The sequence below is a fragment of the Triticum urartu genome, chromosome 1, assembly GCF_003073215.2.
Source record: "Triticum urartu cultivar G1812 chromosome 1, Tu2.1, whole genome shotgun sequence".
Classification (NCBI taxonomy): Eukaryota; Viridiplantae; Streptophyta; class Magnoliopsida; order Poales; family Poaceae; genus Triticum; species Triticum urartu.
This window is the reverse complement of record NC_053022.1, coordinates 18877319-18941612: the sequence shown is the minus strand read 5'-3', so window position 1 is coordinate 18941612 and position 64294 is coordinate 18877319. Positions and strand designations below refer to the sequence as shown.

Here is a 64294-nt window from a genome sequence, read left to right as displayed (position 1 = left end):
ATCTCCCCTTGCCCAACCGTCGTGCGGTTGCCTCCCGCACAGACGCATCTGGTCTGGAACCGATACCTTGTCCGAACCGTCGTATCCCTCCAGACCATATAAATGGCATCCTGTAACCATCGATGAGATCAATCAATCACTTAGATTCAAAACAGATATGAGATTGTGTGTGTGTGTGAGTGATGTCGATGTGGACGATTCTTCATTTCCATTTTGGTCTGACATAGATGTTCCTGTCTAGAGGATGTTGCTTCATCGATGCCAAGAAGCAGATTATGAAATGGATGTCAAGACACATCGTAAGGAAGAAAAAGTATTTGATGGAACACCTAAGTTTGATTGAAGAGCGGAATCAACTATTGATGGACGACATGCCTTTTTTGTTTAATCATCCCGAATGAGGGTTGAAATGCAATGGTACATATTCAATCAAGCAAGATTAAATTCTGATTTAGATGAAGCAAACAAAAATCCATAATAGGAAAGAAAAAAGAGAAATGCAAGGCTATGTATTGAATCAAGCAAAATGAAATTTACATATGAATCAAAAATCCAGAATAGAGAAAGAACCAAATTGAAGGCTATGTATTGAACCAAGCAAAATTAATCTATATATACTAGGGAAGAAGTAGGAGCTGTATCTTGCTGTCGATCTTGGGATTAGAAAGAGTTTGCGTGTATGCAAATTTGGAGACGTACGCATGCAGACTCACAGGAAATAAATAGTTTTCCTCGCTTGTTCGTTCGACCACGTCGGTCACGTTAGGAAGCGTTCTGTTTTATCCCTAAAATTAGAACGACTGTCAGATATGACAGTTGTTTCTTACATGTCTGGAGCGTAGCCAGGCCTAGGATTAATCGAGAGGGTGACTGTTGCAATCTGGAGCATCCTCTGTCACAATCACCATGGCTATTGTTGGGAACAAAAGACTTACGTAGTTTACATCAATACCACAGTCCACAGAGGCACAGACACCCCTCCTCTCCCTCCTCAAAGATTCTGATCTGATCGTGCTGCTACTTAATATAACAACCAAGGTGTATGCTTCCCTGCTCAGATCAGATGAGGAGCCACCTGCACATAAAAAGGAACAATGCTATTAGGCGCGTCGTAATTTCAAGATCACCTTAACAAGTAACAGAGGTGAGTCCTTTTTCTGTTATCGATGCTAAACATTTGAGGTTTAACCGGGTAAAATAGTAATGCTCGTTTCTGCAAGCCCCCTTTGGAAATTCAATTTTCATCAGTATGGCACATGCCAAAACAATCATAGGTTGAGGATGAGGCACAAAAAAAAGTGCTCGCTGAGTAGAATTCCGTTTTGTCATTCCAAACTGTAGTTCATGAGCAATGTGAACCAAAATTTATCTCACATAAATAAGCTTCAATTTCCCCTTTTTTTTGCAGGCAACAAGCTGATTCATTTGCGGTGCTAGAAAGAAGAATCAAATGCGTCTTGTTCAGTTTTGCCAGGATTTGAAGTGGAAATAGGAACAAGAGATTTTCCAGAATGTCGGTTGAATCTTACCTTGACGATCTGGACACCGCCGCAGCAACCTACCAACCATACAACAGAGCTTCCTCTTTCCAGCAGCAACTCACCGTGGACAGCTACGACCTGAGTGATCCACTGTTCTTGGCCGAGCCAACAACCACTGGAGCAAGCACATATCTGCATGCTGCAGTCACCAGCCCTGGGTTGTGCAAGATGAAGGGCAGCCTACAGACTGCTGCAGGGGGTAGCCCTGAGCACCGCCGGAGTAGATCAAATGATGCTCTTCACTATATAAGCCAGATGCTGATGCAAGACATCGACGAGAGGGTCGAAATATGCCAAGGGGAGGCTGCTCTCCAGGCTGCTGAGAAACCATTCCGTGACCTTCTTGGGCAGGTACACCCGTTGGCTACTAACCTTCCGCTGTTGAATAACAACAACGAACCAGACAGTCCTCCTGATAAGGGTAGGACCAGCCGTTACAAGAGGCTCTGGAGCACTAGCTTCAGTAATGACTGTTCCAGTTACAGCATGTTACAGCCCTTAACAACCTCGTTGAGTCCATATATCTGCAATAGGAGTCTTTCTCTACAAAGCTGTCCGTTCACAAGTGTTGGATCAACTTCTAGATCTGGTTTCCCCGGCTTGCATTGTCAGAGAGAAGTCGAGGAGGCAACGATGTTTGCTCCAAGTATCGATAAGCTGGTGATATATTTAGAGAATGGCATACTTTCTATTTCCAAACTGACTACAAAGGCAAAAGTAGGAGAGAGGAGCGAAAACACAATTTTTGAGGTGGCACACCAAAGGGACTGGGATATCTTAGAAGGAAGGAGCAATAAACATCTTGCCTTCACCAGTTGTGCAATAATTCGAAATGAAAATTTCGACCAAGTTCTGCTATGCTATGGTCTGGAGAGTTTCAAAAAAACAACAAGACTGCGAAGAGGGTTGGCAGAGGAAGGAAACAATAACTCACTGAAAGGCCGGAGCGAAGGACGTCAGAAGCTATGGCAGAGGAAGCAACCTAGGACAGAGTTGGTTGATCTCAAGACTCTCCTCATCAATTGTTCACAAGCTGTGGCAGAAGACAACCATCTGTTGGCCAGTAAACTCCTAAAGAAGATAAGACAACATTCCTCAGCAGATGGTGATTGTTCTCAGAGACTGGCATTTTACTTGGCGGATGGCCTCGAGGCACGCTTGGCTGGGACCGGGGGTCAGGTTTATCGCAACCTAATGGAGAGGCGAACAAGTACAACAGATTGGTTAGATGCTCACAGCCTTTTTGTTGCATCCTGCCCTTTTGACAGGACGTCATACTACTTTGCCAGCCAAGCTATTCTTGATGTCTCACAAGGGAAACCAAGGGTGCACATCGTTGACTTTGGCATCGGCTTCGGCTTTCAGTGGCCATTAATGATTCAGAAGTTTGCACAGCAAGAAGAGGGAGCCCCTAAGCTTCGGATCACAGGTATAGATGTTCCCCAGCCAGGTTTCCGCCCCTGCGAAATGATCGAGGAGACAGGGAAGCGGTTGGCTGATTATGCAAACCTTTTCAAGGTACCTTTTCAGTATCAGGGCATTGCCGCTTCAAGATGGGAGACCATTAAAATTGAGGATCTTAACATTGACGAGGATGAAGTTCTGATAATCAACTGCATGTTCCGGATGAAGAATCTCGGTCATGAAACCGAAGCCATTAATAGTGCAAGGGACAAGGTGCTCAAAATTATGAGGATGATGAACCCAAAGATTTTCATTTCAGGCACTGTGAATGGGTTACGCAGTTCTCCCTTCTTCATAAAACGTTTCAAAGAGGTTATATTCCATTACTCTTCAATGTTTGACATGCTTGATGCAAATGTTGTTCCACGGGATAATAAAGCAAGAAAGATGATTGAGAGGATGATATTTGGTAAGGATGCACTTAACATCATAGCATGTGAGGGTGCAGAAAGAACAGAGAGACCAGAAAGTTACCGACAGTGGCACGCAAGGTGCGTCAAGGCCGGGTTCCAGCAGCTTCCTGTCGATCCAGCCGTCTTAAGGATAATAGTATACATGAAGAACACGGTTTGGCATGAGGAATTCTTTGCTGTTGAAGATCGTGGTTGGCTGCTACAAGGATGGAAAGGGAGAGTAATTTATGCAATATCTAAATGGAAACCTGATGAAACATACGATGGTCAGTAAGATTCAAGTTTTTCATGTGAATCTGGTGTTCTTTTACATGAATATTAACTATGTGTACCTGGTCATTGTTTTATATAGTGAACAAAAAGGCATCTGTAAAGTACTTTGCTTGTATAGTTCTCTTTTATTTCTGATGATAAACTGTATTGGGCCTTCAAGACATGAGATTAGTGGAAATCCCATACCCAGACACAATCTTCGAATTTTCGATAGGCACCCTGTTTTACTGGGGGAGAAAACTCGAAGAGCTTCCCCGAAGTCTTCGGAGTATCTTTTTGATAGGCGCCCTGTTTTGCTGTAAAGTAGTAGATCATTGCTCTGAATATCTCTCAAAGCTGGTGATATGGAAGATGAGAAGATTATAATTTCTGATTTGAAGATGGCAACTGTAATTAACATAACAGGAATCCAATAGAATGCACTAATATTCACAAAAAAGTGGAGTTTGAACATGTTCTTCTAGTATAAAACTTGTACTTCAATCCATGTCTTTTGATCATTCAGATTGGAAATTTGAAAATCATCTGTACAGATTTTTCTCAAAACATACATGGACGAGATTAGGGGTGAGCTCCAGATCAGCAGGGCCACAGAGACACGGGGAATCAGAGAGGGTGAGGGCGGAAGGACCTTGGAGGCCGAGGTAGGCGGAGGAGCGCGAGGAGAAGAGGCCCCCCGCGTCGTCTTCCTTCGCCTGCGCCGTCGCATTCGCCGCCGCCGCCGGCGACCTGCCGGGCTTCCTCTTGGCGGACATGGAGATGTCACGGAGGAGAGGAGGGAGAACCCAAGAGAAGAGAAAGAGAGAGGGGCGAATTCCGCCTTCGTACAGCGTTTACGCACTCGCGGAAGTGCCGAGTCGTGTTTTAACTGGGCCTGGGCCCTAAGTTGTGTCAGGTTAGGCCCACCTTATCAGGCCTCCCCTCGCAGAAAACAAAAGAATTACCCACTTCCGTCCTTGCCTCAAAAAAAAAACCCCACTTCCGTCCTTTGTTAAAAAATAAAAACCCCACTTCCGCCCTACGCTCCCTACTATCTCCATTTTAAAAACCTCCCTCAGAAAAAAAGGAAGCTCTCAACAAAAATCTACATTATCAAATATAAAGTGCGTATTCATGTCGACTAAATAAAATATATAGAGCGTATTGATTTTTTTAAGTCAAAAGATATAAATTTGACCAAAATTTAGGAAAAATTATAAATATGTTGAATAATAAATCAACACCACTAGATTCATCACGAAATATATTTTGATATTGTGTATATTTGGTATTAAAGATATAGATAAATTTTTCTATAGACTTGGTCAAAACTGTGACACCTGGCTACTGTAGAAAGCAATGCGCGCTGTATTATGGGACGGAGGGAGTATGAACGAAGATGTCCCTGTCGTTGTGTGTTCCTTAAATGGGTTAGATTTTTGTGAGACAGGTGCATTAAATCTTGTGCCTCGGCCGAATAAAATTCTGGAATTTCAAAGACCCATTCGAATTGCATGACAAATGTGTAAGTTTACTACTCCCTACATCCAAATGTATAAGGCCTAGTTGTTCAGGGCTGTTTTTGACTATTGGTAAACTTAATAATATATGAGATGTATGTATGTTGTAAAAATTATATCATTATAAACTCTTTTCACATACAAAATTTTATGGTATAATTATTTGTAGCATCATATATTATTGCTCTACCTGGTAGTCAAAGACAACCTCAAAAACCATACTGCTAGTTGAGAAAGAGTAGCACCAATATAAAAACTTCGGTTGTTCAACCACTCCTTGTAGGGAGAGAAGAGAGTAACAACGCACATGTTCACTCACTCACTTCATGCAAAAGCGAGTGGGTCACGTCATGTGAATTGAGTTCGAGCTTGAGCTGCATTATATGCCTTGTTCGAAGAACACAAATTTTGTATGGCAGTTCACGACTTAGCTCTAGGTGTACTCCCTCCGTTCCGAATTACTTGTCTTGGATTTGTCTAGATACGGATGTATCTAGACTCATTTTAGTGCTAGATACCTCCGTGTCTAGACAAATCCAAAACAAGTAATTCGGAACGGAGGGAGTACATGTCAATATTCGAGCTAGTTGTGGAGACACTTTCTACTTTCAAAGAGCTCTTCCGCCATGTGTTAGTTGCATCGCTTCACTCTCCTAGGCATCATCTCTGTGTAGAGGAAATGCAAAGGAGACACTATAGAAAAATACACACAGCGGTAGACATCACCTGGTGCACACTTGTACCTGCTTCTCTGGCGACCACATGCACAATAATCCAGGAGAGCAGGCCTATTCAAAACCGAGTCCCTTGAGAACATGCACCGGGGGAGGGGCAATAAGGTTTTTGAGACCGTCTCTGCATGACTGCTCGTTCAAGTTCGACTACATCCACGGCGATATTTCGTCTGCTTCCTTGCGAGTTGACAACCACCTCATCTTCACCACTTTGGCTAATGATGTCGTTGCACTAAAGTTTCCGGTGAACTCATATGTTCTGAATCTCTCTTCGTTGACATGTGCCTCTGGCCCATATGAATGTTCCTAGCCTGTATTATGCGATTTGCCATGTTAGTAATCTTTTGATAATGCTAATCTAGATTGAGCTTAACCAAAAACTGCCTAATATCTTAACAAAATGAAATCTCCTTTTGTGTGTGCGTGCGCGCGCGAATGCTCCCTAAATGGAATCAGATAAACAAGATGTGAGTTCCGTATGTTAGGTGAACAACTTACAATTGTTGGTGACAGACATCAATACAAGGTCGCATTGGCATAGCCTAGGCAAAAAACAAGCACAAACTTGGTACAACAAACTACCCTCTAAAAGTTCAACCATTATACATATCAACAACCAAATGAAAAGAAAATTTACAAGTTAGTTGAATAGTGCCTTCTTCTTTTTTAAATTACATCAGAATTTTTTAAAAGATTTTATTTTAGTTTCTTCTTCTAGTTTTTTTACCTGTTCTTCTATAGTACTCCTTCGATCCATATTACTTGTCACTGTTTTGGTACAATTTTAAACTAAAAAGTTGTACTAAAGCAGCGACAAGTCATTTGGATGTGCATTTTCATGATCTGATAACTAACACTGTTGTCGATGTTGTAAATAAAATTAAAAGGCAGTTACACTAATTAAACATTTGGTACAAAAAATTCAGATATGGCAGAACATAAATCAAATCTCATCAGACTAGCTAGGCACTGTTAGAAATATAATTGGGTTTAAGTTAGAGATAAGGAGATAGAGATAGAATTAGTCTAAATCACATATAACTTGTCTTGTACTCCAAGTCTCTACCCCTATTGTACTCCTATATATACCCTACACAAGGGTAGGGTTTCATCTTTTCCACATGATATTAGAGCGGTTAGTCTCACGACGCCGATCTTAGGACCTTCCACCACTTCCGCAGCAGGCCGTCCCCGGAAAGATTAATCTCCTCTCCCCGGAGGCGCGGCACCCGATTGATCAAAAGATCACATTGGTTCCATAGATTAGATCACTTTCATAGATTAGGTCAATTCCAATTTTCGGTATTCAGTTAGATTGATTTTTTTCAGTAGCCAGATAAATTTGTATTAGATTGATCCCGTCCGACGAAGAAAATCCCGCAGATCCGTGCGGCTGCGACCAGATGCAATCCTTGAACTCGCTGCACCTCCAACCGGCCTCCTGCGCACACAGACGACGCAAGAGTTTGTGTAGGATCACGGGAGGGCACTATGCCAGCATCAGCTGCGGGCGCCCCAAGCACCCTACATCGACACGGCATCTGCACAGTTATTCTTTGTCGAGCCCAACATCAACACCGAGTTGTACGACCGCATCGTCATATAGAACTTCGTCGAGTACATATACGGGAAGCGACATCAGCATGCTTCATCCACATGCCAGGCCGGTGTGGAAAGCGACGCAATTCCTCATCGACTTCTTCGGCACAACACGGCATCAACACTTGGTCGCCGCGAGGGACGCCTTCAAGCGATACATTATCGTCGACACGCCGCTGCAACGCCATCGCCGACACTTCATCACCAATGTCTTCATCAACGTGATCTTCATCATCATCATTGTCAACACATCGCCGCCACCTCGTCCATAAGATGGACACCTAGCGTCCTCTGACAGATTTTTCTACAAGACGCGACCTTGACGACGGCAATGACCGCGTCACGACCACGGCATCGACCGCATCATCCACGACTGCATCGACACAGCGTCACTACAGTGGCGACCCTACACGGCCACACGGTTCTGGCAAAACCGATGTGTGCTCGATGGGCTTCCTCCGGTCTTGGCAAAACCGGCAGACTCATCGTCGACGGCACCCTTTGACATCCGCAAGGTGTATCGTCCACGTGTGCAGCCCCGTCATAGCACATTTTTTTGCGCCTCCAGCTTTGTGCGGCTTCATCATCCACGACGATCACACCATCGACCACGGCTACATCACCAATGTCTTCATCAACGTGATCTTCATCATCATCATTGTCAACACATCGCCGCCACCTCGTCCATAAGATGGACACCTAGCGTCCTCTGACAGATTTTTCTACAAGACGCGACCTTGACGACGGCAATGACCGCGTCACGACCACGGCATCGACCGCATCATCCACGACTGCATCGACACGGCGTCACTACAGTGGCGACCCTACACGGCCACACGGTTCTGGCAAAACCGATGTGTGCTCGATGGGCTTCCTCCGGTCTTGGCAAAACCGGCAGACTCATCGCCGACGGCACCCTTTGACATCCGCAAGGTGTATCGTCCACGTCTGCAGCCCCGTCATAGCACATTTTTTTGCGCCTCCAGCTTTGTGCGGCTTCATCATCCACGACGATCACACCATCGACCACGGCTACATCACCAATGTCTTCATCAACGTGATCTTCATCATCATCATTGTCAACACATCGCCGCCACCTCGTCCATAAGATGGACACCTAGCGTCCTCTGACAGATTTTTCTACAAGACGCGACCTTGACGACGGCAATGACCGCGTCACGACGACGGCATCGACCGCATCATCCACGACTGCATCGACACGGCGTCACTACAGTGGCGACCCTACACGGCCACACGGTTCTGGCAAAACCGATGTGTGCTCGATGGGCTTCCTCCGGTCTTGGCAAAACCGGCAGACTCATCGCCGACGGCACCCTTTGACATCCGCAAGGTGTATCGTCCACGTCTGCAGCCCCGTCATAGCACATTTTTTTGCGCCTCCAGCTTTGTGCGGCTTCATCATCCACGACGATCACACCATCGATCACGGCTACATCACCCTGACCGGCTACCTCGACATCGACCACACGGCTACGTCTACAGCAACTCATCGGCAACAACTCCAGTCAACAGCGTCCGCATCGTCACTAGCGTCCAAGCCACTTCTGCTGTGACTGCGGGAGGGGATAGAGGAGAAGGCATGAAGGCACCAGAAGGGGACGCAGTCACCGCCCTAGGTGCCAACCCATCAGAGACGCAGCTGATGATGGTGCAGCGGAGAAGACGACGAAAGTGCAAGACTTCAAGTCCAGTCGTACTCGTCCACTTCACTCCCGCTACGACTGAGGGGGAACGTTAGAAATATAATTGGGTTTAAGTTAGAGATAAGGAGATAGAGATAGAATTAGTTTAAATCACATATAACTTGTCTTGTACTCCTCTTGTACTCCTATATATACCCTACACAAGGGTCAGATCAATACAACACATAATTCTAGGGTTTCATCTTTTCCACAGGCACCAACAATTCAATTTTGAACTAAGATCATCACGAAAAAAATCTAATTATTTTAATAAGATAAAGTACAACAAATTATCCTTGAAAAAGACTCAACCAATACCATTATATATATATCAATTATCAAGTGGAAAAGAAAAGAAAGAAAAAATATTTGAATAGTGCATCTCCTTTTTTTGATTACCTTGGATTCTTTAACAATTTAATTAGGAACCTTAATAATGATTGAAAACCCATGCCAGCGCTCCTAATAAACCCTTTTTTATAGGTCTGATGCGCGGCCGGGCCTAGGACTAATCGACAGGGTAATTGCTTGTAATCTGGACCATTCTCTGTCACAATCTTATGACGTTGGGAACAAAGCTATAAGGTAGAGGAACGACAAATTTACTTCACATCAACACCGCAACCTCGCTACTCATCTTTCATAGTCCACACCCTCACTACTCCTCTCTCAAAGCATTGGATCTGCTGCTGCTGCTTAATAACCAAGGTGTGTGCTTCCCTACTTTGCCTCTTTGCTCAGATCAGATGAGGAGCCTCCTGCAAATAAAAAGGAACAGTGGTATTAGGCGCATCATAGATTCTACGTTTAACCGGCTCATTCTCGTGTCTGCAAGCCTTTGGAATTTGTTTTCGATCAGAAAGGCATGCCAAAACAATAATAAGCTGAATCTCAAATAAAAAGGAAGAAGCAGAACGCTGTTTTACGGGCATTCTAGATGGTAGCACATGAGCAAGGTGAACCAAAATTCATCTCACATAATTTAGCTTCTATTTCCCTTTTTTCTTCTTCCAGGAAACAAGCCGGTTCATTTGCTGTTGGACAACAATAACCATATATCTCATATTGAGGTGGAAAACAGACTTTCCAGAATGGCGATTGAACCTCTCCGTGACAATCTGGATGGCATCGCAGTAACCGACCAACCATACGATGGTGATTCCTCTTCCCAGCAGCAACTCACCGTGCACAGCTACGACCTGAGTGGTCCACACTCAACAGTTCTCTCCCCAGCCAACCAAGTAAGTGTCAACAGCAGCCATGGACAAAATAAATTTCAGATTGCTGCAGGGGGTAGCCCTGAGCGCCACCGAATCAGATCAAACGATGCTCTTCACTACATAAGCCAGATGCTGATGGAAGACGTTGACGAGGGGGTCGGCATATGCCAAGGGGCTGCTCTTCAGGCTGCTGAGAAGCCATTCCGTGACATTCTTGGGGAGGGATACGCGCCGCCTACTAACTGGCCGCCATTGCATAGCAAAAACATACCAGACAACCCTGATAAGAGTGGGACCAATTGTTACAAGAGGCTCTGGAACACTAGCTTCAGTAATGACTATTCCAGTTACAACGTGTTACAGCCTTTAGCAACCCCGTTGAGTCCATATATCTGCAATAGGAGTCCTTTTATACCAAACCAGTCATCGATAAGTGTCGGATTGACTTCCGGATCTGGCCTCCCTGCCTTGCATGGCCAGAGAGGTGTCAGGGAGGAAAGAATGTTTGCTCCAAGTATTGATAAGCTGGTGATATATTCAAAGAATAACATACTTTATATTTCCCAACTGACTACGAAGGAAAAAGTAAGAGAGAGGACCGAAAACACAATTTTTGAGGTGGCAGACCCAAGGGGTTGGGCTATCTTTCAAGGAAGGAACAATGAACATCATGCCATCACCACTTGTGCAATAATTCGAAATGAAAGTTTTGACCAAGTTGTGCTATGCTATGGTCATTCTGACCGAATAACAAGACTGCAAGAAAGGATGGCGGGGGAAGGAAACAAGATCTCACTGAAAGGCCAGAGCAGAAGTAGGAAGCAACCGAGGAAAGAGTTGGTTGATCTCCGGACTCTCCTCATCCACTGCGCACAAGCTGTGGCAGAAGACAGCTACCTGTTGGCCAGTGAACTGCTATTGAAGATAAGACAACACTCTTCAGCAGATGGTGATTGTACTCAGAGACTGGCATTTTACTTGGCGGATGGCCTCAAGGCACGCTTGGCTGGGATCGGGAGTCAGGTTTATCGCAATCTCGTGGAAAGGCGAACAAGTACAGCAGATTGGTTAGAGGCTTATAGCCTTTTTCTTGCAGCTTTCCCTTTTGGGAGGGCGTTATACTACTTTGCCACCCAAGCTATTCTTGATGTCTCACAAGGGAAACCAAGGGTACACATCGTTGATTTCGGCATCGGCTTCGGCTTTCAGTGGCCATTAATGATTCAGAGACTTGCACAGCAAGAAGAGGGAGCCCCTAAGCTTCGGATCACAGGTATAGACGTTCCCCAGCCAGGTTTCTACCCCTGCGAAATGATCGAGGAGACAGGGAAGCGGTTGGCTGATTACGCAAATAGGTTCAAGGTACCTTTCCAGTATCAGGGCATTGCCGCTTCAAGATGGGAGACTATCAAAATTGAGGATCTTAACATTGACGAGGATGAAGTTCTCATAGTGAACTGCATGTTCCGGATGAAGAATCTCGGTCATGAAACCGATGCCGTAAATGGTGCAAGGGATAAGGTGCTCAAAACTATGAGGAGGATGAACCCGAAGATTTTTATTTCTGGCACCGTGAATGGGTTACTCAGTTCTCCCTTCTTCATACAACGTTTCAAAGAGGTTATGCTCCATTACTCTTCACTGTTTGACATGCTTGACGCAAATGTTCCACGGGATAACGAAGCAAGAAAGATGGTTGAGAGGATCCTATTTGGGCAGGATGCTCTTAACATCATAGCATGTGAGGGTGCAGAAAGAACTCAGAGGCCAGAAATTTACAGGCAGTGGCAAGCAAGGTGCCTCAAGGCTGGGTTCCAGCAGCTTCCTGTCGATCAAGCCATCTTAAAGAACATAGTACACAGGAAGAACTTACATTATCATGAAGAATTCTTTGCTGTTGAAGATTGTGGCTGGCTGCTACAAGGATGGAAAGGGAGAGTACTTTATGCTATATCTAAATGGAAACCTAATGAAACATATGGGGACCAGTAAGATTCGAACAGTTTTTCAAGTGCACAAACATCTCGGCAACTTACCGCCTCTTCAGCTACTGGCGTGATTCTCAACGCAATCGGTCTAAATTGCTGAACAGCGTAAGATATTCTTTTGTCTGATGAGCATTGGGAAGTGCCATCTTGGAAGAAGGTGGGATGGTGATTTGAATGTTGACATTCAGCACCTTGGTAACTACACGACCATATGCAGCAAAAGGCAACTGTACAATACTTTGCCTCTGTCGTTCTATTTAATTCTTGAACACACTAGACATGATGAGATTAGTGGAAATACCACACCTAGACACTGGATTTTGCTGTAAAGTACATAGTAGATTATTATTGTACTGCCTCTCTCTCAAAACTGGCGATACTGATTGTCATTTCTGATTTGAGACGGCAATTGCAATTACTCCCTCCGTGTCGCTGCTCTAGTACAAAATCAAGCAGCGACAATTAATATGGATCGGAGGGAGTAACATAAACAAGGTTCCTATGCACGAATCCAACAGAATGCAGTAATGTTCACATATTATTACTGTCTCCATATCACAGCTATGTGGGTGACGTTTTGGACATGTCTTCTGGCAAAGTTCTGCTACTAAAACTACGAATGCCATTCTGATATTTCAGATTGGAAATTTGAAAATCATACACATCGTTTTTTTCTCGAAAAAGATGGGGACGACATTAGGGGGCGAGTTCCGTTCAGAGAGCGAAACCACCAGGGCCATAGACACGGGGAATAGGAGAGGGAGGGGGGGGGGTGTCGGAGGGACCTCGCAGAGTGTGGGGTCGGCGAAGGAGCGCGAGGAGAATAGGCCCTCCGCGTCGCCGCCGCCGCCGCCGCCGACGACCTGCCGGGCTTCCTCTTGGTGGCCATGGAGAGGTCGTCGAGGATAGAAGAGAGCGTTTACGCACCCTGGGTCTTGTTTTAACTGGGCCTGGGGCCTGGGTCCTGGGCCGTGTCACGTTAGGCCCACCTGATCACGCCAGAACTCATCTATATCTATATCTATATCTATATACCAATATAAAAAGATCCAAATGGGCAGATCCAACTGATCTCGGTCATCGAACTAAGTCAATCCAACGACCTAGACTGCTCCAATGGCGAGCGTTAAACGTGTTTAACGTGTAATTAATATCATACCAAATATTGCACTAATCACATGATTAACACACAAATATTGCACTAGTTCCAGAAAAATAAGACCCTTCTCCCGGAATGTATCTTCTCCACCGGTGCACCCGGACGCCGTAGCGCATATTAAAATATCTTTAAAAATCTGAAAACAATCTACATTGACACAATATTAACATATGTTGTCATAAAATATCATATGAAAATTCGAAACGTTGCATGAGATACAAAAATGATAAATTTGACATCAATGTGATAATGGGCCAAATCTAAAGCCCAACTTATGGCATCTACTATTCAGTGTTGAATTTGTTATTTTTACCTTTACCAATGTTTTGAATTTTGATTTAAAATCCACCCTTTACCGAAGAAAGATCAATTTCTCTATAAATTTTGTCAAAATTTATGACCTCTGACTTTCATGAAAACCAATATGCGTTGCGCACTATATTATGGGACAGAGCGAGTATGAATGAAGATGTCCCTACTGATCTATCCCTTAATCGGGTTAGATTTTACGGGCCTCCATCCATTAAATCTTGTGCCTCAACCCAATAAAATTCTAAAATCTCAAAGGCACATTTGAATTGCATGGCAAGTGTTTAAGTTTAGACTCTCATCCATCCAAGTATATAGCACCTAGTACGTTGTTCGAGGTTGGCTTTGCTAATTGATAAAATTAATAATACTCCATGAACAAAAAAGTCAATTTGTAAGGCTCATTGTCTTTGGAACATGCAAATATAATTGTATCCACATTAATTTTTGTCAAATTTTTATTCTCAATTTAGAATAAACCAATGCATGAAGGAGTGAGAGGCCATGCATATCTCTACTACTATGGTACAATAAATTTTGAATTTGGGATTAGCCATCCATCCTGATGAGAGGCGCTTCTTAGCCGTTGATTTCTTCTATGGAGTGGATCCCTATCGTTTATCATAGCAAACTCGAGTGATCCAACGACTGTAGTCACTGGGATTCGCTCCATCCAGTCGCCCGCCAAAACGAGGTGGACGGGATTTTTCTGGACCAATAGGAGACACTGCACGGCTACTGCGCACACCTTGCATCCTCACGTGATGGTGACTAGAAGTTTTCTCATTCAAGATCGTATGTGGCTGACTTTGTAGTACCTATCGTGTAAACAGAGATTTTTTTTATGAAGCAACAGATATCTTACCTGCAGTTCGACCAGGACACCACGTGCAGTGCACGTGCCTCCTACTAGTAGTGTTAATATGTTGTTTGGCACCTAAGTAGGTCTAAGATGAGCCCAATAAACTGGAAGAGAGGGAGTATATGAGATGTTGGTAGCTATAAAAATATATATCATTAGAAACTATTTTCACATACGAATTTAACTCAATTCAAAATGTAGACAACTTCTATTATTCGTCATCCACCTTAGAAAACTTTCAATACCATTTCCACCTACTATTTCTTTTCACCCTAATATTTCGTTTTTCTAGGCAGGTACCTTTCGTCCCTAATCCTTTAAGGAAACATTCTCAAATTTCAACCAAAATTTATACAATTCTCATTTTTTGACTTCCAACTAACACAACTTTCAACAAAAAATTCACCCAGTATTTCTTTTCTCCCCAACATTTCATTCCCAATGTTTAGTTTTTTTAGGGGCAAGTACCTTTCATCCCTATTTCTTCTCAAATTTCAAAGAATATAGTCAACTTGTATTTTTGTAGACCCATCTGAGAAAACTTTCAACACATTTTCCACCTAGTAATTTTCAAATCAGTATTTTTTTTTCATTTCGTGCAGGTGCGTTTCCTCCCCAATGTTTCATTTCTGCAAATATTCTAACATTTCAACTAAAATAAGCAACTTCCATTTTCTGACCTCCAACTAAGATAACTCTCAACACGTTAATAATGACTGGGCCCTGGGCCCTGGGACGTGTCACATTAGGCCCACCTGGTCACGCCAGAACTCACTCATGAAAAATTAGACCCGCCTCCCCCTCAAAGAAAACAAAAGAACCACACCCACTTCCGTGATGCTCCCTCCGTCCCAAAACACAGTGTGTATAAGACTTTTTTTTATGTCAAATTTCTTTGAATAGTGCCTTCTTTTTTCCTTGAATACCAGCTAAGTGCTATTTTCATTATACACATCAAGTGCAAAAGAAAGACAAATTTCTTTAAACAGCGCATCTCCTTTTTTTAACAATACAATTAGGAACCTTAATAATGACTGAAACCCAGGCCAGCTCCTAATAAACCCTTTTTATAGGTCTGGTGCACGGCCGGACCTAGAACTAATCGACAGAATAATTGCTTGTAATCTGAACCATTCTCCGTCACAATCTCATGACATTGGGAACTAAGCCATAAGGTAGGGGAACGACAAATTTAGCTCACATCAACACCACAACCTCACTACTCTTCTCTCATAGTCCACATCCTCGCTACTCTTCTCTCTAAGCATTGGATCTGATGCTGCTGCTGCTGCTGCTGCTTAATAACCAAGGTGTGTGCTTCCCTACTTTTGCTACTTGCTCAGATCACATGAGCATCCTGCAAATAAAAAGGAACACTGGTATTAGGCGCGTCGTAGACTGAAAATTGCTTTAGCTATGGATGCTTAAACATTCTATGTTTAACCGGCTAAAACAGCTGTTCTCGTGTCTGCAAGCCTACGGATTTTTTTTCCAATCAGTATGGCATGCAAAAACAATCATAAGCTGAATCTCTAATAAAAATGAAGAAGAAGAACTCCGTTTTGCGCTGCGGGATTATAGGACATGAGCAAGGTGAACAGAAATTCGTCTCACATAATTTAGTTTCCATTTCCCTGTTTCTTCATCCAGGAAAGAAGCTGATTCATTTGCTGTGGGAGAAAGAAGCATCATATATCTCATATTGAGGTGGAAATCAGACTTTCCACAATGGCAACTGAACCTCCCTGTGACAATCTGGAGACTGTCGTAGCAACCAACCAATCATACAGGGGCGATTTCTCTTCCCAGCAGCAACTTACCGTGTACAACCACGACCTGAGTGGTCCACACTCCGCAGTTCTCTCCCCAGCCAACCGAGCAAGTGTCAACAGCAGCCATGGACAAGACCAATTTCAGATTGCTGCAGGCGGTAGCCCTGAGCACCGCCGGATCAGATCAAATGATGCCCTTCACTACATAAGACAGATGCTGATGGAAGAGGTCGACGAGAGGGTCGACATATGCCAAGGGGAGGCTGCTCTCCAGGCTGCTGAGAAGCCATTCCGTGACATTCTTGGGGAGCTATACGCGCCGGCTACTAACTGTCCGTCAATGCATAGCAACAACAAACCAGACAACCCTGATAAGAGTGGTACCAGCTGTTACAAGAGGCTCTGGAGCACAAGCTTCAGTAATAACTGTTCCAGTTACAGCGTGTTACAGCCCTTGACAAACCTGTTGATAAGTGTTGGACCGACTTCTAGATCTGGTTTCCCTGCCTTCCATTGTCAGAGAGATGTCGAGGAGGCAACGATGTTTGCTCCACGTATTGGTAAGCTGGTGATATATTTAGAGAATGACATACTTTCTATTTCCAAACTGACTATAAAGGAGACGGTCGGACAGAGGAGCGAAAACTGGGATATCTTGGAAGCAAGGAGCAATAAACATCTTGTCTTCACCACTTGTGCAATAACTCGAAATGAAAATTTCGACCGATTTCTGCTATGCTATGGTCGGAAGAGTTTTGATCAAATAACAAGACTGCGAGAAAGGATGGCAGAGACAGGAAACAAGAACCCACTGAAAGGCCGGAGCAAAGGCCGTCAGAAGCTAAGGGCTAGGATGCAACCGAGGAAACAGTTGGTTGATCTCAGGACTCTCCTCATCCATTGCGCACAAGCTGTGGCAGAAGGCAGCTACTTGTTGGCCAGTGAACTGCTATTAAAGATAAGACAACACTCTTCAGCAGATGGTGATTGCACTCAGAGACTGGCATTTTACTTGGCGGACGGCCTTGAGGCACGCTTGGCTGGGAGCGGGAATCAGGTTTATCGCACCCTCATCGAGAGGCGAACAAGTCCCACGGATTGGTTAGAGGCTTACAGCCTTTTTGTTGCAGCTTGCCCTTTTGTCAGGACGTCATACTACTTTGCGAGCCAAGCTATTCTTGATGTCTCCAAAGGGCAACCAAGGGTGCACATCATTGATTTTGGCATCGGCTATGGCTTTCAGTGGCCATTAATGATTCAGAAGTTTGCACAGCAACAAGAGAGAGCCCCTACGCTTCGGATCACAGGTATAGACGTTGCTCAGCCAGGTTTTCGCCCCTGCGAAATGATCGAGGAGACAGGGAAGCGGTTGGCTGATTATGCAAACATGTTTAGGGTACCTTTTCAGTATCAGGGCATTGCCGCTTCAAGATGGGACAGCGTTAAAATTGAGGATCTTAACATTGACGAGGATGAAGTTCTCATAATCAACTGCATATTCCGGATGAAGAATCTTGGTCATGAAACCGATGGCATAAATAGTGCAAGGGACGAGGTGCTGAAAACTATGAGGAGGATGAACCCAAAGGTTTTCATTTCTGGCACTGTGAACGTGTTACATAGTTCTCCCTTCTTCATACAACGATTCAAAGAAGTTATGCTCCATTACTCTTCAGTGTTTGACATGCTTGATGCAAATATTCCACGGGATAGTGAAGCAAGAAAGATGCTTGAGAGGATCCCATTTGGGCGGGATGCACTTAACATAATAGCATGTGAGGATGCAGAAAGGACTCAGAGGCCAGAAAGTTACAGGCAGTGGCAAGGAAGGTTCCTCAAGGCTGGGTTCCAGCAGCTTCCCGTGGATCAGGCCATCTTAAAGAACATAGTACACATGAAGAACTTACATTATCATGAAGAATTCTTTGCTGTTGAAGATTGCGGCTGGCTGCTACAAGGATGGAAAGGGAGAGTGATGTATGCTATATCTAAATGGAAACCTGATGAAACATATGATGATCAGTAAGATTCAAACAGTTTTTCAAGTGCACAAACATATCGGCAACTTAGCGCCTCTGTCGCTACTTGCATGATTCTCAACGCAACGCTACTTTATGCTAGTATATCTTGGAACAAGATGGGATGGTGATTTGAGTGTTGATATTCAACATGCTTTGATTTGGTCCAACTGCGCAACTACGCGACCATATATGCAGCAAAAGGCAACTGTGCAACACTTTGCTTCTGTCGCTCCATTTAATTTCTGAACAAAGGGTTCCGTAAGTGAATCTGGCGTTCTTTTAGCTATGTGTACTTGGTTATTGTATTGGGCCTACAAGACATGCGATTAGTGGAAATACCATACCTGGGCACTGGATTCGCTGTAAATTACAGTAGAATATTGCACTGCCCATCCCTCAAAACTGGCGATATGGAAGATCAGAGGATTCTCATTTCTTATTTGAAGCAATTGTACTTAATATAAACAAGGTTCCTATGCACGAATCCAAACTCTCTCCATATCACAAAAAAGTGGAGTTTTGGACATGCCTCGAGTCAAACTTTTAAAATTTTAACTACGAACATCATTTTAACCATCCAGATTAGAAGTTTGAAAATCATATGTACGTATTTTTCTCAGAAAAGACGTGAGATCCTGGTTCCCGAGGGGACTACCAAATCACTAGGGCCACAGAGATACGGGGAATCGGAGAGGGCGAGGGACCTTGGAGAAGGGCGCAGAGGGTGGGGTGGAGGCCGAGGTCGGCGAAGGAGCGCGAGGAGAAGAGCCCCTCCTCGTCGTCTTCCTTCGCCTACGCCTTCCCATTCGCCGCCGCCGCCGGCGGCGAGCTGCCGAGCTTCCTCGTGGCGGCCATGGACAGAGAGGTCACGGAGGAGAGGAGTGAGAACCGTAGAGGAGGAGGCGTCTCCGCCTTCGGAGAGCGTTTACGCACCTGCTGAACTGCTGGGTCGTGTTTTAACTGGGCCTGGGCCCTGGGCTGTGTCATGTTAGGCTTCACCTATGACGCCAGCTCATCATCCTATTTTTTTTGAGCTGCCAGCTCATCATCCTAATATACATGAGAGTGGTTTGCTAAAAAAAAGTTGCTTAAAAAAATGAGAGTGATAAAACAAACTTCTAAGTGAGTTACTAGCTTGATCCAGTACCACTAGCATCTGTTCGATCTATGCATGAGAATCATCTATCATGCAACAAGCATGAGCGCATTCTAAGTGAGTTTTAAATGCATCTATATTTAACTGTGACATGCACAACTTTTCATGTTAAGAATTTCTTTCTGATGTAGAAAATTTTCACATAGTTTAAATCGGAAGGACTAAATTAACATTCTACACATTATTTACAATTTGTATATTCGATTCCACAGCAACACAAGATATCGTCTCGTTCAAAAAACTCCTTGCCACACGAGGTACTAAGGTGGCCAATCCAACCCGAGGGTCCTCCTCCATCGCTCGGTCAAGGCCTCCATATCTAGACCAGGAGCTGTCATCGCCAGAGCCATGACAACACTATGTCAGTAATCTTGTGATGATGCTAATCTAGTTAAACTTAACCAAAAATTGCCTAATTTCTTAACAAAATAAAAAAATGTCAATGTCCACTAAACGGAATATGATGAACAAGATGAGAGTTTTATATATTATTAGGTGAGCAAGTTACAATGGTTGGTGACATAGGCATCAATACAAGGTCACATTCAACAGCCTAGGTGAAAACCAAGCACAAACTATGTAGTTTGTGGTTTCTAAAAAAGTAGGTAGTTAGTGAAGATGGTGGCAGCACACTATGAAAATACATCACACACTATGAAAAAAATAGGTAGTTAGTGAAGATGGTGATTGCACTCAAATAATATTATCTTTCCTTTCTCACACACAAAAAATAATAATGATGCTTATCTCTCTTTGAAATAAAAGAAAGTACAAACACTGCCTGTTCATTCCTGTAATTTTCTTCAGGGTAAACAACATTTGTTCTTTTGCTGTGTGATACATATATATTTTTTAAATGGGGGCAAAAGATTTGTCTGAGAATAGAGTTTTACAATCATCCCTTACAACACTGCATGACAATTACTCGCGCAATACAATTTTACCAAGCTTCTTTGCACCCGTGGCGACCCATAGCTGGGCCTCCTCCATGATGATGTTTAGGACTATTGTGGGCAGCACACTTTTGTGCCGGAAGACGCGGGCGAGGCCATAGCTTTTCTATATGGAATGTTCATGCTGGTTCTACTAGCCCACCAATGTTTGACGGAGCCCTTTAAATGCCAAGATGTAATTTATCAAACTAATTAATGTTGTTGATGTTGACGGAGCCCTCCAAATGACAAGAAGGTGAAATCTATTAGTTACTAATGGCCGCGAACACGTCTAATATATCACAGTGACCAATCTCAAAGCCTTTATATGATACCACTATACCAATCTCGAAACACAAAGAAAATAATTACAGAAAAAACTGATGGTTTAATGAGATACTAAAGTACAACAAACTACACTCCAAAAATTCAACCATTATATATATCAACTACCAAATGAAAAAAATACAAGTTTTTTGAATAGTGCCTCCTTTTTTCTTTCAATTACGTCCAAAATTTTAACAGATTTTTGTTCTATTTTCTTCTAGTATTTATTTTGGCCTGTTCTTCTAGTATTACAGATTGAATCTGGATGTGCATTTTCATGACATAATAATTAACAATCCTGTCGATGTTGTAAATAAAATTCAGAGGCATTTACACTCCTTAAACATTTGGTACAACTGTATCACTCAAGCCTTGGTAAAATACTCCAGGTACGGCAGAACATAAGTGTCAGACTAGCTAAGCACCAACAATTCAACTTTCAACTAATAAGATAATAAAAAATCTGATTATTTACTGAGATGAAGTGCAACAAACTATCCTCGAAAAATTCGACCAAGACCATTATATATATCAGCTAGTGCATCTTAAAATAATCAACTAGTACAACTGTATCACTCAAGCCTTGGTAAAATACTCCAGGTACGGCAGAACATAAGTCTCAGACTAGCTAGGCACCAACAATTCAACTTTGAACTAATAAGATAACAAAAAAAAAATCTGATTATTTTACTGAGATGAAGTACAACAAACTATCCTCGAAAAATTCAACCAAGACCATTATATATATCAACTAGTGCATCTCAGAATATATCAACTATCAAGTGGGAAAGAAAGAAATTTTTCTTCAAATAGGGACCCTAATAATTTTGATACCCAGGAAATCATTCCTAATAAACACTTTTTTATACCTCTGATGCGCAGCCGGGCCTAGAACTAATCGACAGGATAGTTGCATGTACTCTGGACCATTCTCTGTCACAATCTTATGACGTTGGGAACAAAGGCATAAGGTAGAGGAACGACAAATTTAGTTCACATCAACACCACAAGCTCACTACTATTCTTTCATAGCCCACATCCCCACTACTCTTCTCAGAGCACTGGATCTGCTGCTGCTGCTGCTGCTAAATAACCAAGGTGTGTGATTCCCTACTTTTGCTACTTGCGAAGCCTCCTGCAGATAAAACTGAGCAGTGGTATTAAGCGTGTCATAGATTCTATATTTAACCAGGTAAAGTAGTTATTCTCGTGTCTGCATCTCTAAACTGAATTAGTTTTCAATCAGTATGGCATGCCAAAACAATCATAAACTGAATCTCTAATAAAAAGGAAGAAGCATAAGGTGAAGGAAAAAAAAAGGAGCTCGCTGGGCAGAAATCCGTTTCACAGACATTGTAGATTGTAGCACATGAGCAAGGTGAACCGAAATTCGTCTCACATAATTTAGCTTCCATTTCCCCACTTCCTTCTTCCAGGAAAGAAGCTGATTCATTTGCTGTGGGACGAAGAAGATTCACTTATCTCGAATTGAGGTGGAAAAGAGACTTTCCACAATGGCGATTGAATCTCTCCGTGACAATCTGGGCACTGTCGAAGCAACCGACAAACCATACGATGGTGATTCCTCTTTCCAGAAGCAACGCACCATGTACAATTACAAGCAGAGAGGTCCGCACTTCTTTCCCCAGCCAACCACTGGAGCAAGAACATATCTGCATCGTACAGACACTGGCCCTGGGTTGTGCAATGTCAACAGCAGCCATGGACAGAACCAAATTCAAATCGCTGCGGAACATCACCGGATGAGATCAAACGATGCTCTTCACTACATAAGCCAGATGCTGATGGAAGATGTCGACGAGAGGGTCGACATATGCCAAGGGGAGGCTGCTCTCCAGGCTGCTGAGAAGCCGTTCCGTGACATTCTTGGGCAGGGATACACGCCGGCCACTTACTGGCCGCCATTGCATGGCAACAACGAAACAGGTATCTCTGATAAGAGTGGCAGCAGCTGTCACAAGAGGCTCTGGAGCAATAGCTTCAGTAATTACTGTTCCGGTTACAGCGTGTTACGGCCCTTAACCACCCCCTTGAGTCCATACATCTGCAATACGAGCCTTTCTCTACCAAACCATCTGTTGACAAGTGTTGGACAGGCTTCTGGATCTGGTTTCCCCACCTTGGATTGTCAGAGAAGAGGCATCGAGGAGGCAACGATGTTTGCTCCAAGCATTCATAAACTGGTGATATATTTAGAGAATGGCATACTTTCTATTTCGCAACTAACTACAAAGGCAAAAACAGGAGAGAGAAGCGAAAACGCAATCTTTGCGCTGGCAGACCAAAGGGAGTGGGATATCTTGCAAGGAAGGGGCCATAAGCACCATGCCATCACCACTTGTGCAATAATTCGAAATGAAAATTTTGAATGTTTGTCAGACTTCCGACCAGACAACAAGACTACGAGAAACGACGGCGGAGAAAGGAAACAATAACTCACTGAAAGGCCGGAGCAAAGGACGTCAGAAGCTATGGCAGAGGAAGCAACCAAAGAAAGAGTTGGTTGATCTCAGGGCTCTCCTCGTCCATTGCGCACAAGCTATAGCATTAGAAAACCACCTGTTGGCCAGTGAAGTCCTACAGAAGATAAGACAACACTCCTCAGCAGATGGTGATTGTACTCAGAGACTGGCATTTTACTTGGCGGATGGCCTTGAGGCACGTTTGGCTGGGATCGGGAGCCAGGTTTATCGCAACCTCATGGAGAGGCGAACAAGTACCACAGAATGGTTAGAGGCTTACAGCGTTTTTATTGCATCTTGCCCTTTTGTCAAGACGTCATACTACTTTGCCAGCCAAGCTATTCTTGATGTCTCAAAAGGGCAACCAAGGGTGCACATTGTTGATTTTGGCATCGACTTTGGCTTTCAGTGGCCACTAATGATTCAGAGGTTTGCACAGCAAGAAGAGGGAGCCCCTAAGCTTCGGATCACAGGTATAGACGTTTGCCAGCCAGGTTTCCGCCCCTGCGAAATGATCGAGGAGACAGGGAAGCGGTTGGCTGATTATGCAAACATGTTCAAGGTACCTTTTCAGTATCAGGGCATTGCCGCTTCAAGATGGGACAACATTAAAATTGAGGATCTTAACATTGACGAGGATGAAGTTCTCATAATTAACTGCATATTCCGGATGAAGAATCTTGGTCTTGAAACCGATGGCATATATAGTGCAAGGGACGAGGTGCTGAAAACTATGAGGAGGATGAACCCAAAGGTTTTCATTTCTGGCACTGTGAATGGGTTAAATAGTTCTCCCTTCTTCATACAACGATTCAAAGAGGTTATGCTCCATTACTCTTCATTGTTTGACATGCTTGATGCAAATGTTCCACTGGATAATGAAGCAAGAAAGATGATTGAGAGGACCCCATTTGGGCGGGATGCACTTAACATAATAGCATGTGAGGATGCAGAAAGGACTCAGAGGCCACAAAGTTACAGGCAGTGGCAAGCAAGGTGCCTCAAGGCTGGGTTCCAGCAGCTTCCTGTTGATCAAGCCATCTTAAAGAACATAGTACACATGAAGAACTTACACTATCATGACGAATTCTTTGCTATTGAAGACTGCGGCTGGCTGCTACAAGGATGGAAAGGGAGAGTAATCTATGCTATATCCAAATGGAAACCTGATGAAACGCATGGTGACCAGTAAGATCCGTACAGTTTTGCAGGCTGCGGAGACAACTTCCTTGCATGCTTCTCAACACGGTGGATCTAAAATTCTGAAGACGGCAAGACATTCTTTCGTCGGAGATGAGCATCGGAAACCTATCTTGGAAGGAGATGTGATGGAGATTCGAATGTTTATACTCAACATGTTTTTATTTGGTCCAACTGCGCAACATGCAGTACCATATGTTGGAAATAAATAGAAGGCGACTGTAAAATAGTACCTTGTGTGTTCTTTTTAATTTCTGAACAAACTATTATAGAAATTTGCTCTATAAGTGAATCTGGTGTTTTTAAACGAATATTAACTATGTGTACTTGGTTATCATTTTGATCCATTTATTGGGACTATTAGACATGAGAATAATAATGGAAATACCATACCTAGACACTGATTGTACTGTAAAGGAGATTACTGCACTGTCTGCTTCTCAAAACTGGTGACATGGAAGGTCAGAGAAATAGTCATATCTGAAGGAAGACGGCAAACAAGGTTCCTCCTATGCATGAATCCGACAGAATGCATATGCGACGTTTTGGACATATCACAACTAGGTCTAGGTGGGTGACGTTTTGGACATGCCTTTGGTCGAACTTGTACTTCAAACTACGAGTATCATTCCAATCATTCAGATTGGAAATTTGAAGGTCAAATGTACATATTTTTCTCAAAAATAAAATAAAATACGTGGGCTACATTAGGGGGTGAGCTCAAAAGATCATATGTTCACCGAGGGGACTGCCAAACCACCAGGGCGTCGGGAGACACGGGGAGTCGGAGAGGGAGAGAGGAGGGAGGGACCTTGGAGGCGGGCGCAGAGGGTGGGGTGGAGGCGGAGGCCGAAGTCGGCGAAGGAGCGCAAGGAGAAGTGCCCCTCCGCGTCGTCTTCCTTCGCCGCCGCCGCCGCCGCCGACCTGCCGAGGTTCCTCTTGGCGGCCATGGAGGGAGAGGTCGCGGAGGAGAGGAGAGAGGAGGCGTTTTCCGCCTCCGGAGAGCGATTACGCACCTGCTGAACTGCTGAGTCGTGTTTTAACTGGGCCTGGGCCCTGTGCTGAGTCGTCTTTAGGGTAAATAACATTTTTTTTTCTGATGTGTATATCAATCTAGAATGGTGTTTTGGCACATGGGAGCGTGCGCTCCTGGTTTTAAAATTTGTTTTAAACATATTTAAAAATATAAAAATAATCCAAACAAAAAACTTGACACGTACATCTCGATATTCTACATGCTCGAAAAATCGTTTCACGACTGAAAACTTATGTGTCGTGTGTGAAAAAGACAAAATCCGGTGTTAAAAAAATGCTTTTCACAAGATATCCTTTTGTCTCTTTTACACAAGCCACAGAAAATGTTGGTTTTCTCCCAAACTTGATATGCACGCATATAATGTAGAGATGTATGCGCCAAATTTTCGTTTGGAATTTTTTCACACATTGAAATATTTTTTCACGCGTGCAGGAGTGCGCGCTCTCGGGAGCACCCACGGATTCCCGTCTCAAATATTTATACTATGAAGACATGTCAAAAACGTTTTGTCTCAAAACACAGAAAATAATTACTCCCTCCATCCCGCACTAAGTTAGTGCTAGATACATCAATTTGAGCGACAAGTAATTCGAGAGACAGAGATGACCTAGCCAGCCGCCGCCTCCCCAAAAAAGTTAGGGTTCCTCTGCCTCCTACCGGCGCCATCGCCGGTCCACCCCGTCTCCGATGGCCTTAGGGCCATGGGGGCAGAGTGGATCCCGGCCCTTGCCGGTGAGAGGGCTCCATTTTTAGAATTTTTTTTTAGTTTTGTTAGGGTTTGTGTCCTGCTCAGGAAGGCAAGACGCGCGACGGCTCTCTGAAGATGGAATAATTGTCTCCCGCCTAGTCCCCGTTCCATTGATGCGTCTACCATTGTCGGTGGGCGTGTGGAGGTGTGTCTCCGACAGACCTATCTTTGGTGGATTTGCTTGGATTTGTTCACTGTTCGTCTATGTTCTTGTGTCTTCAGATTGGATCCTTCTGATCTACACTCTTCATCGGCGGCAGTTGCTATTCTGGTGTGTTGGTTCTATGGGGCCTTAGCACGACAAATTCTCGACTGTTACAACAAGGTTTGCTCGTCTCTAGTGAGGGAGGAGCGATGATAGTGACACGTCTTCGGCTCGCTTCAGTGCTTGTAGTCATCGCTAGGTGGAGTACAGATCTGAATATAATTTTTATTATTTCTAGTGTTCGTTATACTAGCGTTATTGAAGATGAATAGATCAGAAGTTTTTCCCACAAAAAAAAGTAATTCAGGAGAGAGGGAGTACAACAAAAAAATCTGATGGTTTAATGAGATAAAGTACAACAAACTACCCTACAAAAATTCAACCATTATACATATCAACTAACAAATGAAGAAAAAACAAATTTTCCTTTATATAGTGCCTCCTTTTTCTATTACAACAGAATTTTTAACAGATTTTGTTTTATATTCTTCTACATTAGTTTTCTCTTGTTTTTTACCTGTAATTCTAGCAGTATAAATAGGATTTGGATGTGCATTTTCATGACCTGATAACTAACACTGCTGTCGAAGTTGTAAATAAAATTCGAAGGCAGTTACAGTAATTAAACATTTGGTACAAATACTTCAGGACAGAACTACACAAGTGAAAATCTCATCAGACTAGCTAGACACCAACAATTCAATTGTGAACTATAATAATCACGATTATTTTTATTGAGATAAAGCACAACAAACTATCCTCTAAAAATTCAACCAAAACCATTATATATATATCAACAATCAAGTGGAAAAGAAAGAAATTTTTCTTTGAATAGTGCATCTCCTTTTTTTTTATTACCTCAGATTTGTTTTAACTATTCAATTAGGAACTTTAATAATGTTGAAGCCCAGGAAAGCGTTCCTAATAAACACTTTTTTATGCCTCTGATACACCGCCGGGCGTAGAACTAATCGACAGGATAATTGCTTGTAATCTGGACTCATTCTCTGTCACAATCACCATGGCTGACGTTGGGAACAAAGCCACAAGGAACAAGAGGAACAACAAACTTACTTCACACCACCACAACCATTGGATCTGATGAGGAACAACCATTCTCTCAAAGCACTGAATCTGATGGAACAACCATTCTCTCAAAGCATTGGATCTGATGCTGCTGCTCAATAACCAAGGTGTGTGCTTCCCTACCTTTGCTACTTGCTCAGATCAGATGGGAGCCTCCTGCAAAGAAAAATGAACAGTGGTATTAGGCGCGTCATAGATACAAAATCGCTTTAGGTGTTCTGTTTCTGTTGTTGTTGCTTAAACATTCTGTGTTTAACCGGCTAAAATAGTCGTTCTCATGTGTGCAAGCCTCCAGAATTTATTTTTTCAAGCTGAATCTCCAGTAAAAAGGAAGAAGCAGAAAGTGAAGGAAAAAAAAGGAGCTCGCTGACCAGAATTCCGTTTTATGGCCATTCTAGATTGTAGCACATTTGCTAGGTGAACCAAATAATTTAGCTTCCATTTCCCCTTTTTTCTTCTTCCAGGAAACAAGCTGATTCATTTGCTAAGACAAAGAACCATATATCTCATATTGAGGTGGAAAGCAGACTTTCCACGATGGCGACTGAACCTCTCCATGACAATCTGGACAATGTCGCAGCAACCGACGAAAGTGATTCCTCTTCCCAGCAGCAACCCACCGTGTACAACTACGACCTGAGTGGTCCACAGTCCAAAGTTCTTTCCCCAGCAAACCAAGAAAGCACATATCTGCTTGGTGGAGTCACTGACCCTGGGTTGTGCAGTAACAAAAGCAGCCTTGGACAAAACCAATTTCAGATTTCTCCAGGGGGTAGCCCTGAGCACCGCCAGATAAGATCAAATGGTGCTCTTCACTACATAAGCCAGATGCTGATGGAAGACGCCGACGAGAGGGTCGACATATGCCAAGGGGAGGCTGCTCTCCAGGATGCCGAGAAGCCATTTCGTGACATTCTTGGGGAGGTATGCGCATCGGCTACTAACTGGCCGCCAGACGACTCTGATAAGAGTGGGACCAGCCACAAGAGGCTCTGGAGCACTAGCTTCAGTAATGACTATTCCAGTTACAATGTGTTACAGCCCTTAGCAACCCCATTGAGTCCATATATCAACAATAGGAGTCTTTTTCTACCAAACCAGCCGTTCACAAGTGTTGGATGGACTTCCGGATCTGGCTTCCCTGCCTTGCATTGTCAAAGAGGTGTCGAGGAGGAAAAGATGTTTGCTGCAAGTATTGTTAAGCTGGTGATACATTTAAAGAACGACATACTTTATATTTCCCAACTGACTACAAAGGCAAAAGTAGGAGAAATGAGCGAAAACACAATCTTTGAGGTGACGGACCAAAGGGGCTGGGATACCTTTCAAGGAAGGAGCAATAAACATCATGCCATCACCACTTGTGCAATAATTCGAAATGAAAATTTTGACCGAGTTCTGCTATGCTATGGTCAGAAGAGTTTCGATGGAATAACAAGACTGCGAGAAAGGATGGCGGGGGAAGGAAACAAAAACTCGCTGAAAAGCCGGAGCAAAGGGCATCAGAAGCTATGGGTTAGGAAGCAACCGAGGAAAGAGTTGGTTGATCTCAGGACTCTCCTCATCCATTGCGCAGAAGCTGTGGCAAAAGACAACCACCTGTTGGCCAATGACCTCCTAAAGAAGATAAGACGACACTCCTCAGCAGATGGTGATTGTACTCAGAGACTGGCATTTTACTTGGTGGATGGCCTTGAGGCACGCTTGGCTGGAATTGGGAGTCATGTTTATCGCAATCTCGTGGAAAGGCGAACAAATACCACAGATTGGCTAGAGGCTTACAGCCTTCTTCTTGAAGCTTGCCCTTTCAAAAGGGTGTCATACAACTTTGCCAACCAAACTATTCTTGATGTCTCGCAAAGGCAACCAAGGGTGCACATCGTTGATTTTGGCATCAGCTTCGGCTTTCAGTGGCCATCAATGATTCAGAGGTTTGCACAGCGAGAAGAGGGAGCCCCTATGCTTCGGATCACAGGTATAGAAGCTCCCCAGCCAGGTTTTCGCTCCTGCGAAATGATCGAGGAGACAGGGAAGCGGTTAGCTGATTATGCAAACATGTTCAACGTACCTTTTCAGTATCAGGGCATTGCCGCTTCAAGATGGGAGACCATTAAAATTGAGGATCTTAACATTGACGAGGATGAAGTTCTCATAATCAACTGCATATTCCGGATGAAGAATCTTGGTCATGAAACCGAATCCATAAATAGCGCAAGGGATGAGGTGCTGAAAATTATGAGGAGGATGAACCCAAAGGTGTTTATTTCTTGCACCATGAATGGTTTACACAGTTCTCCCTTCTTCATACAACGATTCAAAGAGGTTATGCTCCATTACTCTTCAATGTTTGATATGCTTGATGCAAATGTTCCACGGGATAATGAAGCAAGAGAGATGATTGAGAGGATCATATTTGGGCGGGATGCACTTAACCTCATAGCATGTGAGGATGCAGAAAGGACTAGGCCAGAAAGTTACAGGCAGTGGCAAGCAAGGTTTCTCAAGGCTGGGTTCCAGCAGATTCCTGTCGATCAAGCTGTCTTAAAGAAAACAGTACACATGAAGAACTCACTTTATCATGAGGAATTTTTTGCTGTTGAAGATCGCGGTTGGCTGCTACAAGGATGGAAAGGGAGAGTATTTTATGCTATATCGAAATGGAAACCTGATGATCAGTAAGACTCGAACAGTTTTTCAAGTGCACAAACATCCATAGGCAACTTTACCACCTCTGTAACCACTTGCATGATTCTCAACACAATGGGTCTAAATTGCTGAACACTGTAAGACATATATTCTTTCGTCAGATGAGCATTGGGAACTAGTCCCTTGGAAGAAGATGGGATGGCGAATAATGTTGACATTCAACATGTTTTGATTTGGTCCAACTGCGCAACTACATAATCATATGTAGCAAAAGGCAACTGTACGTACTTTGCTTCTGTCATCTCTACTCTTATAAAAAACAGAGTTGGTGATGATGGTGTGCCTGCCATCCTGCAATATAGGTCGTTCGATTTATATCTGACGGATAGGAAGGAAACTATGGCAATTTTGCAAAAAAGATACCCACATCCCTCTCCATATTTGCAAATAAGGCCTTCCCGCGTTAATCCTTTTCTCTCACAAGATAAACTACTCATATAAATGCATCTTGATGTTCCGTGCACCACATGGGCATCTTGCTAGTTCTATTTAATTTCTGAACGACTGATCGAGAAAGTTGCTCTATAAGTTGCTCTATATGTGTACTTACTTGGTCATTGTTTCGGTCCGTGTATTGGGCCTACAAGACATGAGGTTAGTGGACACTGGATTTGCTGTTTTCTCAAAACCGATGGTATGGAAGATGAGAGGATTGCCATTTCTGATTTGAAGACGGCAATTGTACTCAATGTTCAAGGAAGTGTTTTTGGGCAGCGCTTAATACAGGCGGGAGGAGATAGGGGGGATATAAGGCCTGGGCCAAAATTGGCTTGGCGGCTAGGGTAAAAGGGTGGGGAGAGAAGAGAGGCCGAGAGAGTGTTGCGGTGGCGGCTGTTCTTCTCGGTTTGAGCGGTCCCTTTCCTCTGATTCCAGCAGCGGCTGTGGCGATCGTCCTCCTCCTCGGCAGCCGGCAGGTGAGGATCGATTTATCCTCTCATCTGTGCTCCTCTTCCTCCTCTGCTTGTCTTCCTCCACAGACCCAGTGCCCCTCTTGCTCTCTCTTGCTCCTATGTGCCTATGTGCTGCTTCTGCTGCTGTTACAGTTTGTTGATTCAAATTTTTCTAGGAGTATGGAGTCTTGAAATGATGCCAGTGATGCCGCAGGCAGCAGAAGAGAGAGCAAATTCCTATTTTCCTTGCATATATTATTCAAAAACAGCCTAATTCTGGCCAACTTAGAAAAAAGAGGCACTAATGTTCACATATTATTATTACTCTCTCCATAACACAATTAGAAGTAGATCCTAGTTCCCCGAGGGACTGCCAAATCACTAGGGCCACAGATAAGGGGAAGCGGAGAGGGTTGGAGGGACCTCGGAGGGTGGGGTGGTGGAGGCCGACGTCGGCGACGGAGCGCGAGGAGAAGAGCCCCTCCGCGTCGTCTTCCCTCGCCTACTCCGTCGCATTCGCCGCCGCCGGCGGCGACCTGCCGGGCTTCCTCTTGGCGGCCATGGAGGGAGAGGTCGCGGAGATCAGAAGAGAAGGAGAGAGGTCATTTTCCGCCTTCTGAGAGCGTTTACGCACCTGCTCAGTGTCGTGTCGTGTTTTTACTGGGCCCGGGCCCTGGGCCGTGTCACGAAGATGTCCAGGTTCAAAAAAGAAAAAAAAAAAGCAGATGCCCCTCCTGTCCAATAAGAAACATATGTCCTCGTATGTTTTTCGAAAAGAAGGATAAACCCAGTCTCTGCATCAGGGCGATGAAACATATGTCCTCATATGTTTTTCGAAAAAAAGGATAAACCCCAGTCTCTGCATCAGGGCGATGCATGCAAATGTCCTTCATATGTACTCTGTAAGGAAAAGTGATCCAAATGCTCTTATATTTCTTTACGGAGGGAGTACCCTGGATCTTATGCCTCAACCTAGTAAAATTGTGAAATCTCGATGGCTCATTCGAATAACATGACGAGCGTGTAAGTGTAACATCATAATGCTAGATGATGAAAAGTAGCACCAGGGATGAAATGCCACTCGAGCCCAGAGCTAGCTAGTTCTTCACGAAATGCGTTGAGGCGCGACACTTGACTGAACATCTAGGGGTAAAGCACATTGTCTCGATGTGGGTTGCACGACCTGTATCAAATTGAGGAAAACTATTGTTTTTATTTTTAGCCTAGTTGAATAGTGTTGATTAAGGTTTATTAGTTTAATTATAAAAAGGTGAGTTGTTATACTACTCTTTGTAAGATGAGCAAAAAGAGCAACAACATGCATGCTCGCTCACTCCTTTCATGCAATGCACGGTTTCACGCACTCACTTCATGCAACGCGCGTGAATTGGGTTCGCGCGCTTGAGATAATACTATGCGCCTTGTTTGGAAGAACTAAATTTTTGCATGGCAGTGCACTATCTAGCTTTGAGTGTATGTGTCAATACTCAAGATCATTATGGACAAACTTTCTATTTTCAGAGAGGTCTTCCATCCACGTGTGAGTTGCATTTCTTTAGTTTTCCACACGTCCTCTCTATGCAAAGGAAATAGAGAGAAGAGATGCTATGCAGAATACGTTCGCAAAAAAAGGCTATACATAATACACATAGTCGTAGATAGAACACACACTCTCTGGCCGAGTTCTTTGTGTCGGGCTACTTCTTCAGCAATCCCATCCCAGTGTCTGCGTGCACAACCAACCATCTGGGAGAGAAGACACCTCCGAAACCGTATCCCTTGACAAGTTGCACCGGAAAAGGGGCAGTAAGGTTTTTGGGGAGCGTCTTCAGTGCGACTGTTCGCTCAAGTTCGACTACATCCATGACAACCATATGTCTGCTTCCTCTACAACGGATGGACACTTTATCTTCACCATCATGGCCAATGACGTTGTTGCACCCTAATTTTTGGTGAACTCATATGTTCCGAATCTCTCTCATTGACATGCACCTCTAGCCCATATGCCTATATGCTAGATGTTCCTAGTTTGTTGTGTGTGCTTTGCCATGTCAGTAATCTCATGACGATGCTAACCTGGGCTCAGCTTAAGCAAAAAAATGTCTAATTTCCTAACAATCCAAAAACCTCATATGTTCAGGCAATTTCCATTGGCTGATTTGTTGCTACTCTAAAATCGCTAATGTTGATGGGTGCTCACTTCAAGAGGTGGCAGACCAAAACCATCAAGTGGATCACCGCTATCAACATGTACAATGTTTCAGCCGGTGCTTCGAGGTGCCCGCTTACTTGTGAACAAAACAAAGTGTCCTTAGAGATGGCTGTAATCTTTGTGGGGTGTCGTCATAAGTGTGTTGGGTGACAAGTTGGTTGATGCATATTTGCATACGCGTGATGCCAAAAGAGCCGTGGGGTGCACTTGAATCCAAGTTTGGATGCACCAATGTCGATGGTGAGTTGTATGCTATAGTGCAGTTCAATGACCATGAAATGGTTGAGCACCATTTTGTGGTCGAACACGCATGAGCTACAATGGATGGCAAAGGAATTCAATCTCTTTAAGTGTTTGTTGCTCAATAAATTTGTTGCCAAGAGCATTGTTGCTAAGATTCCTCCTTCATTGAGGAACTTTGCCACATCTTTGAAACACCACATGAGATCTTTGTTGGGAGTCCCACTGGATCCTTGGATGATGTAGAGAAGGTGAGGGCTAAGGATACACGAGCTCAATGACCAAGGGACATTCAGCTGTCAATGTTGTGCAGAAAAATGTCCATAAGTTCAAGGGACATTCTTTTAGTACTCCCTTCATTATATACAAGGCCACTTCATATTTCTGTGTCTTACTTTGATCATTAATTTTACCAATAAAAGTGAGTTATATGCCACAAAAAGTTTATCATTGAATGCACATTTCAAAGAACTTTCCTATGATATATTTTTTGATGGCATATAAGCCATACTAGAAGGGTTGGACGCGCTTTGCTGCACCGTTGGTGTTGTTCGGTTTCTTGAAAACATTACTCTTTCTGTTTCAAATGTAAGGTTACATTTTTTAAAGTCAAATCTTTTTAAGTTTGATCAAATTTGTAGAGAATATATCAAAATCCATAATACCAAATCGGTATAATTAGATTCATCATGAAATGAATTTCCATATTTTTTGGTTTATTATTGTGGATGTTGACTTTTTTTGGCTCTAAACTTGGTCAAAGTTAAAGGAATTTGACTTTCCAAAAAACTAATACACCTTATATTTTGGAACTGATGAAATATTTAGTTTGGCGGGGCGAGGAGATGATGGAGTGTGCTTTATTTTATTTTTATAAATTCGATGATTTGGTGAGCCTTTCTCAATGTGATTTCGTGTTATTCGCTAAGAAACCCATATTTATATGAGGAATTTTCTGCTTCGATAGTTGCATGTACTATGTTTCTACATCGGTAATTTATTGGCGTTTTTTTCTAGGTGGTGGGAGGGTGCGCGGGATTGATATGTTTTATAGGCCGGTTGTTGCTGATTGATTTAAAAAATGATTGACCTGATCAAAATCGTAAACCAAATCCATAATTGAATACCTCAATGGCTCAACTGAATTGAAGAGCTTCAAAATTAGGAGCAATAGTGACTTATGATAATTGAATGGAAGGTCTCCTTGAGAAATTGTTGACCAAATCAAAATTGAGTGACTCAATTTTACATTGAAGACCTCAATTAAGTGTGAGGCCTTGAAAATTAGGAAGCATAGTGTATGTATAATATAAAAGAATTGAATGAGAGCTTTGAGAAATTGTTGACCCGGTCAAAATCGAGTGACCAATTTCAATTGGAGACTTCAATTGATTGCGAGCCTTTAAAATTAAGGAGTTTTGCTGACAAAATATAAGTCAATGTTTGACAAAAAAACAAAGTGGCCTTGTATGCAGAAATGGAGGGAGTAGTATAAATTTAATTTGGACATGACTTTCATGACCCGATAACAAAAATTCAAAGGCATTTACACTCCTTAAACATTTGGTACAACTGTGTCACTCAAGCCTTGGTAAAATACTTCAGATACGGCAGAACATAAGTGCATATCTCATCAGACTAGCTAGGCACCCTTTCGCCCAAAAAAAAAAGACTAGCTAGGCACCGACAATTCGATTCTGAATTCAGATAATCATGAAAAACAATCTCATTATTTTATAATAAGATAAAGTACAACAACTATCCTAAAAAAATCAACCAAGACTATTGTATACGCTCTTATATTATAGGACGGAGGGAGTATATCAATATCAAGTGTCAAAGAAAGAATAATTTCTTCAAAGAGTACATATTTTTTTATTACCTTGGATTTTTTTTAACAATTCAATTAGGAACCTTAATAATGTTGAAACCAAGGCAAGCATCCCTAATAAACACTTTTTTATACCTCTGATGAGCAGATAATTAGTTGTAATCTGGACCATTATCTGTCACAATCACCATGGCTGACGTTGGGAACAATGCCAACAAGAAAATACAGTTTACATCAACACCGCAGCGTCACTACTCTTCTTCGAAAGCACTGGATCTGATACCGCTGCTCAGCAATAACCAAGGTGTGTGCTTCCCTACTTTTGCTCCTTGCTCAGATCAGATGAGGAGCCTCCTGCAAATAAAAATGAGCAGTCGTATTAGACGCGTCGTAGATTCAATATCACTTTATAGGCGTGCTGTTTCTGTTATTGATGCTTAAACATTCTATGTTTACCCGGCTAAAATAGTTGTTCTTGTGTCTCCAAGCCTTCGGAATTTATTTTTTTCAATCAGTGTGCCGTGCCAAAACAAATCATAAGCTGTGTTTCTAATGAAAAGGAAGAAGCAGAGGGTGAGAGGAAAAACAGGATCTCGCTGAGCAGAAGTCTGTTTTACGGACATTCTAGATTGTAGCACATGAGCAAGCTGAACCGAAATTCCTCTCACATAATTTAGCTTCCATTTCCCTTTTTCCTTCTTCCAGGAAGCAAGCTGGTTCATTTGCTGTAGGACAAAGAAGAATCATATATCTCATATTGAGGTGGAAATCAGACTTTCCACAATGGCGATTGAGCCTCTCCGTGACAATCTGGACACCGTCACACCAACCGACCAACCAAACGATGGTGATTCCTCTTCCCAGCAGCAACTCACCATGTACAACTATGACCTGAGTGGTCCACCCTCTACAGTTCTTTCCCCAGCCAACCAAGCAAGCACATATCTGCTCGGTGGAGTCACTGGCCCTGGGTTGTGCAGTGTCAACAGCAGCCTTGGACAAAACCAATTTCAGATCGGCGCAGGGTGTAGCCCTGAGCACCGCCAGATCAGATCAAACGATGCTCTTCACTACATAAGCCAGATGCTAATGGAAGACGTCGACGAGAGGGTCGACATATGCCAAGGGGAGGCAGCTATCCAGGCTGCTGAGCAGCCATTCCGTGACATTCTTGGACAGGTATACACACCGGCTTTGTATAGCAACAACAAACAAGACAGCCCTGATAAGAGTGGGACCAGCTGTTACAAGAGGCTCTGGAGCACTAGCTTCAGTAATGACTGTTCCAGTTACATCTTGGTACAGCCCTTGACAACCCCGTTGAGTCCATATATTTGCAATAGGAGTCTTTCTCAACCAAACCAGCCATTGATAAGTGTTGGATGGACTTCTGGATCTGGCTTCCCTGACTTGCATCGTCAGAGAAGTGCCGAGGAGGAAAATATATTTGCTCCAAGTATTGATAACGTGGTGATATATTTAGAGAATGGCATACTTTGTATTACCAAACTGACTACAAACGCAAAAGTAGGAGAGAGGGGTGAAAACACAATCTTTGAGGTGGCAGACCAAAGGGGCTGGGGTATCTTGGAAGGAAGGAGCAATAAACATCATGCCATCACCACTTGTGCAATAATTCGAAATGAAAATTTCGACCGGATTCTGCTATATGGTCGGAAGAGTTTCGACCAAATAACAAGACTGCGAGAAATGATGGCAGAGACAGGAAACAATAACACACTGAAAGGCCGGAGCAATGGGCGTCCAAAGCTATGGGCTAGGAAGCAACAGAGGCAAGAGTTCGTTGATATCAGGGCTCTCCTCTTCCAGTGCGCACAAGCTGTGGCAGAAGACAACCACCTGTTCGCCAATGAACTTCTAAGGAAGATAAGAGAACACTCCTCAGCAGATGGTGATTGTACTCAGAGACTGGCATTTTACTTGGCGGATGGCCTCGAGGCACGCTTGGCTGGGATCGGGGGTCAGGTTTATCGCAACCTCATGGAGAGGCGAACAAGTACAACAGATTGGTTAGATGCGTACAGTCTTTTTCTTGCATCCTGCCCTTTCGACAGGACATCATACTACTTTGCCAACCAAGCTATTCTTGATGTCTCGCAAGGGAAACCAAGGGTGCACATTGTTGATTTCGGCATCAGCTTCGGCTTTCAGTGGCCATTAATGATTCAGAGGTTTGCACAGCGAGAAGAGGGAGCCCCTAAGCTTCGGATCACAGGTATAGAAGCTCCCCAGCCAGGTTTCCGCCCCTGCGAAATGATCGAGGAGACAGGGAAGCGGTTGGCTGATTATGCAAACCTTTTCAAGGTACCTTTTCAGTATCAGGGCATTGTCGCTTCAAGATGGGAGACCATTAAAATTGAGGATCTTAACATTGCCGAGGATGAAGTTCTCATAATCAACTGCATATTCCGGATGAAGAATCTTGGTCATGAAACCGCAGGAATAAATAGCGCAAGGGATGAGGTAATGAAAACTATGAGGAGGATGAACCCAAAGATTTTTATTTCTGGCACAATGAATGGGTTACACAGTTCTCCCTTCTTCATACAACGATTCAAAGAGGTTATGCTCCATTACTCTCCAATGTTTGATATGCTTGACGCAAATGTTCCATGGGATAATAAGGCAAGAAAGATGATTGAGAGGATCCGATTTGGGACGGATGCACTTAATATCATAGCATGTGAGGGCGCAGACAGAACTGAGAGGCCAGAAAGTTACAGACAGTGGCAAGCAAGATTTCTCAAGGCTGGGTTCCAGCAGCTTCCTGTGGATCCAGCCTTCTTGAAAAGAGTACACATGAATAACTCGCTTTATCACAAGGAATTCTTTGCTGTGGAAGATCGCGGTTGGCTGCTACAAGGATGGAAAGGGAGAGTACTTTATGCTATATCTAAATGGAAACCTGATGAAACATATGATGATCAGTAAGATTCAAACTGTTTTTCAAGTGCACCAACTGCCTTTTACTGCAAGACATTCTTTTGTCAAGTGAGCATCAGGAACTATCTTGGAAGCAGATGTGATGGGGATTTGAAAGTTCATAACTTTTGATTGGTCGAACTGCACAACTTGACGACCGTGTGTAGGAAACAAGCAAAAAGGCAACTGCAAAATACTTTGCGTCTGTCCTTTTTAATTTCTGATGAATAAACTGTATTGGGTCCACAAGAGATGAGATTAGTGGAAATACCATACCTAGACACTGGATTTGCTGTAAAGTACTAGATTATTGCACTGCCCATCTCTCAAAACTGGCGATATGGAAGATCAGAGGATTCTCATTTCTGATTTGAAGCAATTGTACGTAATTATTAATATAAGCAAGGTTCAGTCGCAAAAAAATACCCCCTCCGTCCCAAATGTTGGTACAAAGTTAGTATAAAGTTGACTCTGGTTATTCTGGGACGGAGGGAGTAATATAAACAAGGTTACTATCAACGAATCCAATAGAATGCACTGATGTTCACATATTACTCTCTCCATATCACAAACAAGTGGAGTTTTGGACATGTCTTGGGTCAAACTTCTAAAATTTTAACTGTGAGCGTCATTTTAACCATCCAGATTGGAATTTTTCTTTTTTGACGGGACCATCCAGATTGGAACTTTGGAAACCATATGTACAGATTTTTCTCAAAAAAGACGTGAGATAAATCACTAGGGCCACATAGATACGGGGAATCGGAGAGAGGGAGGGACCTTGGAGGTGGGCGCAGAGACACGGGGAATCAGAGAGGGAGAGGGGGGAAGGACCTTAGTTGGAGGTGGGCGCAGAGTGTTGGGCGGAGAATAGGCCCTCCGCGTCGTCATCCTTCGCTTACGAGTTCGCATTCGCCGCCGCCGCCGGCGACCTGCCGGGCTTCCTCTTGGCGGCCATGGAGAAGACGTCGCAGAGGAGAGGAGGGGCGTTTCTCCGCCTTCGGAGAGCGTTTACGTATTTGCTTAAGTTTTTTTTTCTGGAAGTCGTGTTTTACTGGGCCTGGGCCCTAGGCTGTGTCACGTTAGGCCCATCTAATCACTCTAGAACCCGTTGTTTTGTGCTTCCAAGCAAACTAATTTGTGTGAATCAACCTATGGTTGGATGGTTAAAAAGGGACTGTGGTATTCTCAGCACACCAGGGCTGAAGTCCCGGTGCTCGTATTTTCAGGATTTTCGACGATGCGCATTTAGTGAAATGAGATGTTGCCGTCGACGACGAGATGCCTACGGTGACTTCGTATGTATGCCGTTAAAAAAAGCAAACTAATTTGTACTTCCTCCTCCTAAAAAAACTAATTTGTATTTTTGCAAGGGTAAAGCTCCCACAAATAAAGGGAAAACCCAAAAAGAGGAACTAAAACCCATAAAAACCAAAAAAGCTAAGAAATACTCCAAAAAACCATTTCGTGAGAGAAGCATCTAGTGTGTGACACATGGCAGCGCAGGGTCACACCATCTGGCACAGTGGAGCACTGGCAAAAGTGACATCCACAGGACCCTTTCAAGGGGTACCCTTGAGATAGTTGCTCCCAAATAGACCCTCCCGGTGCGAAAAACAAAAAATAAAAGTCCTCGTGTAAACAAATGCAAATGTTCTTACTGTTCAACAAAAGAAGTGTCTTAAATGTGTAGATTTTATCTTGTTTCAAAAAAATGTGTAGATTTTATGGGTCTCACCCACTAAATCTTGTGCCTTAGCTTAGTAAAAAAATTAAAATCTCAACGGATCATTCCAATTGCATAGCAAATGTGTAATTTTAGTACTTTATGCTAGTTGAGAAAAAGTAACAGCAATATGAAAAGTGGACCTTTTCTTTAATTTATAAAAGTGAACCTTATATACTACTCTTGTAGCATGAGAAAAGAGAGCAACAATGCGCACTCTCACTTGCTTCATGCCACGCAACACACACGTGTTGCGTTTCATGAGTTGAGTTTGAGCTAATGTTATGCACCTTTTTGGGGGAACTAAATTTATTGGTGTACCCGTTTTCTACTCCCAGACAATTCTTTCATCATGTGTCAGATGTATCTCTTTAGTTGTGTTCCTTGTGCTAAGTTGCTTCTCCGACGACCCCATCCCAACAGACCTTTGAAAGAAAACTGCACCACGTGAGGGGTAATAAGGTTTTTGGGGAGCATCTAGACGCGACTGCTCGCTCAAATTTAGTTACATCCACGACAACCCGTCTACTTTCTCTACAACGGACGACCGCCTCATCTTCGCCACCATGGTTGATGATGTTGTTGCATCAAAGTTGATTTCTTATGTTCCGAATCTCTCTCCGTTGACATGTGCCTCTGGACCAATTGCCTGTATGCTAGATGTTCCTAGTATCCCGTATGTGATTTTCCATGTTAGTTATCGTATGCTGATGCTAATCTAGATTAAACATAACTGAGAACTACCTAAGTTTCTAACAAAATGAAATCATTTTTTGTGAATGACCCCTAAATGAAATCAGATGACAAAGATGTGAGTTCCATATATTGGGTGAACATGTCAATACATACAAGGTTGCATTGGCACGGCCTAGGTGAAAACCAAGCACAAACTAGGTAGTTAGTGAAGATGGTGGTACCTCCATTTCCATCCCATCGAAAATGGAATTTAAGGTTCAATGACATGATTTGGATATTGATTGCAAACCTTCTCCAATACCTTAGGGCATCTCCAATGTTGACCCACAAAACGCCCTCATACGTCTGGACCGAGTTGTCTGATGGCCTACAAGTGCACAAGGTTTAGTTGTAACCTTTTCCAAGTAAGTGATGGAAATACGCTCTAGACGCAATAATAAAGTTGTTATTATTATATTTTCTTATTCATGATAAAAGTTTATTATTCATGCTAGAATTTTATTAATCGGAAACTTAGATACATGTGTGGATACATAAACAAATACCGTGTCCCTAGTAAGCCTCTACTAGACTAGCTCGTTGCTCGAAGATGATTAAGGTTTCCTAACCATAGACATGTGGTGTCATTTGATAACGGGATCACATCATTAGGAGAATGATGTGATGGACAAGACCCATCCGTTAGCTTAGCATATGATCGTTCAGTTTATTGCTATTGCTTTCTTAATGTCAAATACATATTCCTTCGACTATGAGATCATGCAACTCCCGGATACCGGAGGAATACCTTGTGTGCTATCAAACGTCACAACGTAACTGGCTGATCACAAAGATGCTCTAAATGTATCTTCGAAGGTGTCTATTGAGTTTGCATGGATCGAGATTAGAATTTGCCACTCTAAGTATCGGAGAGGTATCTCTAGGCCCTCTCGGTAATACACATCATAAGAAGCTTGCAAGCAAAGTGACTAAGGAGTTAGTGACGAGATGATGTATTGCGGAACGAGTAAAGAGACTTGTCGGTAACGATATTGAACTAGGTATGAAGATACCACGATCGAATCTCAGACAAGTAACATACCAATAGACAAAGGGAATTACGTATGTTGTCATAAGGTTCGACCGGTAAAGATCTTCGTAGAATATGTAGGAACCAATATGGGCATCCACATTCCGCTATTGGTTATTGACCGGAGATGTGTCTCGGTCATGTCTACATAGTTCTCGAACTCGTAGGGTCCTCATGCTTAACGTTCGTTGACGATATAGTATTATACGAGTTATGTGATTTGGTGACCGAATGTTGTTCGGAGTCCCGAATGAGATCACGGACACGATGAGGAGCTCCAGAATGGTCCGGAGGTAAAGATTGATATATAGGACGATGATATTTGAACACCGGAAGTGTTTCGGGAGGTACCGGTTAGTTATCGGATCACCGGAAGGAGTTCCGGGAAGCCCCGGGAGGCTTAATGGGCCAAAGGGGGAACACACCAGCCCACAAGGGGCTGGTGCGCCCCTCTCCCTGGCCGCCGGCCCTAGGGGAAGGAAAGGGGGAGGGTTGGCCCCTCCTGCCATTTCCCTCCTCATGAGAGAAAGGAAAGGGGGGAGGGGCACCTCCCCCTGCCTTCCTCCAGTGCACAAATAAGGAAGGAGGCTAGGGCAGGAGCCCAATGAGGATTCAACCTCCTTGGGGACGCCTCCTGGCTGCCTCCCCTCTCCCCCACCTATATATATATATGTGGGAGCGGGTGCCACACATAGACCACGACAATCTCTTAGCCGTGTGCGGCGTCCCTCTCCACAGTTTCATCCCTCGGTCATATTTTCGGAGTGCTTAGGCGAAGCCCTGCAGAGATATAGCATCACCACCACCGTCACCACGTCGTCGTGCTACCGGAACTCATCTACTACTCCGCCCGTCTTGCTGGATCAAGAAGGTGAGGACGTCATCGAGCTGAACGCGGAGGTGTCGTACGTTCGGTACTTGATTGATTGGATCGCGAAGAAGTTCGACTACATCAACTGCGTTAATAAACGCTTCCGCTTATGGTCTACTAGGGTACGTAGACACACTCTCCCCTCTCGTAGCTATGCATCTCCATGGATAGATCTTGTGTATGCGTAGAATTTTTTTTGTTTTCCATGCAACGTTCCCCAACAGTAAGAGTATCGATCTTACAGGAAGCACATGAATTAGGTGTTGTCTCTTGTAGTGACTTATGAACTTATGCCTGCAAGTAATTGTAGACTCAAAGCAAAATGAGGGCGGAAATAAATAATGGGTTTGAATGAAGTATGGACTAAAAGTAAATAACATAAACAGAATAAAAACAGTAGCATGAGTAACAAGTGGAACTGACAGAGGAGTAGAGCATTCTCAGGGAGTCTGGAATTCCTATTGGTATGTTTCTAACGTGACCTACGAAACAACATATTCTTTGGATACTTAAGCCACTCTTGACGATTATGCTGAACATAGCCGGGCAGAGAACGCGTTCTACTCTAGGTAGACTTCATGCCACGCACGCCACCACCATAGTCTTCCCCTGCATGTTACAACTACGACAATTAAGGGTTTCCCCGTGGACGCGGACTCACTAAGGGTTCTCCATAATTCCCCTATCAATTGTAATTAAAATTTAGGGGTGAATGCTTTTACCGTCACCTCTAATTACCTTCACTTCCTAATATTTACAACGACTGTGATACACTTCATGACCTTGCGGCGACAATGCTGGGTGGGGTCCCTTCACAACATTCACGAAGTTTATTAAAGCCCTATTTGTTTGGGCTTATGCTTCTGTTTTTGCAGCTTTTCCACTTAGGCTTAAAACCCTAAAAGGCTCATAAATATGGGGTTTTGGCTTATGAATCAATATTGTTATATGATGGTATAAGCTAAAAATAGAAGCCAAAAGCTTCTATTTAGGAGCCTTTTGGCTTTTAGGCGAAAGTGAAAAATCTGCAAAAACTGAAGCATAAGCCCAAACAAACAGGGCATAAACAAAGCATTCAACAGAGGAACTCAAATCCTTATTGACGTTCCATCTCCTAAGCAATGATGATAAACATGAATGATATGAACGAGTAATACAGGCGATGATCCATTAGGGTTTCGGTATCACAATGAGATGAAGATGGATGATGGTGATGATGATGATGTCGTCGTTCCCTTGGATGTGGTGGTGAAGATGACGATCTCCTCCTTGCCAATTCCCCCCTCCGGATGCTTTCCGGAGGCGGGGTTTCTGCCTTCTGGATGTGTTCAATTGTGCATATGTCTCCTATCCCCGATCGGATTGCACGGGGTAGAAGCAATCGACATGGGGAGGCGGCGCCGCACCATATGACCATGTGCACTCGTATGATTGGTTGTCTTGCACTTTGTTTGAGCTTCGTGGGATTCAAGTGCCTCCAATTATTTTATTCTTTTTATGGTAGATAATAATCACATTGATTGACGTGATTCCACCATAATTTTTGGGATTCCTTATATAATGCTTCATTTATTTCAAAAGACGTATCCTAGGAAAAACCGACAAAAAGCAGTGCGTGGACGCGGTGAAATTCCACAAAGCCTATAGTGTAGGCACAAAATAACCATCAAAATCATCATACATTTTGGAATCATCAACTCCCAAGCCTAAGTCTTGCTCATCCCCAAGCAAGCACCGCAGCTTGTGAAACACAAGGTCAGCTGAGATTTATGAGGTGCAGATATTCATAGAAGTATGAGTCCATCACCGGTTAACGAAATGAGCAGAGATAAAAAGACTATGACATATAATAGCACATCTCCACCGTTAGGATGATCATCAAGGCTTCCACACCTTACTACTTAATTCATTAGTGGACAATTCACAACTTCATGTCCTAAGTCATTTTTATTTCAACTGGGCAAGCAGTAAGGGGTCTCCCTTTTCTTTTCAGAAAAAAAATGCAACTTATATTTTGATCTCTTGCTTTCGAAACATGTTTATCCGCCCATCTAACACTTAGTTTTCATGTGATATGTAAGCTAAAGATGTTCCTTGCGAGAATCACAAAAACCTTTGAATTTGAGCAGGATTTATCTTCCTTGCTTGCTCTAATTTATTCATCTGATCAGACTTAAGTCTTAATTTAAAAGCTTTATACTATGAAGCAAATATGATACCACTATACCTCTCAAACGCAGTGAAAATTATTACTAAAAATATCTTATGGTTTAACGAGATAAAGGACAACAAACTTCCCTCCAAAAATTCAACCATTGTATATATCAACTATCAACTGAAAAAAAATACAAGTTTCTTTGAACAGTGCCTCCTTTTCTTTCAATTACATCGGAGTTTTTAATAGCTTATATTTTATTTTCTTTGTCTACTTTTTTTTGACCTGTTCTTCTAGTAGCACTATAGGTTGAATGTGGATGTGCATTTCTTGACCTGATAATTAACACTCCTTAAACAATTAATACAACACAAGTGCAAATCTCATGAGACTAGCTAGGCACCAACAATTCAAATCACGAAAAAATTAGATCAGATTATTTTAATGAGATAAAGTACAATAAACTATCCTTGAAAAATTCAATCAATACCATTATATATATATATCAACTATCAAGTGGAAAAGAAAGAAGAATTCTTCGAATAGTGCATCTCCTTTTTTTTATTACCTCAGATTTTTTTTATCAATTCAATTAGGAACCGTATTAATGTTGAAACCCAGGCAAGCGTTCCTAATAAACAATTTTTTATACGTCTAGCCTAGAACTAATCGCCTGGATAACTGCGGTAATCTGGACTCATTCTCTGTCACAATTACCATGTCCGACGTTGGGAACAAAGCAACAAGAAGAAAAAAAAATAGTTTACATCAACACCAGTCTCACTACTCTTCTTTCATAGCCCAAATCCTCAGAACTCTTCTCTCAAAGCACAACGATCTGCTGCTTCTTCTGCTCAATAACAAGGTGCATGCTTCCCTACTTTTGCTACTTGATCAGATGAGGAGCCTCCTGCGAATAAAAATGAGCAGCGGTATTAGGTGCATCGTAGATTCAAAATCGCTTTAGGTGTGATGTTTCTGTTATTGATGCTTAAACACTACGACAGGTTTAACCGGCTAAAATGGTCATTTTCGTGTCTGCAAACCTACAGAATTTTATTTTTATTTTTCATCGGTAACGGCGTGCCAAAAACAATCATAAGCTGAATCTCCAATAAAAAAGGAAGAGGCAGAAGGTGAGAGAAAAAATAGCTCACTGAACAGAATTCCGTTTTACGGATATTCTAGATTGTAGCACATGAGCAAGGTGAACCGAAATTCATCTCACATAATTTAGCTTCAATTTCCCCTTTTTTTCTTCTTCCAGGAAACAAGCTGATTCATTTGCTGTGGGACAAAGAAGAATCATTTATCTCATATATTGAGGTGGAAAGCAGACTTTCCAGAATGGCGATTGAACCTCTCCGTGACAATCTGGACGCCGTCACAGCAATCGACCAACCAAACGATAGTGATTCCTCTTCCCAGCAGCAACTCACCGTGTACAACTACGACCTGAGTGGTCCACACTACAGTTCTTTCCCCAGCAAAGCAAGCAAGCACATATCTGCTCGGTGGAGTCACTAGCCCTGGGTTGTGCAGAGTCAACAGCAGCCTTGGACAAAACCAATTTCAGATTAGCGCAGGGTGTAGCCCTGAGCACCGCCAGATCAGATCAAACGATGCTCTTCACTACATAAGCCAGATGCTGATGGAAGACGTCGACGAGAGGGTCGACATATGCCAAGGGGAGGCTGCTCTGCAGGATGCTGAGAAGCCATTCCATGACATTCTTGGGGAGGTATACACGCCGGCCACTGACTCGCCGCTGATAAGAGTGGGACCAGCCATTACAAGAGGCTCTGGAGCACTCGCTTCAGTAATGACCATTCCAGTCACAACGTGTTACAGCCCTTAGCAACCCCGTTGAGTCCATATGCCTGCAAGGAGTCTTTTACCAAATCATCCGTTGATAAGTTTTGGATGGACTTCCGAATCTGGCTTCATTGCCTTGATTTCCCAACTGACTACAAAAGCAAAAGTAGGAGAGATGAGCGAAAACGCAATCTTTGAGGCGGCAGACCAAAGGGGCTGGGGTATCTTTCAAGGAAGGAGCAATAAACATCATGTCATCACCACTTGGGCAATAATTCGAAATGAAAATTTCGACCGAGTTCTGCTATGCTATGGTTGGAAGAGTTCCGACAGGATAACAAGACTGCGAGAAAGGATCGCGGGGCAAGGAAACAAGAACTCACCGAAAGGCCGGAGCAAAGGGCGTCAGAAGCTATGGGCTAGAAAGCAACAGAGGAAAGAGTAGGTTGATCTCAGGGCTCTCCTCATCCATTCTGCAGAAGCTGTGGCAGAAGACAACCACCTGTTTGCCAGTGAACTCCTCAAGAAGATAAGACAACACTCCTCAGCAGATGGTGATTGTAATCAGAGACTGGCATTTTACTTGGTGGATGGCCTCGAGGAAAGCTTGCCTGGGATCGGGAGTCAGGTTTACCACAGATTGGTTAGAGGCTTACAGCCTTTTTCTTGCAACTTGCCCTTTCAAAAGGGTGTCATACAATTTTGCCAACCAAACTATTCTTGATGTCTCACAAAGGCGACCAAAGGTGCACATCGTCGATTTTGGCATCAGCTTCGGCTTTCAGTGGCCATCAATGATTCAGAGGTTTGCACGGCAAGAAGGAGGAGCCCCTAAGCTTCGGATCACAGGCATAGAAGTCCGCCAACCAGGTTTCCGCCCCTGTGAAATGATCAAGGAGACAGGGAAGCGGTTGGCTGACTATGCAAACATGTTCAATTTACCTTTTCAGTATCAGGGCATTGCCGAGGATGAAGTTCTCATAATCAACTGCATATTCCGGATGAAGAATCTTGGTCATGAAACCGAAGGCATAAATAGCGCAAGAGATGAGGTAATGAAAACTATGAGGAGGATGAACCCAAAGGTTTTTATTGCTGGCACCGTGAATGTTGCATAGTTCTCCCTTCTTCATACAATGCTTCAAAGAGGCTATGTTCCATTACTCTTCAATGCTTGATATGCTTGATGCTAATGTTCCACGGGATAATGAAGCAAGAAAGATGATTGAGAGGATCCTATTTGGGGGGATGCACTTAACATCATAGCATGTTGAGGGCGCAGACAGAACTGAGAGGCCAGAAAGTTACAGGCAGTGGCAAGCAAGGTTCTTCAAGGCTGGGTTCCAGCAGCTTCCTGTGGCTCCAGCCTTCTTGAAAAGAGTACACATGAAGAACTCACTTTATCACGAGGAATTCTTTGCTGTTGAAGATCGCGGTTGGCTGATACAAGGATGGAAAGGCTATATCCAAATGGAAACCTAATGAAACGTATGATAATCCGTAAGATTTGAACAGTTTTTCAAGTGCACAAACATCAGTAGGCAACTTACCGCCTCCGTAGTTACTTGCATCATTCTCAACGCAATGGGTCTAAATTGCTGAATACCGTAAGATATTCTTTCGTCAGATGAGCATTGGGAAGTACCACTTTGGAAGAAGGTGGGATGGTGATTGAAATGTTGATATTCAACATGTTTTGATTTGGTTCAACTGCGGAACTACACGACCATATGTAGCAAAAGGCAACTGTGCAATACTTTGCCTCTGTCGCTCTATTTAATTTCTGAACAAACTGCTCGAGAAAACTGGGGCTGCACTGTCCGGGACTGCGGCTGGGGCTGCATTATCCAGTAGTGATGCTCGGTCATCACTGACCTGCCTCTATGTTAAAACATGTCAGTACTGTGGTGCACAACGGTCTCCACAAGCTATCAACACTGTCAGGCCAGCCCATCTGTGTTATTTCACTACCACTGACTGGTCCTACATAGTGGCTCGTCAGTGAAAGCATCCGTTCCGACCTTCTCTACATAGTCATTACTGCCAGGTCGGCCAGTCTGTGATAATCTCATCACATTCGGGCCAACTGGCCCATCACTGATGAGGTAGTCATCACTGACCCCGAGGCACTGACCGGCTAGAAACTCATCTGTGATGACACATTTTTGCCGGTCAGTGTTACATGGATCTTAGTAGTGAGACATCAATACAAGGTCGCACTGGCTAGGCCTAGGCGAAAACCAAGAACAAACTTGGTACAACAAACTACCCTCCAAAAAGTCAACCATTATATATGTCAACTATCAAATGAAAAACAATAATACAAGTTTCTTTGAACAGGGCCTCCTTTTCTTTTCAATTATGTCGATTTTTAACAGATGTTGTTTTACTTTCTTTTTCTAGTAGTTTTTTACATGTTCTTCTAGTAGTATAGATTGAATCCAGACGTGCATTTTCATGACATGACAACTAACACTGCTGTGGATGTTGTAAATAAAATTCAAAGGCAGTTACACTAATTAAACATTTGGTACAAATACTTCAGATACGGCAGAACATAAGTGCAAATCTCATCAGAATAGCTAGGCACTGACAATTCAATTTTGAACTAAGATAATCACGAAATAAATCAGATTATTTTAATGAGATAAAGTACAACAAACTATCCTTGAAAAAATCGAGCAAGGCCATTACATATATCAACTATCAAATGGAAAGAAAATTTTCTTTGAACAGTGAATCTCCTTTTTTAACAATTCAATTAGGAACCTTAATAATGTTGAAACCCATGCACGCGTTCCTAATGAACACTTTTTTATACATCCGATGCGCAGCCAGGCCTAGAACTAATCGACAGGACAACTGCTGTAATCTGGACTCATTCTCTGTCATAATCACCATGTCTGACATTGGGAACAAAGCAACAAAAAAAATTAGTTTACATCAACACCACAGCCTCACTACTCTTCCTTCATAGCCCACATCCTCACTACTCTTCTGTCAAAGCACTGGATCTGCTGCTACTGCTGCTCAATAACCAAGGTGTGTGCTTCCCTACGTTTGCTACTTGCTCAGATGAGGAGCCTGAGCAGTGGTATTAGGCGTGTCATAGATTCAAAATCGTTTTAGGTGTGCTGTTTCTGTTATTGATGCTTAAACATTACTACATTAGTAATATGTTTAACCGGCTAAAATAGTTATTCTCGTGTCTGCAAGCCTTCATTTTTTTTCAATCGGTAATGGCGTGCCAAAAACAATCATAAGCTGAATCTCGAATAAAAAAGGAAGAAGCAGAAGGTGAAGGAAATGAAGAAAAAAAGAGCTCGCTGATCAGAATTCCATTTAACGGGCATTCTAGATTGTAGCACACGAGCAAGGTGAACCGAAATTGGTCTCACATAATTTAGCTTCCAGTTCCCATTTTTCTTGTTCCAGGAAACAAGCTGATTTATTTGCTGTGGGACAAAGAAGAACCATATATCTCATACTGCGGGAGGTGGAAATCAGACTTTCCACAATGGCGATTGAACCTCTCCGTGACAATCTGGACACCATTGCAGCAACCGACCAACGATACGACAGTGATTCCACTTCTCAGCAGCAATTCACTGTGTACAACTACCAGCTGAGTGGTCCACACTCCACAGTTCTTTCCCCAGCCAACCAAGCAAGTACATATGGTGGAGTAACCAGCCTTGGACAAAACCAAGTTCAGATTGCTGCAGAGGGTAGCCCTGAGCACCGCCGGATTACATCAAACTATGCTCTTCACTGCATAAGTCAGATGCTGATGGAAGACATTGACGAGGGGGTTGACATATGCCAAGAGGAGGCTGCTCTCCAGGTTGCTGAGAAGCCGTTCCGTGACATTCTTCGACAGGTATACGCGCCGGCTACTAACTGGCCACCACTGCATAGCAACAACGAAAAAGACAACCCTGATAAGAGTGCGATCAGCTGTTACAAGAGGCTCGGGAGCACTAGCTTCAGTAATGACTGTTCAAGTTACAGCTTGGTACAGCCCTTAACAACCCCGATGAGTCCATATATCTGCAATAGGAGTGTTTTTCTACCAAACCAGCCATTGATAAGTGTTGGATGGACTTCCGGATCTGGCTTCCCTGCCTTGCATTGTCAGAGAGGTGTCAAGGAGGAAAAGATATTTGCTTCAAGTATTGATAAGCTGGTGATATATTTAGAGAATGGCATACTTTCTATTTCCAAACTGACTGCAAATGCAAAAGTAGGAGAGAGGAGCGAAAACACGACCTTTGAGGTGGCAGACCAAAGGGACTGGGATATCTTGGAAGGAAGGAGCAATAAACATCATGCCATCACCACTTGTGCAATAATTCGAAATGAAAATTTCGACCGAGTTCTGCTATGCTATGGTCGTTCCGACCAAATAAGAAGACTGCGGGAAAGGATGGCAGGGAAAGGAGACAATAACTTGCTGAAAGGCCGGAGCAAAGGACGTGCCCATCAGAAGCTATGGGCTAGGAAGCGGCCAAGGAAAGAGTTGGTTGATCTCAGGACTCTCCTCATCCATTGTGCACAGGCTGTGGCAGAAGACCACCAGCTATTGGCCAGTGAACTGATATTGAAGATAAGACAACACTCTTCTGCAGATGGTGATTGTACTCAGAGGCTGGCATTTTATTTGGTGGACGGCCTCGAGGCACGCTTGGCTGGGAGCGGGAGTCAGATTTATCACAACCTCATGGAGAGGCCAACAAATACCACAGATTGGTTAGAGGCTTACAGCCTTTTTCTTGCAGCTTGCCCTTTCAAAAGGGCGTCATACTACTTTGCCAACCAAACTATTTTTGATGCCTCATTAGGCACCCCAGGCTTTACACTTTATGCTTCCGGCTCGTATGTTGTGTGGAATTGTGAGCGGATAACAATTTCACACAGGAAACAGCTATGACCATGATTACGCCAAGCTATTTAGGTGAGACTATAGAATACTCAAGCTTCGGATCACAGGTATAGACACTCCCCAGCAAAGTTTGCGCCCCTGCGAAATGATCGAGGAGACAGGTAAGCGGTTGGCTGATTATGCAAACATGTTCAAGGTACCATTTCAGTATCAGGGCATTGCCGCTTCAAGATGGGAGACCATTAAAATTGAGGATCTTAACATTGCCGAGGATGAAGTTCTCATAATCAACTGCATATTCCGGATGAAGAATCTTGGTCATGAAACCGAAGCCATAAATGGCGCAAGGAATGAGCTGCTGAAAACTATGAGGCGGATGAACCCAAAGGTTTTTATTTCTGGCAACGTGAATGGGTTTCACAGTTCTCCCTTCTTCATACAACGATTCAAAGAGGTTATGCTCCATTACTCTTCAATGTTTGACATACTTGATGCAAATGTTCCACGGGATAATGAAGCAAGATGATTGAGAGGATCCTATTTAGGCGGGATGCACTTAACATCATAGCATGTGAGGATGCAGAAAGGACTGAGAGGCCAGAAAGTTACAGGCAGTGGCAAGCAAGGTTCCTCAAGGCTGGGTTCGAGCAGCTTCCTGTCGATCCAGCCATCTTAAAGAAAATAGTTCACATGAAGAACTCACTTTATCATGAGGAATTCTTTGCTGTTGAAGATCGCGGTTGGCTGCTACAAGGATGGAAAGGGAGAGTACTTTATGCTATATCTAAATGGAAACCTAATGAAATATACGATGATCAGTATGATCCAAGCGGTTTTTCAAGTGTGCGAACATGCGTGGGCAACTTCCCGCCTCGGTATCTACTTGCATGATTCTCAGCACCATGTATCTAAAGCTGAACACTGTAAGATATTCTTTCATCAGATGAGCATTGGGAACTACGTATCTTGGAAAGAGATGGGATGGGGATTCTAATGTTGATACTCAACATGTTTTGATTTGGTTCAGCTGTGCAACATACATGACATATGTAGGAAATAAATATAAGGCGACTGTAAAATTGTACTTTACTTTTGTGTTCTTTTCAATTTCTGAACAAACTGTTCTAGAAAGTTGCTCTATAAATGAATCCGGGTTTCTTTTTAACGAATATTAACTATGTGTACTTGGTTATTGTTTTGATCAGTTTATTGGTCATACTAGACAAGAGATTAGTGGAAATACTGTGAAGGAGATTATTGCACTGCCTACCTCTCAAAATAAGCGACATGGAAGGTCAGAGAAAATGCCAATTCTGGTTTGAAGACGGTAATTGTACTTAATCAAGACAAGGTTTCTATAAACGAATCCAAAATCCAATCAAATGAACTAGTATGCACATATTAGGTAATATAGGTCAGCTGCGCAGCTCAATAAGTGCAAGACAAATCATACCAAACAATCCTTAATTCTCTCAGAAACCCGTGAAGTGATGTTCACCCGTGTAAATTCTAGCTACTAAGTTATGTGATGTTTCATGCACCAGAGCTTCTCAGTTAACATACTACAGAGTCTTAACATCAACGGCACAGAAATATCATGTTTTAAATAGAACGTGCAAATAAGAACGTGAAAAAATAAATTTGCAAGTGAACAATGCATAAAAATCTCGGAAATGAGATTCGAGTTGGTTATATTGTTAAATCTGGTAATGTTGTGAGGAGCTTAGATAGCTGTGTAATTTTTACAGAATGGCTCTAAGTAGAGCAGAATATTTCTTCTGTTGGCAGAACATCAGAGACAATCTGGAAGGAGATGACATGTCACTTTTACTTTTGCTACAGAACAAGCTTGGGCATTTTATATTCCTAACAAATTTACAATTCAAATTATACTTACCAACTAATTGGTAGGACTATACATACGCAATATGGATAACTCTTTGTATAGACTAGCAAATGAATTAACTTGAAACTAAATCATGTAGACCCCAGAACATCATGGCAACATGACCCCTGAAGGACAAGCACTTCCTACCTTTATTTAACAAAATAAACTAACTGCAAATAGTAAGGCCGCACATCCATATTAAGACCGATCAACCAGGTAACAGAACGGCTATAAACATGTTGTGCACCACAAAGAAAAGACATAAACAAACAAATCACTATTGAGTAATAGTGCATAAAATAAAATGTTGCATTTTCTTAATTAATAAACAGAACACTAACCTGACCCAGTACAAATTCCATATCGCCTAATTAAAAAACTGTCCCCATTTCATTGGCCAGAATGATCTTGTCTTCTTAGAAGCGAGTAGCAATTTGTGCAAAAACAGACTTAAAATCTGTCGTCGGTGTTCCTTCACCTTCAGGTTTTGAAGCCAGATCAAATGCCTTGAACTTTGCTTCCTCAAATAGCAAGGCCTACACAGGAAAGGCACAGATGGATCAGTGGTAGCGACCACTAGCCAGTAAGGCATAGATAGATGCAACAAATATATATGGCAGATGATGAAAAAAAGATTGAGCAGTAGTTTATGTACAGAAACATGTGTTTTGTTCTATAAAGGTACCTGTATGCAAACTTCTGCAACATCTGCCCTGGCAATAGTTTTTGTTTCCGTCTTCAAGATCTCGTCATCCTTTCCAACAATCAACTCACGCACACCACCATCTTTGTCTTGTAGTCCTCCAGCCCTGGAAAGAGATGGGATGTGGAAAAGGTATTTTATCAACACGATTGTTGGTGGAAAATACTCCAACAATTAATGTCCCTATGAAAGAAATTGAAATTTTTGATTTCTTATACTAAATTAATTTTCTTTGTGGTGCTTCATACTCCATCATGCACTTCTGTTGTTTTGTTGTTTTCTTCCTTCATCACAGATATATAGAATTACTTTTATGATTGACCATCTATGGAGAGAAAAAAGTGACTGGCAGTCTATTACATAAATTAAATGTGACAAAAGAAATCTTTGCGGAACATGCAAGAATAAGTCTCATCCCGCAAATAGCACCAACGAATGAGTTTGTGTTATAACCTTATAATTGTATATGGTACACCAGAGTCCGCTAGGTACTGTTCTGCCTTCCGTTTCCACACCTGCAAATTAGAAGAGCAATCGATCATTCTAATTCCTAAAATGATACATGATATATTCATGCACACAAAAGTATAGGAAAGAACATATAAAAATATTGTCAAACAAGCTATATACCAGTATATTCCCATTCCCAAGCTTGTTTAATGGATGGTTGAGATCTGTTCCACCCATGGATCCAACCAAAACTATCTGCTTTACACCAATGCTCTTGGCTGCATGGATAATTAAAGAAGATGAAAAAACCAAGAGAGCAGACAAGTAAAAGGTCGACGGACCAATCATTTCAATAAACACACTAAACATTGTATAATGCTCTAACAGAACAAGACAAAGGTGAAGATTTACCAGCGTCGATTTGGTTCTTTTGGCCTATCCAATCCACCTTAAACAAGGGAAAAACAAACAAAAAGCATTATTAGCTCTAAAGAAATGCACCAGTTGTCATATATTGCTAATATGAGTACTGTCATTGACAGGTGGTTTCGTCAGTCAGTCACCTGCTCAGGATCAGACCCTTCCTCGAAGTAAAACTCGGGCCGACCCCCTTTGCTAGGATCAAACCCTGGCTTCATCTTCGGGACCCCACTGGTGAGGATGATGAGCGCGTCAATGCCGTCGATCGCCGGCGCAATGCTCCCAGGATCCCTAATGTCTCCGATGAACACGTCGTCGCCCCCATCGATCTTAGATTTGCTGTCCGGCGTCCTGACCAGCCCTCTGGCCACAAACTGGTCTGCCTTCTCCTTCAGCTTCTTGTACACAATTTGGCCTGGGTCGCCACAGCGCAGAGGTCAGAGGCGCACGCCGGATTACAGTACGCAAACGGGAGTGTAATTTGTGAATCAATGGGAGGTTCAGTAGGTTGTGAAGCATCTTGATTCCAAGAAACCGCCGCCTCCGCCGGCAAATTCTCCCACAAATACGAACTGAACTGTATCCCACTGGAACACCAAGAGACGGTGGCACCGTGCAGTAATGTGTGGCGAAAGTACGCGAAGGGGGAAAAGATAGCGGGATGTGTAGCATCTACCTGTTCGTCCTCCGGCGCCGGTGACGAGCACGGTGGGGGGCGACCCGCCGGCGGCCGCCGAGACGGCCAGCCCGGCCCGCCCGGGGCCCCGCCTCGACGGGACGACGCGGTGGCAGGGAGGACGGAGAGGCGGGGCCTTGAACGGGGAAGACAGACGCATCGTCGTCGCCGCCGCCGCCGTGGTCATCTTTGCTCTGTTTCCCTCCGGGGAGTGAGCGAGAGTTGGTCGGGTGTGCCGGCGGGCTGAGCGGCTGTCACTCTCCTTATCGCTTCGACGGTTGTGGGCCCGCATGTGAATGTGGGCTTCACAGGGATTTGAGGTTTGCGGGCCTGGGCCAGTTTCTCAAGTTAACATGGCCCAATTTCGAAACGGAAAGAACGTATGAATTTGTGAACAAAATTTGAAAAACGGGAACATTTTTTCAATTCGATCTTTTTTGACAAATAGAAACAATTTTTGAATTTTTGAACAAATCAAAAAAGGGATTTTTTTTAATTTATGAACAAATGTTTGAAAATAGGAACATCTTTTGAAAACATGAACATTTTGGACACAATGGAACGTTTTTTCCATCTGTGAACAAAATTTAAAACTCTAATTTTTTAAAAAGAAGCAAACATTGTGGACATTTATTGAATTTGTGAACAAAGTTTGGAAATAGGAACATTTTATGAGCTTATGAACACATTTTGAAAGGTGAACATTTTTTAATGATCAAGAATTGCTATTTTGAATTTGTGAATAAAATTTGAAACAGGAACATTTTTTGAACTTATGAACATTTTTTTAAAATAAAAATTTATTGAATTTTCAAATATTTCTTGAAATTTCAGACAAATTTTGAAATTCTGAAAAATAAAAAAATAGAAAGAAAAGGACTAGTAGAAAATGAATTACAAAAGAAATGGGAAAAAGGAAAAAAGAAATGGGAAAAGGGGAAAAAAGAAAGTGAAATACAAAAAAAGAAAAAGAAAAAATGAAATAGACAAAAAAATTGTTTTCGCTATTGGGCCTGGCACAAGAAAGACAACTCAACACACACGATTGATAAACCAAAAGCAGCGGACAACAGCAAGCAACAACTCATTAGAAAATAAACTTTGGATCTCAAAAAAAATTAGAAAATAAACTAGCGTTGTTGCACCAATCTCATAGTAAGTTTGATGGTATGGTTCTAGACTTAGATGTGAAGTAACCCAACATGGTAGTTAATGAAATCCAACATGATAGTTAGGCCTAGAAATTAAGTGTATACATGATCGATTTCTAGTGGGGGGGGGGGGGGGGGGGGGGGGGGGGGGGGCGATAGCCCCCTTCTAGTGTGTGTGTGTGTGTGTGTGTAGGAAAGCTCCAACATTGCTGGCAGACAATTAATTTGTCTATTTTTTAGGAATCCAAATTAGTATCTTCTGTCAAAGTCTGCAAATAAAGGTACATTCCTGGTAGCTTTATCCTCCTCGTCTCCTCCTTCTTTGTCCCCCTCATAACTAACAACTTGTCCACAAGGTATTGTCTGCAAGGGGAATCCTTTGATGGCAGATAACAAGGCCGATAACACGGACCTTGCACACGATGTGGACGCAGAAAAATATTGTTGCATGTATTGTGTCCAGAGCTGTTCTGCTAATAATCACTGCAATTGGATGTTGCTACTACTTCCGACGCAAGAAGAACCTTCCACCTCCATACGGTGCATGTCTTCTAACTACAGAAGCATATAGTGTGCATTGTAGCTATGTGTTTTGGTCCAACTACCAATATTTTTCAACTTCCTGTGAAAAAAGAAACTGCAATAATATTTTGCAGTTGATTTAGCTCGTTGAACAACCCTCCTTTTATTGTAGCACCTGAAGAAGAAGAACTTGGCTTGATCGATTTCCAAGCAGTCCTTGCGAGATATACGCTATCCGAAATTGAAATGGCCATGAATGGATTGGAGAGAAGAATAGGCTCTGGAGGGTTGGCGAACATTTACTACAGAAAGTTGGCAGATGGTACAGAGGTTGCGGACAAATGTCTAGAGTTGGGGGGGGGGGGGCTATGGCCCCCTTTTGCCTAGGGAAGCTCCGCCACTGCTTGCAGATAATTTTCTATTAAAGTGCGCAAATAAAGGCACACTTATGATAGCTTTCTCCTCCTCGACTCCTCCTTCTTTGCCCCCCCTCGGAACTTACACTTTGTCCCAGGGTTGTCTCCCTCAGGAGTACCATTTTAAATTGACAGCAAACTATCACTCATTTATTAAGTTTGATTTCATTTGTGTACAAGTTATCCACATAATTCCCTTTTCCTTTTTCATTTCAGAAATTATGTAAGAGATTCTTCAGATATTATTCACAACAGGCTTATAGCGTATGTTCTTGTGAAGATTGTTTGGCATGATTATAATACAAGATGATTAGCTACCTTTCTAAGGAGAAAGCTACCAGGAATGGACAAAAGCACACTAACCCTTAATTAAGGGTATATATATATTGGATTTTCTAGAGTAGGTGCCTCAGGGAAACTCCCTTTGGCCCTAGGGAAGCATGCATTGGATATATTGTAGTGTATTGACACAAATGAAGTAGTCCATTTTGGGTGTCAAGTATAGTATAGCACTGTATCATTACAAACTTGCCTGGTTACTATTTCCTTACCAAAGTAAGTCATTTGTATCAAAATAGGTATCACTCACTAACTCTCTCCCTCAACATGCAAACACGCCACCTCATCATGCAACATGCATAAGGAGTAGGTCTACCTCAACATGCAACCATGCATAGGAAAAAGCCCACTTCAACATGCATGAGAATTTCCATTCTATTATGCTATTTATAATTTTAATAAACATTCTAGAAATATAAAATAATCAAACATCATAACTTATATGTATTTTTAGTTCCAGTTCTCATATTATTACTCCGAGTATTCACATGTTCCATGAAACCAAATATCACTAAAATGGATTGGAAAAAATTCTCGCAACAACATGCGGGGTATCATCTACTATCTTTAAATTAACTATGCTCCCTAATTACCGAGATCTCTCATGTGATTTATTTATCGATGATTTTTCTGTCGTCGCCACCACGCGTTTCACGATGATTCAATCTGGAGACCTCTTCCGGTACTTTGCCGGAAGGGTAAATCATCACCGGAGGCATATTCACCAACCTCAGTGCCACCACGCCCATGTGTGAATAGTTCTCCTTGAACTACAGGTCCATAATAGTAGCTAGTTGGCATCTTCTCTCCCTTACGTCTCAATCAATGATCACATGTGCTGCCCTACATGATTGTATTCCATCTGATGTAATTCTCGGTGTGTTTGTTGCCGTGTCATGAATTATCCCTTTATGATCAGATCCATATACGGATTTATGTTCGATTCTTTTGTTTCTTTGTTGCATAATTTATAGACATATATGTTTGTCTATTATATTTCATGAGTTGCCCTTTAATTTTTAACACCCCAGTTTTTGTCACAGTACGTTGGATGACAAGTATGGACATACGAATGTCCTACCAAAAGCCTGATAAAATTCCTTTTTTTTCATGGGGGAGCGGGTGAGAACAAGTAGTAAACGATTCGGATGGTGAGGTGAGCATGCAAGCATGGGGTGGTTGCCCTCACCCGCCACCTTTTGGCGCTTTTGCTAAGCCACTTTTTAGGGAATATTCTCTGGATTTGGCTATCCTCAACTACAAAATTTTAAAAATCAAACACATGGCAACCACCTAAAAACTGGCTATCCCTAGCCACCCAACCAAACACACGCTTAATTATGCAAATGCATTACAATAATGCTACATTTAGAGTCAATAAAAGCCCATTTTATAATATACTACTTGATGAATATGAGTAATACAATAGGCTCCACCAAAGTTGCTAGGTCAATATGTTGCTTACGGGATAATATGACAGTAAAAAATGTTCAATCCTTTGAGAAAGATGAGAAGTTTTTGCTTTTCTCTCCTTTAGTGGTGCAAAATTTTGATCGCTTTCACTTCTAGGCCGGTATACTAAGCCCTTACCCGAGCAATCTTTTGGAGTCACAACAGTTGCAACACAGTCATTGAACATGCATATGTAGGCCACTTTTTCTTCCATCCAATTTCAAGTCTTGTCATTCTTCAAAGAATAAACATAAAATAGAAACTATCACTCCTTACAACATATACCAATTAAGAGAGAGCAGAGCCCTAACTAATTAATTGATGCACAAGTTGTCTGTCATTCATTGTGAAACACTAGTTTGTATACATACATACATACATACATACATACATACATACATACATACATACATACATACATACATTTTTAAAGGGGAATATATTAATATAGCGAAGATACCAATTACACCTAGCCTCTGCACCTACAAGATATTGCAAAGACATCCACGATGCACACAGCCTAAGAAAAAAATTTAAAAGAAAGGAAAAAAATAAAGCTCCCGCCATAGTGATCGAGTCCTCTCAGCAGCGACACAGAAACCACTGATACGTCTCCAACGTATCTATAATTTTTGATTGCTCCATGCTATATTATCTACTGTTTTGGACATTATTGGGCTTTATTATCCACTTTTATATTATTTTTGGGACTAACCTACTAACCGGAGGCCCAGTCCAGAATTGCTGTTTTTTGCCTATTTTAGGGTTCCGAAGAAAAGGAATATCAAACGGAGTCCAAACGGAATGAAACCTTCGGGGACGTGATTTTCTCACCGAACATGATCCAGGAGACTTGGACCCTACGTCAAGCAACCAACAGGGAGGCCACGAGGTAGGGGGGCGCGCCTACCCCCCCAGGCGCGCCCTCCACCCTCGTGGGCCCCCTGTTGCTCCACCGGCGTACTTCTTCCTCCTATATATACCTACGTACCCCCAAACGATCAGACATGGAGCCAAAACCCTAATTCCACCGTCGTAACTTTCTGTATCCACGAGATCCCATCTTGGGGCCTGTTCCGGAGCTCCGCTGGAGGGGGCATCGATCACGGAGGGCTTCTACATCAACACCATAGCCTCTTCGATGAAGTGTGAGTAGTTTACCTCAGACCTACGGGTCCATAATTATTAGCTAGATGGTTTCTTCTCTCTTTTTGGATCTCAATACAAAGTTCTCCCCCTCTCTTGTGGAGATCTATTCGATGTAATCTTCTTTTGCGGTGTGTTTGTTGAGACCGATGAATTGTGGGTTTATGATCAAGTTTATCTATGAACAATATTTGAATCATCTCTGAATTCTTTTATGTATGATTGGTTATCTTTGCAAGTCTCTTCGAATTATCAGTTTGGTTTGGCCTACTAGATTGATCTTTCTTGCAATGGGAGAAGTGCTTAGGTTTGGGTTCAATCTTGTGGTGTCCTTTCCCAGTGACAGTAGGGGCAGCAAGGCACGTATTGTGTTGTTGCCATCGAGGATAACAAGATGGTTTTTTTTATCATATTGCATGAATTTATCCCTCTACATCATGTCATCTTGCTTAAGGCGTTACTCTGTTTTTATGAACTTAATACTCTAGATGCATGCTGGATAGCGGTTGATGTGTGGAGTAATAGTAGTAGATGCAGACAGGAGTCGGTCTACTTGTCTTGGACATGATGCCTATATACATGATCATACCTAGATATTCTCATAACTATGCTCAATTATGTCAATTGCTCAACAGTAATTCGTTCACCAACCGTAAAATACTTATGCTCTTGAGAGAAGCCACTAGTGAAACCTATGGCCCCCAGGTCTATCGTCATCATATTAATCTTCCAATACTTAGTTATTTTCATTGCTTTTATTTTATTTTGCATCTTTATCATAAAAATACCAAAAATATTATCTTATCATATCTATCAGATCTCACTCTCGTAAGTGACCTTGTAGGGATTAACAACCCCTTATCGCGTTGGTTGCGAGGATTTATTTGTTTTGTGTAGGTGCGAGGGACTCGCGCGTAGCCTCCTACTAGATTGATACCTTGGTTCTAAAAAACTGAGGGAAATACTTACGCTACTTTGCTGCACCACCCTTTCCTCTTCAAGGGAAAACCAACGCAAGTGCTCAAGAGGTAGCAAGAAGGATTTCTGGTGCCGTTGCCGGGGAGGTCTACGCAAAAGTCAACATACCAAGTACCCATCACATACCCTTATCTCCCGCATTACATTATTTGCCACTTGCCTCTCGTTTTCCTCTCCCCCACTTCACCCTTGTCGTTTTATTCGCCCTCTCTCTCTCTCTCTCTCTCCCTATCCTCCCTCTCTTTCTCTATTTGCCGTTTTATTTGCCCGTTCCTTGTTTGCTTGTCACGATGGCTCAAGATAACACTAAATTGTGTGACTTTACCAATACCAACAACAATGATTTTATTAGCACTCCGATTGCTCCTCTTACCGATGCTGAATCTTGTGAAATTAATGCTGCCTTGCTGAATCTTGTCATGAAAGATCCGTTTTCTGGCCTTCCTAGTGAAGATGCCGCTACCCATCTAAATAGCTTCGTTGATTTGTGTGATATGCAAAAGAAGAAAGATGTGGATAATGATATTGTTAAATTGAAGCTATTTCCTTTTTCGCTTAGAGATCGTGCTAAAGCTTGGTTTTCGTCTTTGCCTAAAAATAGTATTGATTTGTGGAATAAGTGCAAAGATGCTTTTCTCTCTAAGTATTTTCCTCCCGCTAAGATCATCTCTCTTAGAAACGATGATATGAATTTTAAGCAACTTGATCATGAACATGTTGCACAAGCTTGGGAGAGGATGAAATTAATGATACATAATTTCCCTACTCATGGTTTAAATTTGTGGATGATTATACAAAACTTTTATGCCGGATTGAATTTTGCTTCTAGAAATCTTTTAGATTCGGCCGCGGGAGGCACTTTTATGGAAATCACTTTAGGAGAAGCTACTAAACTCCTAGATAATATTATGGTTAATTATTCTCAATGGCACACTGAAAGATCTACTAAAAAGAAAGTGCATATGATAGAAGAAATTAATGTTTTGAGTGGAAAGATGGATGAACTTATGAAATTATTTGCTAATAAAAGTGTTTCTTCTGATCCTAATGATATGCCTTTGTCTACTTTGATTGAGAATAATAATGAATCTATGGATGTGAATTTTATGGAAATTATAATAAAATTCCCTCTGATTTTGAATCTAATATTAAAGAATTATTACTTCGCAAAAGAATTTCAATGCTTTGATTGAAGAGAAATTGCTTAAAATTGATGAGTTGGCTAGGAACGTTGATAGAATTTCTCTTGATGTTGATTCTTTGAAACTTAGATCTATTCCAGCTAAGCATGATATCAATGAGTCTCTCAAAGCCATGATAATTTCCATTGATGAGTGCAAAGAAAGAACCGCTAGGATTCGTGCTAAGAAAGATTCCTTTATAAGAGCGTGTTCTTCTAGTTTCCATGATAATAAAGATGAAGATATAAAAGTTATTGATGTGTCCCCTATTAAATCTTTGTTTTACAATATGAATCTTGATAATGATGGGACCGAATATGATCCACCTTTACCTAGAAGGCGTTCTAAAAATTCGGAGTTTTTAGATCTTGATGCTAAAATTGTTAAAAGTGGGATTGAAGAAGTCAAAACTTTAAATAGTTATGAACCCACTATTTTGGATTTCAAGGAATTTAATTATGATAATTGCTCTTTGATAAATTGTATTTCCTTGTTGCAATCCGTGCTAAATTCTCCTCATGCTTATAGCCAACATAAAGCTTTTACCAAACATATCATTGATGCTTTGATGCAATCTTATGAAGAAAAACTTGAGTTGGAAGTTTCTATTCCTAGAAAACTTTATGATGAGTGGGAAACAACTATTAAAATTAAAATTAAAGATCATGAATGCTACGCTATGTGTGAGTTGGGTGCTAGTGTTTCCACAATTCCAAAGACTTTGTGTGATTTGTTAGGTTTCTGTGATTTCGATGATTGCTCTCTAAACTTGCACCTTGCAGATTCCACTATTAAGAAACGTATGGGAAGAATTAATGATGTTCTTATTGTTGCAAATAGGAATTATGTTCCCGTAGATTTTACGTTCTTGATATAGATTGCAATCCTTCATGTCCTATTATTCTTGGTAGACCTTTCCTTAGAACGATTGGTGCAATTATTGATATGAAGGAAGAAAATATTAGATTCCAATTTCCATTAAGGAAAGGCATGGAACACTTTCTTAGAAATAAAATTAAATTACCTTATGTATCTATTATGAGAGCCATTTATGGATTGCCTACCAAAGATGGCAATACCTAGATCTATCCTTGCTTTTTATGCCTAGGGGCATTCAACGATAGCGTTTGTTGGGAGGCAACCCAATTTTATTTTAATTCCTTGCTTTTTGATCCTGTTTAGTAATAAATAATTTATCTAGCCTCT

The 64294-nt window shown here is 42.5% G+C and overlaps 6 protein-coding genes, 1 long non-coding RNA gene and 2 pseudogenes across 7 annotated transcripts; 7 read left to right on the top strand and 2 right to left on the bottom strand.

Annotated features, from left to right (window-relative positions):
• The first annotated feature begins 1084 nt into the window (after positions 1-1084).
• LOC125532576 (scarecrow-like protein 9) lies at positions 1085-3692 on the top strand. The gene has a single exon (XM_048696587.1). It carries the CDS (start codon positions 1512-1514, stop codon positions 3690-3692), a length of 2181 nt encoding a protein of 726 aa, XP_048552544.1. The 5' UTR covers positions 1085-1511.
• A 5900-nt stretch (positions 3693-9592) lies between these two features.
• LOC125543496 lies at positions 9593-13404 on the bottom strand. The gene is made up of 2 exons (XR_007298520.1): positions 13220-13404; positions 9593-9984 (listed from the first exon to the last, which is right to left on the bottom strand). It is a non-coding gene; the product is annotated as an uncharacterized LOC125543496 (long non-coding RNA).
• LOC125543462 (scarecrow-like protein 34) lies at positions 9996-13206 on the top strand. Its single transcript, XM_048706828.1, has one exon. It carries the CDS (start codon positions 10318-10320, stop codon positions 12436-12438), a length of 2121 nt encoding a protein of 706 aa, XP_048562785.1. The 5' UTR covers positions 9996-10317; the 3' UTR covers positions 12439-13206.
• A 2731-nt stretch (positions 13405-16135) lies between the features above and the next one.
• LOC125543474 (scarecrow-like protein 34) lies at positions 16136-19253 on the top strand. Its single transcript, XM_048706840.1, has one exon. It carries the CDS (start codon positions 16493-16495, stop codon positions 18560-18562), a length of 2070 nt encoding a protein of 689 aa, XP_048562797.1. The 5' UTR covers positions 16136-16492; the 3' UTR covers positions 18563-19253.
• A 2868-nt stretch (positions 19254-22121) lies between these two features.
• Positions 22122-24713, top strand: LOC125532575 (annotated as a pseudogene).
• A 3181-nt stretch (positions 24714-27894) lies between these two features.
• On the top strand, positions 27895-30796 carry LOC125543458 (scarecrow-like protein 30). The gene has a single exon (XM_048706823.1). The coding sequence runs from the start codon at positions 28268-28270 to the stop codon at positions 30407-30409; it is 2142 nt and encodes a 713-aa protein (XP_048562780.1). The 5' UTR covers positions 27895-28267; the 3' UTR covers positions 30410-30796.
• A 4830-nt stretch (positions 30797-35626) lies between these two features.
• LOC125543490 (uncharacterized protein At5g02240-like) lies at positions 35627-56150 on the bottom strand. The gene is made up of 8 exons (XM_048706859.1): positions 55904-56150; positions 55371-55642; positions 55219-55255; positions 54988-55085; positions 54811-54872; positions 54340-54463; positions 53996-54190; positions 35627-35963 (listed from the first exon to the last, which is right to left on the bottom strand). Exons 1-7 carry the CDS (start codon positions 56088-56090, stop codon positions 54071-54073), a joined length of 900 nt encoding a protein of 299 aa, XP_048562816.1. The 5' UTR covers positions 56091-56150; the 3' UTR covers positions 35627-35963; positions 53996-54070.
• Positions 35990-52437, top strand: LOC125543483 (scarecrow-like protein 9). Its single transcript, XM_048706849.1, has 2 exons — positions 35990-37845; positions 51874-52437. Exons 1-2 carry the CDS (start codon positions 36393-36395, stop codon positions 52290-52292), a joined length of 1872 nt encoding a protein of 623 aa, XP_048562806.1. The 5' UTR covers positions 35990-36392; the 3' UTR covers positions 52293-52437.
• LOC125543467 lies at positions 45986-50387 on the top strand (annotated as a pseudogene).
• Positions 56151-64294: the final 8144 nt, after the last annotated feature.

Excerpts from the sequence above, each read along its gene's own strand:
- LOC125543458 (XM_048706823.1), top strand. The coding sequence starts at position 28,268 with ATGGCGACTGAACCTCTCCATGACAATCTGGACAATGTCGCAGCAACC.
- LOC125543490 (XM_048706859.1), bottom strand. The coding sequence starts at position 56,090 with ATGACCACGGCGGCGGCGGCGACGACGATGCGTCTGTCTTCCCCGTTC. Across the intron at positions 55,643-55,903 it reads CGGCGCCGGAGGACGAACAG|GCCAAATTGTGTACAAGAAG; the intron begins GTAGATGCTACA and ends GTGGCGACCCAG. Across the intron at positions 54,464-54,810 it reads GTACCATATACAATTATAAG|GGCTGGAGGACTACAAGACA; the intron begins GTTATAACACAA and ends ATCTCTTTCCAG.
- LOC125543474 (XM_048706840.1), top strand. The coding sequence starts at position 16,493 with ATGGCAACTGAACCTCCCTGTGACAATCTGGAGACTGTCGTAGCAACC.
- LOC125543462 (XM_048706828.1), top strand. The coding sequence starts at position 10,318 with ATGGCGATTGAACCTCTCCGTGACAATCTGGATGGCATCGCAGTAACC.
- LOC125543483 (XM_048706849.1), top strand. The coding sequence starts at position 36,393 with ATGGCGATTGAGCCTCTCCGTGACAATCTGGACACCGTCACACCAACC. Across the intron at positions 37,846-51,873 it reads CCCTAAGCTTCGGATCACAG|GTATAGACACTCCCCAGCAA; the intron begins GTATAGAAGCTC and ends TTCGGATCACAG.
- LOC125532576 (XM_048696587.1), top strand. The coding sequence starts at position 1,512 with ATGTCGGTTGAATCTTACCTTGACGATCTGGACACCGCCGCAGCAACC.